General features: G+C 43.3%; 1 protein-coding gene across 1 annotated transcript; it reads left to right on the forward strand.

The window, feature by feature from the left end:
• The first annotated feature begins 2367 nt into the window (after nucleotides 1–2367).
• NINJ1 (ninjurin 1) lies at nucleotides 2368–29781 on the forward strand. The gene is made up of 4 exons (XM_030568938.1): nucleotides 2368–2867; nucleotides 20602–20836; nucleotides 26648–26813; nucleotides 27579–29781. The coding sequence occupies exons 1-3, from the start codon at nucleotides 2799–2801 to the stop codon at nucleotides 26800–26802; spliced, it is 459 nt and encodes a 152-aa protein (XP_030424798.1). The 5' UTR covers nucleotides 2368–2798; the 3' UTR covers nucleotides 26803–26813; nucleotides 27579–29781.
• The last annotated feature ends 23744 nt before the right edge of the window (nucleotides 29782–53525 follow it).

Raw genomic sequence — 53525 nt, forward strand, 5'->3', positions numbered from 1 at the left:
GCTCCATCCAGCTGTGTTTTTTTAAAGTCCACAATGAATCAGTATAGACTTGTAGACGATGGGAATTTTCTTTAAGTGGTCCAAAATATTCCACTAAAACAAATGGCTGCTGCTATTTATTATGAGAAGCTGTATATATTTTTTTCTTTTCTTCTGATGTACATTACACTTTTTATAGATAAGAAGTTAATGACAAATTGGATTGGACTCATCTGTAAAGTTTTTTCTTCAGTAACCTTTAGCAGTAAATATGGAAGTCTAAGCTGTGCTTGTTTGCATTCAGACATGTTTGACAGTTCACACACTTTTATCTGCAACGTAGCAAGCCTAAAAGTTTAGTGACTTGCTGATAGTTGATTAATCAGTTTTGTATAAAATACTGTAAAGTCCAACAGAAAATGATTAGCAGCAGTGACTCAGTGTAATCCTATATTGAAATGCATACTGATTTGTACATAATAAACCATGTTACAGGAATTGTAAAGGCTCTGCCAAACCACAAAACGAAATTCAAAGAGATTATCAGAATTCCACTCTTAAACTGACACCCAAACCTTGCAGCACATTTGCTGGATAAGATCATATACTGTTTGGAGTTGGCTATAATAATTTGGTACTGAGGAATGAGTTTGATATCGTGATTAATACTACTATATAGCTAGCACTTTAGGAACATAAGAACAGCCATACTGGGTCAGATCAAAGGTCCATCTAGCCCAGTATGCTGTCTTCCGAAAGTGGCCAATGCCAGGTGCCCCAGAGGGAACGAACAGAACATGTAATCATCAAGTGATCCATCCCCTGTTGCCCATTCCCAGCTTCTGGCAAACAGAAGCCAGGAATACCATCCTGCCCATCCTGGCTAATAGCCATTGATGGAGCTATCTTCTGTTAACTTATCTAGTTCTTTTTTTAACCCTGTTATAGTCTGGGCCTTCGCAACATCCTCTGGCAAAGAGCCAAGTTCAGAGGCGGCTCTAGGTATTTTGCCGCCCCAAGCATGGCAGGCAGGCTGCCTTCAGCGGCTTGCCTGCGGGAGGTCCCCAGTCCCGTGGATTCGGGGGCATGCCTGCGGGAGGTCTGCCAAAGCCGCAGGACCAGCGGACCCTCCGCAGACATGCCACCAAAGGCAGCCTGCCTGCCGCCCTCATGGTGACCGGCAGAGCGTCCCCCGTGGCTTGCCGCCCCAGGCACGTGCTTGGCGTGCTGGTGCCTGGAGCTGCCTGGAGCTGCCCCTGGCCAAGTTCTCCATTCTGCCAGCCCGTTAGTGATTGTCTGTTGGTGCAAAGAAGCCATGAAGCTGCTGGAGATCATTACGTGTGATGGAGGAATCCCTTGGTAGTGTAGCAGTTCTAGCCCACATCTCTTCATAAGGAGCAAAGCCTAAGAGGTGAAAGTTGGAGTGTCTCTATGCTGTGGATAATCTCAGTTGCTTTAACTTAAAACTGGGGGATGAATGAGTCCCAGCCAGAGCCAACATTTTTAATAATGGAAATTTATAGGATTATATATTAAGGAATTATTCTATGTTTAGATACAATTACTCAGATCTAAACGGCATAAGACTAGAGCTACTGAACAATTTGTAACTGTGTAAAGCCTTTTCTACTGTTGGAAAGCAATTTCAGTTGTAGCTATGTTGCTATTTGAGAGGGGATTATGCCTGTGTGTTAAAGGAAGAGTTCACTTAATTTTTTAATCTATACTCTTTCAATCTGAGGTAATCATAGATGTTACTTGTAACAGTAGTAAAATTTAAAAAAAACAGGAAAAAAGTGATTGAAATTATTTTCCTCTATTTCTTTTCACATTGTTTACTTTTTGCAGTTGACAGCACTTTGCGTAGTCAGTTTCACTGTTTCTACCTATTTTAGGGATCTGTGCTGGTGTCCTTTACCATAAAATCTGTACACTATACAGTCAGTCAGTCCTTTTTATGTGGGTCATTCACACAGTAATAGAGAAGAGAAATATTTCTAGAAAAATAGGACAAAGAGATTACAAGCCCACAAACACTGGGAGGAGGACACAAATTAGTATTCAGGTTGTAAATGTCCTTTTTATTCACAGCCTACAAAGACCTTCAGATAAATGTCTGAAAAAACTGCATTTTAGAAAAAAAAAATCAATGAACCAATCACACTGAGAATATTAAAAAGTCACCAATTTGAAATTTATTCTAAATAAATTCTTCCGACAGGGGCCGGCATCAGATGCTAGAATAGGGCAGTTTATGGAGTGATCCATTCCCCTCATCCACTCTCTGCCAGTAAGAGCTTGAGGGACACCTGCAGCATGGGGCTGCACCCTGAGCACGGCCAGTAGCCATCGCTGGACCTATCCTCCATGAATGTTATCTGAAGCCAGTGGTACTTTTAGCCCTCACAGCATCCCGGGCGAGGAGTGCCTGTGTGCCGGGTGAAGGAATAGTTCGTGTTGTTTGTTTCAAACCTGCTGCCTCTAGAGTTAATCCGGCGCCCGCTTCTTCTTCTGGTTTGGCCCCTTGCCCGGCAGAGCCGCCAACGTTTTATAACAGCCTCCGGCCACTCAGCCAGACACTTGCAGCTCTGCCCCCGCAGCCAGCCAGGCTCCGGGCCGGCACGAAGGGGAATCCCGGGCGGAAAGGGAAGCAGCCATTGCGGAGCGCGCTCCCAGGAGGGACTCTCCAGCCCGGCCCGGCCGCCGCATGTGTGTGCGCAGCGCGCTGGGAGGGCAGAGAGCGGGCGCGGCTGGGCCGGCGGATAAGCGGCCCCTGCGGGCAAGAAGCTGCGGCGGAGCAGCCGGCCGGCCACAGCACCATGGCCTCGGCCTCCGAGAGCGTCGAGCTGAACGGGCAACTCGGCGGCGAGCGAGCGCCTCCCGACTCGGTAAGGAGCAGCGCCGGGCGCCGCAGGGCCGAGCAGGCGCATCCTGCGCTGCGGGGCACCGAGGCGCTGCGGCCCGGCGGGGCTGTGCCAGCTCCCGGCCTGGGCTGAGGCCTGGTGCGTGAGGGGCTCTGTCCGCCCGGCCAAGGCGGGGGTCCCTGCGCTGCCTGGGGCTCGGGTCGGCCCCGCAGGGCTGGGCCCCGCGCCCCGAGGCGGGAGCGGGTCAGTGGCTGACAAGCCAGAGGGCAAAGCGCTGGCTCCAGAGAGGGGAGAGCAGCAAGGGGCCTTGCCCCTCACCCGGCAACGAGGCTGAGCTAGCCCCTGCCACTCCTGCCCTGGAGGAGGAAACCCATCACCTGCGAAGGAGGAGAGCGGGAGCAATCTCTGCCCTGCAAAACCAGATCTTGGGTTTTAATCCTGAAAGCCATTAGATGGGCATATCCTGTGTTGGGTTAAGTTTATGAAGAGTATCTGAGATTTGAGGTGCAACAGCCTCCCCCTGCCCCTGTACATTTCTATGTCAGTCCCCCACTGGAATGGATACTGTGATTTGCATTTATCACACTAAAACAGACTGTATAAGCCATGCAACACTTTTTTCAATTTCTACTTTGCTATTAATTTACCTAGAAGCAGGATTACACATGTGCTTTCCTGTCATATATATGAAATAAAACTATGACTAACAAAGTGCTTTCTGTTAGAATATATACGGCATGTTCCTGTAAGGGTTCCATTCAGACTTCCAGTTTGCCTATGGAAGGGTAGTAAAGAATTGTTCTTCCTCCTTCTATACACTGGCCTGCCACTTCCCGCAACTCCCATTGGCCGAGAACGGTGAACCACGGCCACTGGGAGCTGCGGGGGGCCATGCCTGTGGACTGTTAACGGGAGCACAATGTCTTGCAGTCCACAATCAGATTACCCTCCTGGGCTGCATGCGGCCTGCGAGCCACAGATTGCCCACCACTACTGTAGCTGCTACCTTCCCTTGCCAACTGCTGTTTTAGCAGACTTCTTCATCCCTTGACATCGTCATTAAATTAGAATATAAACTTTTCTGGACTGGAACCATATCTTTCTACATATTTATACAGTACTTAGGCCAATGGGGCTCCAAACCAGAATGTAGCCTTTAGGTATTACAAATAATAAACAATGTAGTTCTATTAAGTTCAAGGGGAGTTTTTAGGAACTGTGTGTGCTATAGCTTAGTATGTACACAGGAAGGATGACATTTGCAAATGAATGTATAACTGACTCATAGCAGTATGTGACTGAGGAGGAATTCTACAGTATTTAAGGGAGATAGGAGCTCCGGCAGCTTGTAGAATTTGAGTAAGGACAGCTGATTTAAATCAAAGCCAAGACTTGAATATTTAGTGGATAGTGCTTACTACAAATGTCACTTGTTCGTATCCCCTTTGGAAATCTGATTGTGAGACTATTTTGAATGTCTTGAATCTCAAATATACTATAGTTGAAGGAAAAAAAACAACTTTTAATCTATTCCTTCCAAGATTGGGAGAGCATTTCTCTAGTAGACTTTTTCTGTCTTTCCTGCTGGAGAGCACAGCTTTTAAAACTACCACCCCTATTTTCTAATTTTCTTACAGTCACACTCGTATAAGCTATTATTGAATCAACTGCTCACTCAGCTTGATGGGAGAATCTCTCTTTTGGCTTGAAATCTCCCACTTTGTCTGTTCAGAATCTATGTTTTAAAGTACTGAGACATTCAGTATCCACTGAGAGCAGCACAGAGGAGCATAGGAAAGTTGATTTACTGTCGCTTTTGTTTGTCCTTTGCCTTGAGGCTGTTCAGCTCCTAGCTCCAGGCATCCAGCCAGTCCTGTTGGCCAAAAGGTGTATTACTGCTCATCATACAGCCCTCCACTCAACCCTGTGTACACTTTTCCACCTCCTCTTAGGTAGAGCTGCTGTGAGCAGCAACAGGACTGCAGGGCTGCCCAGAGGATTCAGGGGGCCTGGGGCAAAGAAATTTCAGGGGCCCCTTCCATAAGAAAAAGTTGCAATACTATAGAATACTATATTCTCGCGGGGGCCCCTCCAGGGCCTGGGGACAATTGCCCCACTTCCCCCCACCCCTGCCCCTGCAGGATTGAGTGCCTTCTTCCTTTCCTACAGAGCAGCTCTAGCAACTCAAGGAGAAGCAGAGAGGTCCTCTTTCTGCACTGATCAGTGAGGAGGATGGAGAAGAGACCAAAAGAGGTTCAGGAAAAGACTGGATGAATAGTTGACAAATTCCTAAATAACCACCTGTCTGTAAAATATTGAGTCGTCAACTTGAAAATGGCTTGTCTCCATGCAAAAGTTTTTTCTTGGTGTAACCAAAGGTGAAAATTTAAACTGATCTAATTAAGCCAGCATAAATCCAGGGTGGACACTTATCCTGGTATAAGAGGACCTTTCTTATGGTTTAGCTTTAGTTGCTTGTGAAGGGGGTTAAGCTAATCTGGAAAAAGCTACTCCTATGTTAAGAGTGTCCATATAGAACAACATATCAGTATAACTGTAGCTGTATAATTGGTAAAACTTTCTCATACAGCCAAGACACAGGCGCATCTGTGTAAGATTCCTGTTCCAACCCTGACGAGCCCTGCATGTGATGTCATACAGCCTTACTGGCATAAGTTCTAAAGCAGATTGTCAAATACTGGAAAGTACTGCAATAAAAAAAAAATTGTTTGACTTCAGCTTTACTCATGTCTTACTCCAAGTCAAGCTTGACGTACTTGAGTCAGAATGGTGAACTGAAAAATTCTCTTTAGAATGGCCAATTCCTCATTCATCTATTTTTAACAGAAAGGAATAGCTTTGACTAGGTCATGTTAACTCAAATTTTTCCCCTTCAGTGTCTGTTCTTGGAATCTTTCTATATACTTTAGTGGGTTTTCTGATCTTGCTTTATATTCTGCCATCTGTAGTTACTGTTCCATTTGTGGCAAACTTTCCCAAAGAAACTGAGACACAATCAGTCAATTAAGATAGCAGCAGCAGCTGTAAATTAACCACCAAGAATATTTAAAACCAAATAATTCTATAAAGAAACGTTGTAGAGATATTTACGAACTTTAATCCTCGCATTATGCCTGAAATAGGAAGGTGTTACTTTTGCCTGGACGAGGGGAATGAGGCAGAGTCTAAGAGTCAGATTTTTCCAAAAGCTCAGATCCCTTTAAGGGTATGTCTACACAGCAAAGAAAAACTTGCAGCTTGCCTGTGCCAGTGAACTCAAGACTTGCGGGGCTTGGGCTGGGGCTGTTTCATTGTTGTGTAGACTTCTGGGCTCAGGTTGGAGCCCAGGCTCTAAGACCCTGTGGGATGGAGGGTCCCAGAGCTCAGGCTCCAGCCTGAGCCTGGAAGTCTACACAGCAATAAAACAGCCCCAGCCCAAGCACGAGTCAGCTGGCACAGGCCAACCACGTGTTTTTCTTTGCTGTGCAGACATACCCTTAGATACCCCCAAAAGGGGGAAGCACTTAGCACCCAATAGATCCCACTGTGATATCTATGATCAGTATTTTAAGAAGAGCTCAGCATGGTGGGTAACTGGGAGCTAAGTGCTTCTGAAAAATCAAGCCTCAAATTTTCGATGCTAAGCATTATTGAATATCTGGCCTTTATTGACTTGCCCAAGACCCCAAGAGATCTATATGAGAGAGAGAGAGAGAATGAGAGAGAGAGAGAGAGAGAGAGATTAAGAACCAGAAATTCCTAGCTTCTACTGTCAGAGGGGTAGCTGTGTTAGTCTGGATCTGTAAAAGCAGCAAAGAATCCTGTGGCACCTTATAGACTAACAGACGTTTTGGAGCATGATCTTTCATGGGTGAATACCCACTTTGTCAGACATCTGACGAAGTGGGTATTCACCCGCAAAAGCTCATGCTCCAAAACGTCTGTTAGTCTATAAGGTGCCACAGGATTCTTTGCTGCTAGCTTCTACTGTTAGACTAGATTGTCATGCCTTTGCTCACATTGAGTAGTTCCTTTCTCACTTTTAGTAGAGCCTATTTTTCATTATTCCAATTAAAGTCAATGATGCTGCCTGAGAGATTTTGAAGAGAGTTTGTTCATACTAGTGCTGCTGGCAATAGCTAGTGAGGACAAGAAATAGAAAAAGATGGAAGCTGTCTCAAAAGTTTTCTTATAGCTGGTGTGCTATCTCACTGTATCAATCCACACAGCATATTGTCAGATGAATAAGCTACCAAAGAGAGGAAAGATAAACCCAAATGTTGTATAGCAAAGCAAGGGATATTAATGTCACGTTGTAGCCATTCATACATTTATAGTTTTTTTATGGCTAGAAACATATGCAAAGCAGGTAGTATATTTTCACTCTTAGCATCCAGAAGTAAATGTTAATAAAGAATATTAAGGTGTCCTGGCAGTCTAAAACTATAAACGAACAAATTGCAATACGTGTGGGAACTTGAAATAATTATTCTTTTCTTCACTAGAATGAAATGTGTCCTGAAGCATTACATATTTCAAATGGAAACTTGGTCTTATTTAAGGGCTAGTAGTAATTATTTATAGCAAATTGAACTTGTCAACAGAGCTTTACAAACACACAACCCAACCATCAGCTTAAAATGTAATTCTGACAAATGCTGTAAGACCAAATAGCAGTGGAGTGGAGAGATGGAAGGTGAAAGCCAGCAGTCTAATGATGCTCTCGGGTTAAAAATAATTTAAAAAATAAGTTCTCATTGCCTTAAATTATTAAAATTGATTTTTAGAGTTCACTTTTTCATCATTTTTGTTGGTTTACTTTTTGCATAGCCGGTCAGTTTGGGTAATAAAAATATTCCAAACAGGATTTGAGAAAAGAAAGGCAACTTGGCATACGTGAAAGATGAAGCTGTTCTAAATGTAGGGAATAGAATGTAAAGTAGTACAAAGTCAAAAGCAGGATGATGAGCCAAGGGCATACTTAAAAACCTGAAACCTCTGGGGAGAGAGTCTGCCCTTATCTGCTCAATGCCCAGACTTAAGCTACTCATTTAGGGCCTGATCCTGCATACCCAAAACTCATTAGTTTTACAATATTAAAATCTTCATGGAACAAAGATGCACAAGTCAGTGATAACTATTGGTAAGGAAACAGTTACATTGAGGACTATAAAAGAAAAGGACCAGAACAATGTAGATTTGAATCTGGACAGAATCTGATAATGCTCCACACAAAGCAAAACCCATTGGAGAACATGTGATGTGCCATATGATTACATGAGTCAGACCCCTAGTACCCTGCATTTATCATTTCGATCAAGTTTAGTTCTCAGTTGCAGTAGTACTTTTAAAACTTATTTTGAAGCTATCAGAGTGTCTGCAAGCCACAGCAGGGCTCTGTGAAAACCTGCCACATTAGTCATCTTGTCTTCCATAATGGTATTCCTGGCTTTCAAGAGCTTTGTAGTTAGAACTCTCATGTGTGATTATAAAGGGTCATTAAATAATCATATTGGCTCTGAATATTCATTTTCTTCTATAGTGTGTATCTCATGCAGAGAAAATATTAGTTTGTATTAAAGGAGAAACCTTTGCTGTTTCACTGCATAGGGTGGTAATTATACTGCCTCAGGGCCTAATCTTGCTCTCAGTGAATTCATTGACAAGAATCCCACTGATTTAAAGTGGAGCAGGATCAGTCCCTCCCTTCCCTTTGAATTTAAGTCTGAAAGCTAAACGCAGCCCTGGCATGGGCTTCCGTGAAGTTGCTCCGCTTACAGTGGATTTGAATTTGGTCCAATATCTTTTGTAAGATACAATAGTATACAGTTATACACTCATGCTTTGGAACGAGTTCTACGCAAGCATGAACACAATACATTAACATGCAGGGACTGCATTCTTGTCTAATCTGGGAATGATGGCAGATTGGGATGCTTTCCTGAATCCGGGCCTATTTAAGCATGTTCTTACGTACTGCCCTTAGTGCAGTCCTGAATAGGGATGGACTTAAGTTCATGGGTACACACTTTCCTGAATCAAAGCCTTAATGCGGAAATGAAAGGAAAACATGATGCAAGGCAACAGGGAACAAGAAATCTAGCAATGAATGGTTTTGTCTTGATTAAATAAATTGGATTTGTTTTCATTTTAAAACACTTTACTACTTGATTTGCACTATCATCTTGATTGCTTTCTAAGGAATTCTGTATTGCCTTTTTTATCTGAATACATTATTAATCCTACTTTCTCCTTTTCTTTTTAAATAATGTTGCTATACTACTAATCTTGATTTTAGACATATGAAAAAACATCTCAGTTTGTAGAGGTCCCCTGTTCTGTAGTGATAATCTAATGGACTGCAGCCATGCCGTCTCAAGATGTGATCTCACCAGCTCTCACAAGCTAAGTATTGTTGAGCTGGATTAGTACTTGAATGCCAGACCTCTAGGGAAAATGGAGGTACTGCAGGAAGGGGTGTTGATGAAGGCTTGTCTACACTGGCAAGTTTCTGCACAGTAAAGCAGCTTATTGTCCCATAATGCCTCAAGCGACACCTCCGCTCATTGTTTTGAACTCGGTTGTCCTGGAGACATGCACCCATCCCCTTTCAAAGCGGGGCTGATGTTGAGGGTTTCCCCCTCCCCCTGCCTCAGGAGTGGTTGCTTCCTTCTGAATTTACAAGACAGCATGCTGTCACACTCTGTGTCCCCCAAAACACACACTCTCCTCCTCTCCATACACACACACACTGACTCCCTGTCAAATTCTCCCCCTCCCACCCCCCTTCAGTTGAAAAGCAGGTGGCAATGTAGTAGAATGCCCATGGAACAATGAGATTGGGAAACCTGCATCATGTGATGCTGTGCCTGCCCCATGAGGCATTGCAAACCCTTCCCAAAGCAACCTGTGGCCACTTGCACAGTGGGATAGCTACCACAATGCACTGCTGTCTTTTCCATTGCAAGAGCTGCTAACGTGGGTGCACTTCAGCATCACAAGGAGTACAGTGTGAACGCACAACAGCATTTTAATAAAAGTGGTATAACTTGTGGCGCAGAAACTTGCCAGTGTAGACATACTCTCTATTCTGTATGTGGTATTCTTCTGTCTGAGTCAGTAGTTAATTAGTGGTTGAGTATAGTATTGCGGGCAGAGTCCTTGGGAGGTTTTATCTTTGCAGAGATAGAAAAACAAGAAGGTCCTAGCCGTCTGTTGCATAGCTGCCACCATTCCAAAGATTTTAGTAGGCATAATACTGAAAAGCAGCAAGGGCTCTGGAGTCTTTTCAAGAGAGAATTCCTAAAACAAGCTATTTCTGGTTGCTGAGTGACAGCACAGTTACCCATCATATTTCTGATTTGTGAATGATAGAGAACTGGGGAAGCTGTGATTGACAATTATGTAATCAGCTTAACGGTGTAGTTACAGGAATAACATTTCCACTTAGACACTGGGAAACTAAGAGATTAGGTTTATGTTAAAAAAAAATCCAGAAGTTGTCCCCCTTCCTCACTTTTCCTCTGGTGGGATTTTGTACTTTGCAGACAAACAAAGTATTGTCTATAATACAGATGCAATGGGTGAAGTTTTCTGAATTGGCCACTGCTTTTGGAAACTTTAGTTTCTAGAAGCCCAGCTTGAGACATGGGGCCTGATATTCAGAAACACTGAGCACTCACAACCCCAGTTGAAACCCACAGGAGCTGTGAGTGCTCAACGATTCTGAATCAGGGTCAAAGCGCCTCAGATTGGATGCCCCAAATTTGTATCGTGTGCACACAAATCAAAGACTGCAGTACCCACAGAGAAGCTGGAAATTGAAAGTTTAGTTTAAGAACTCTGAACTGTTGGTTTTCCAGTGGAGTCAGTTAAGGATGGATTTACAGTTGTAGAGTTTGATCTTGCAAACCTTAATTCATGTATGTGAGTAACTTTATTCATGTTAACAGCCCTATAGCTCTCAATATGCTCAAGCATTTGCAAAATCTGGCTCATAACTTTTAAGTTTCAGGCCTCTGTTGGTTTAGGGCATGTTCTAAAACAAACAGTATTTAATTCTATCCTCTTAGAAAGCATGGGTCTGATGGGAGAAATGTAAAACCAGAACAATAGCTGCATGTAACCAGAACAATAGCTGCATGTAAGCCAGCAGCAAAAGGGCACGCATTAACATCTCCAGCATGTGAAGCCGAGTGCATTTTCTTTCATACATGCAAGGGCACAAGAAAGTCACAGAACATAGTTATGGAGCTAATGAAAGCAATGAGTGCTCAGCAGTGCTGGTGTTCGCAGTCTAATTTCCAGCATGGAGAGGTGTCCACATCAAAAACCAAAACACGAATTGGTACTGACACTTTTACCTCTCCTGACAGTGTAATTGGTACTTTTGGGGGGATCTCAGCAGAGGCCAAAGTTTGACTAGCGAGACTAAATTCCTCTCTTCCCCCATAAGCCATTCCTCTGTGTCACACTTCAGGCATGTTAGTGTGTGGAAGCTTAAGTAGACAGCATCGTTTAGTGAATGAGCAGGGGTCTTTGGTCTTCAGGCTTTTCAATCAGGTAAATTTCACCACTGAGTCAATAAAGAGCATAAACGCTTGAGCTTTACTAGAATTCACACAAGACCTGTATGTTTAGCAAACTGCCTGATACTTCTTTTCAGACTTTACCTGAAGTTGCAACTGAAAGCCAGAGAATTTTTGTTGTTGAGTCATCGGGTGTAAGGAATAAGGCTCTTTTTATAAAGGAAATCCCCATGAACTGGAAGTCACAGGGGCAGGATGGTCAGTAAAAACAAGTAGTTACAAAAGATTCTCTTTTTCCCATACAGTTGCCAGTAAAATATTACTGAATATAAACCATACTGTGGGGAAATAAGCACTGGGTTACCCTTTTAATCTTTCTGTAAAGGTTTAAGAGAAGGAAAACAATACAACTATTCTGATATAGTGTCTTAATTAGTTGGCTCCCCACAGATGGGATTAAACACTGCTGGTGAAGACAGCAGTCCCACAAAGCTTGAAAAGGGGCTGCAAGATGCTGGGCGGGTGGGAAAGTTCTGTCCATGAAAAACTAAGCTGTTCAGCAAACTGTTCTCACTGCTCTCAGAAGAGCCACAGAGACTGGAGATAGGGAAAGCTTTTCACAGCTCTCCTTTTCAGAGCAAGCTAAAGAACACACTGCACAGACTAACATGGTTTGTGCCCAGAGCTAGGGTGATCAGATGTCCTGATTTTATAGGGACAGTCCTGGTATTCGGGGTTTTGTCTTATATGGGTGCTGATTTACCACCCCCACCCCCCCATCCTGCTTGCTATCTGGTCACCCTACCCAGTAACTTGTCTGTACTAGATAATTCTGGTGGTAGGAGCATGGCACGGGATTGCATCAAACCGCTCTGTGCCCAAAAGATGCAAAGTGTCTTGCAATGGTGCAGAAACATGCTGACACTATTGATATTTTAGTTGCTTGGGACAAGACTCACCATCATCACATCCAGCACTGGCTCACGACGGTGGTGCTCATGTAAACCAAGACCACATCTACATTAGGCAGACACCCAAAGTTACACATCCACTCATGTAGCCCCATGAGTGGTAGCAACAGTGCTAGCACTAGTGTAGTGCTGACAGCTGCTGACATTTTTTATTGCATGTCATCTAGACCTACCCCAAGTAAGGTTAGCTGTATATTGCAGGGATGCAATTCTCTGGGGTGTGCAAGGCTATTAAGGTACGGCACTGATGGTGAGGCAGGTAAACAGCTTTATCCCAGCCACATTTACCCAGAGAGCTCCAGGAAAAAAGGATGGGGAATACATTTCTTCACAGAATTGTCTCCCCACTACTCCACAAGCTGTCTGGCAGCAGGTGCCCTCTCACTGCTCCTTATGGAGTTTTACCCAGTTTGGGTAAAACAAGCATGTTGGAAAAAACAGTAAGGGAGACAGACTCTAGACATGTGCATGGAAAGAACCTTCTGTTGCTGGATCTTATCCTTCCTGTATACATTTGTAGGGAGGGGGGAATAGAGTCACACAATCACTCCTGCCACAAATACCAGAGGGCCTTCTGAAGATCCAGCTTCCCACTGACTGGGGGAGGGTCTCTCTGTAGTGGAAACACTTAATCTATCTTGCACTCAGTGGAAAAGGTTACTATAGTTGGAATCTGTACCAATTTATTTGTAGTCTCCCCTCCGTGTGAGAAAAACTCCTTAAAAAGGGTCAGGCACTGGCTGAGGAAATGCCAACAGTATTAGCAATATGTCCAGACTGCAAGTGAAGGGGTAAGTGTAGCACAGATAGATAGGCATAGACATGCTAGCTTTAATCTGGTAACAGTAGAGATGTGGCAGCACAGCTCACATCCAGAATACAAGCCCTGCAGGAAGCTTATGTACACACACTGGTTGCTAGCCTGTAGTGAAATCTGTGCCACCACATCTCCACTGCTATTGTCATCCAGGCTAGCTAGATTAAAGCTAGCATAGGGCATGCCTGTCCACGCTATAGTCACATCTTCACTTCGCAGTGTAGACGTAGCATAAAGCACCATTAGAACTGGACAGAGTCACAGGGTGCCAGGAGCCACTGCAGAAGAGAGCAATCCCAGCCCTTCTGCAGGGGGCAGATGTTGCACTTGTGGATGGGGAAAGGTAGATACCCAGCAGTTTTTAAACAGTGCTTATAAAATGGAAAGCACTGGTTAAATACATGGCACTGTTACAGCACCATCACAGCAAGCACGGGGTAGCATTTTACAGCCACATAGTAGCAACAAGCATTTTGAACAGTTATTGCGAGCCCAGTTCAAGCTTTAGCATAGACCTTGCTTCTGTATCTCACTTTGCTTCAGTCTTAAATCTTCTAAAGCCAAGAAGCTGCAGCACAAAGACTCAATTTCTGGTACCTGCCAGCTATTTGCATGTTGTTCTCTTGACCACACTATGAAATCATTTCCTACTTTCTCCTGCCATAGTATTTAAACAGAGATTGCTATATAACATGCCTTTTCCCCTGATTCTAACTGCCATAGACAGCAAAGCCTCTGCAGTAGTACTGGGTAAATCCACATTTTGAGCAGTTGCCTTAAACTGATCTTCCAGCATGTCAGATCTTCAATTCTGACATACTAATTCATGCACTGTTCCTTTCCTCTTCTCTTGCCAGATTGGGAGTTCCACTGCCTAATGAGGGTGTGGAAGTTCCTGGAACTTTTCTGTTTACATTCCCCTCTCCCCAAATAAAAAGTGATAAACAGCACCATTTCCTCAGCTAAAGTGTGTTTGGAAATACTTGCATACATTAGAGGACTGCCATTTTTCAGTGGTGAATTTGTTAGAACAGCAGCAGATTATTTACTCAGCTAATATGTTGTGACTCCATTTATGAGCTACTCTAGTGCAATCCACTGCCCATGCACTGTTCCACTGTGTCTGCACAACGAAGGACGTCTTATGGAAGGGCAGGATGTTTAAAAACGTGGAGTGCTTTTCCTGGTATAAGGACTGGGCCAAGTTTCACTCTGATACATGAGCACCCCATTGTATCAACAGGTGGAAATTAAAGCAGAATGAGCCCCAGTCCATTTACAAGTAGTTAATTAAGAGTTGTATATTAAAGTAAATTATTTAAGGCCATGTTCCCACTCCCATTGAAGTCCAAAGGAAAAAGAGAGAGTTCTCAGAATGGGCCCTAAAGTTTTTATTGTAATATATGGATAGGGAAGCAATCTGCTTTCTTCATTTAGAATTGGAGCCTGGGTCAAACCAATCTACTATTTACCTATATGTCAGATATTGCACTCTAAGTAAGTTTCTTTGGCAGGAAGAAGCAAACAATTAGCCAGCAGATACCTGAACAGATAGTGATATGCTTCCTCAGTTATGAACTTATTGCAAAACCCCACAAATGGTATCAGTTTTATAGTCCATACATTTTTTAAAAAAAGTTATTTTCAATAGAAACACACAGGCCAAATTCTGCAGTTACACTTGTGCAACTTTTTGATGTTATTGGCATTACATGTTTGCAGCCACAGGCAGAATATGGCCTGCACTGTACAATTAATAGGTGATATTAGTCTAAGTCTTTTTGCTCAATAGCTCCAACATTTACACCTCTACCCCGATATAACGCTATCCTTGGGGGCCAAAAAATCTTATCGCGTTATAGGTGAAACTGTTATATCGAACTTGCTTTGATCCACTGGAAGGTGCAGCCCAGCCCTCTTCCCTTCCCCCCCCCCCCCCCCCGGAGTGCTGCTTTATTGCGTTATATCCGAATTCTTGTTCTATCGGGTCACATTATATTGAGGTTGAGGTGTATTTTGGGCTGCTTTTCCTTGAAAGTAATGGGAACACAGCCACACAGATTCTCACTGCTGTTCGGGAGACGGTAACATTCGAGGAACTGCACGTTTATATAAATGATTCAGTAGCTTGTGTCCATGTCCTTTTCCCCCACAGGAAACTGAAGCAAATAGGGTTGGGTGTTTTTTGTTGGTTTTTTTTTTTTAAATATCATGGGTCCCAAACAAAGCTAAATAGCAAGTTCTTCCTTACTGAAGTTTGGATCTGAAAAATTAACACTTCCTCTTTTCACCACGAGCAAAGTCTCAGTAATGAAGCCCTCCGTGTGAGGCTGTGATTACATGGCTTCATTCTCACTGCTGCTGTTTCATGACATTTTTCTCTCAGTACATTATTTAAATTGTGTCCAGAGAAATGAGGTCAAATTTTGCAGTTTGTTCTCTTGGAAGGAACTGGGAAGTTACGTGGTGTAGCAGAACACATTTAATGCACTGAAATTTTTCTAGCTTCAAAGACTATAAGCACGGGATGGACAGTGGCTGAACTGACTTTGAAACTGGAAGTTTGGCTGTTTTGAGCACAGCCACTGACCAGTTTAATTAGAGAGAGAGTGTGTCTTCTGCATTTGAAGTAACCTTTAAATAGAGATTTTTCCCACACAGTGCTTAACCTTTTCAAAGAAAACATTTATTTAGTAAAAAATATCCCTAACGAATAGGAGTTAAAAAACCCAAAACCAAAAAACCCAGCCACGACACTTTTTATAATCTTTCAAAATAAATTATATTGAAGTAGTTAGAAACCAAAGATATGGACAAGAGGGAAGCTCATATATAGTCAGTCACATAAGAGAAAAGGAAGTTGTTTGTATAATTAAACATTCAGTAATGAAGAAGAGTTATTAAATCAAACATCGAAGGTCTATGCCTGTGCAACTTCATGGAGGTGAGTAGAGGTCCCTGGGCAGGGCTGGCTTTAGGCCGATTCCCCTGAATTGGGCCCCGCGGCTAAGAGGGCCCCATGCCCTAAAGAAAAGCGCCTAACTTAGGCGCCTTTTTAATTTTTACTCACACGGTGGAGCTCCAGTTCTTCAGCGGCGGGTCCTTCACTCGCTCCAGGTCTTTGGTGGCAGGTCCTTCAGTGCCGCCGAAGACCCAGAGCACTGCCAGGTGAGTCATCCCTACCTGCAGGGGCCCCATATTTGAATCGAGCCCCACACTTCCTAAAGCCGGCCTTGTCCCTGGATGTATAGTTGTACTACATGGGCGTAACAGAAGGCATAATTTGGTTCATGGTTTCAAGTGTGTACCAAGGACCAGGTTTTTTAGAGAGGTCAAAGTGAGGTAGGCGCCTAACCTGCTTAGAGAGAAACAAGGTGGGTGAGTTAATATCTTTTATTGGACCAACTTCTGTTGGTGAGAGAAACAAGCTCTCGAGCTTCTGAAGAAGAGCTCTGTGTAAGCTCAAGTGATTGTTACTCTCACCAACAGAAGCTGGTCCAAATAAAAGATATTAACTCATCCTCCCTGTCTCTCTAATATCCTGGGACCAACACAGCTACAACATAAGCTGCTTTTTGGCAGTTTTGAAAATCTCACCTGGTGCCTAATTCCTTTAGAAATCTGGTGCCAATGACAGAGTTTTACTGATATCCTAAAGGATGAGGAAAAAAAAGCAAGAGAGAACAGACCTGCTATGTCTACCGCTTTCCCTAGTAGATTACTGCTTTTCTGGCATTTGGTATTGGAAATCCCCTGTATCTTAATCATCTCCCATCACATGAAATCAGAAATGGAATATCCATATATGTATGGATGGACGGGGGCAGCATGGGAATATCCACCAGTGTATCTGGGTGACATACAAATTTATGCAGCAGTTTAATCCAACAAATCCTCAAATAGGATTATTGAATGACTCAGGTGGTGCATAGGCCTTGTCCCACATCCCACACAGGGAGGAGTTTCATCCAGTGTAGTGGGTGTTTAAAGCAGCGGCTCTCAACCTTTCCAGACTACTGTCCCCTTTCAGGAGTCTGATGTGTCTTGCGTACCCCCAGGTTTCACCTAACTTAAAAACTACTTGCTTACAAAATCAGACCGAAAAATAGAGGGGGGGGGGAAAAGTGTCAAAGCACACTACTACTGAAAAATTGCTTACTGTATCATTTTTACCATACAATTATAAAATAAATCAATTGGAATAAAAAATATTGTACTTACATTTCAGTGTATAGCATATAGAACAGTATAAACAAGTCATTGTATGAAATTTTAGTTTGTACTGACTTTGCTAGTGTTTTTTATGTAGCCTATTGTAAGACTGGGTAAATATCTAGATATGTTGATGTACCCCCTGGAAGACCTGTGTGTAACCCCAGGAGTACATGTACCCTTGGTTGAGAATTGTTGGTTTAAAGTATAGCCCTGGTTTTAAAAATGTTTAAAAGCAATCCAATTTATACACTTCTCAGCCTTTAGATTATCCAGATTACCCAAACTTTGTCTCTGGTGACATGGACATTCTGATTCACATGCTTCTAACAGTTAATACATTCATATATATCTGTGCCTGGATCAGGGCTGTCCTTAGCCATAGGCAGAACAGGCAGCCGCCTAGGGCACCACAAGGTCTGAGGGCACTGCTCTGCCGGGAGCCGACGGGAAGCAGTGAAGAATGTAAGAGCAGGGCTGCTGGGTCCTAGAGAGAGCTGAATGCAGCACAGTCTGAGGGAGAGGATTGGCTGCTGGGGTCTCTGGGAAGGGGTGGGGGAAGGAACTCATCTGTGAGTGTGACTCTTTTCCCCGGTGTGAGGTGAGGCAGGCTCGGCGGCTCTGGTAGTATCCTTTGTTGTCCCCCATAACATCCATTCTTCTCTCCCCTGCCCCACAGAGCACCCCCCCTTTTCTTCCTCCCCCCCCACGAAGCACCCCTCTCTCCCCCATTCCCTCCATCAGGGCTGGGTTGGGTGGGAGGGGAGGCTGGCTGCCTGCCTGCTGAGGAATGACAGTGAAAGTAACTCACTTCCTCGTAGGCAGCCAGGATTGGAATGGTCACACACGGCTGGGCTAGGGATAGCCAGATAGTGTGTGTGAAAAATCAGGACAGGGGGTTGGGGTAGGGTGAGCAGAGGTCCCACTTTTATAGGGATAGTCCCAATTTTTGGGTCTTTTTCTTATATAGGCTCCTATTCCCCCCACTACCACCCATCCTGATTTTTCACACTTGCTGTCTGGTCACCCTAGGTGGGGGTAATTGGTGCCTATATAAGACAAAGACCCAAATATCGGGACTGGCCCTATAAAATCAGGACATCTGGATCTGATCACCTTAGCTGAGGAGCGCGTCTCTCCCCCGAGCTCACAGTGATCCATCTCATCTGGGGGGAGCTGAACAGGGCAGGATGAGGTGCTGTGGCTCCATGGGTGCCCTGTCCCTGAGATCAGATGCTGTGCTAACTTCACCATGGTCCGCTGGGCTGGCGGTAGTGCCCATTGGCGTGTGATCAGACCTGAGGGTTTGCTGCTGCTGTTGCCACTCTGCACCCCAAGAGGTGGATTTTGAGGTCCTGCAGTTTTCCACCCATCTCCTCCTCTACTGCAGCTGTTGGACCAGCAGGCTGAGGGATGAGCCAAGCATGAAAGCAGTACTGTGTTGCCATTTAGATTGTCATTTAACAAATTTTGTTCACCAAAAATGCTTGCTAACAATCCTGATTTCAATTTCAATATTTTTTTAAAATCAATATCTTAGCCAAAAACAGAAAATTAAGTTGTTGACAATTATTTGTGACAAGTTTGGTATGGGGAAGGGAGTGGGCCAGTTTTCATCAGAGAAACAAAAAACGTTGACTGACTTTCTTATAGCCCTGTTACTGCTAAAGAGAGCCCTCCAGTAACTGTAATATGCTCATCTTCTTACTAGTGTATAGAGCAGGGGTCGGCAACCTACAGCACACATGCCAAAGTTGGCACGCGAGCTGATTTTTGATGGTACGCAGCGGCAGGCTGAGTGGCTCAGCCTGCTGCTGCCCCGGGGTTCCGGCTGCTGCCCCATTGCCACCCAGGGTCTCGGCCGCCGGCCCCACTTAGCACCCACTGCTGGCCTGGGGACCCCCAAGGAACCCCAGGCTGGCAGCGGGCTGACCAGGCCTGCGGTTAGTACCCTGACTGAGCCACTCAACCTGCAGGCAGCCTGGAGTTCCATTTCACTCAGCTGGTAGTGGGCTGAGCAGTACTAAATTCAATGAAATAGGAAAACAAGAGCAACTAATGACAAAGTGCAAGAACCTAGAGCAGTGGTCCCCAACCTTACTGTGGCAGCGGACGAGCATCTGCTGAAATGCTGCCGAAATTTGGTGGCATTTCGGCGGTGACGCCTCTGGGTGCTGCTGCTTGTCAGCAGCAAGTGGTGTCATCCAGAGGCGTCACCGCCGAAATGCCGCCGAATTTCGGCAGCATTTTGGCAGATGCTCGTATGCTGGCCAGTACGCAGGCATACTGAGAGGCCCCTGCGGGCGCCATGGCACCTACAGGCACCGTGTTGGGGACCCCTGACCTAGAGAGCCTCCTGAAGCACGGCGATCGTTTTGATTTAAATGGACTTGAACCGTACAAAGAATTGAGAACACTGTCATCAGTGTTGCCACATGCAAAATCGATGATGGACATTGTACAGTTTATTCATACTAGCAAACTTCTTGATATATATAATCTCCTAATGTGTACATTACCATTTGTATTCTACTGACAATTCCTGTAACAGTAGCATCAGGAGAACGGAGTTTCTCAAAACTAAAGCTCATTAAAAACTATCTCCACTCTACAAGGAGTCAGGAACACTTGACTGGTCTTGCTGTTCTTGCAGTCAAACCAGACATCACTTTGTCTTTATCATACAATGACATTATTACTGCTTTTGCAGCCAAAAAAGCCATAAAGATTGCTTGTAATTGAAAACTAATCCTTGTTTCAATACCTCTTCATATAAGTTTCCAATAAAATGTTGACAAATTTAAAAAAAAAGATATTTGCATCATTCTGTCAAATCAGAATTTTTTCTGTAGTGCTACTTCTTTAGTGCTAGTCCATCAGCATTACAGTGTGCTTAACTACGTTAAACTGGTTTTAATAACATGCATGTGGCAATTTTTCCAGTAGTGTAAGCTTATGTGTGTGTTGCTAAGAGCAAGACAGGCACAGGGGCACCAGTTTAATAATCCCACCTAGGGCACCATAAATCCTAAGGACGGCCCTGGCCTGCATTTAAGGCAATCTGTTGCTCCTTGGTTAGAGGATCTTGGTAGGTGCGAGCACACAGAAACAGATGAGAGCAGTACAGAGATGAGCAGATTAGGAACTCAGTGCCTGGACCAAAGTCTCTTTCTTAGCTTGCTAACCCATTAAACTTGAAGTACCCATAATTGAAATATTTTCACTTTCAGCCTAGACCACAACGCTGGCTGCAGAGAAATGGACCCATTAATATGAACCACTACGCCAATAAGAAGAGTGCTGCAGAGAGCATGTTGGATATTGCTCTTCTGATGGCCAATGCATCCCAGTTGAAAGCAGTAATGGAGCAAGGACCTTCCTTCTCATTCTACATCCCACTTATTGTTCTCATCAGCATATCCCTCATACTTCAAGTTGGCGTGGGCGTGCTCCTGATATTCCTTGGTACGTATTAAGAACATTACCATTTATTTTTCCTATAGGATTAACCCTGTTTTTGCATTTGCCTTTTGGAAAGAAAGCTATTTGAATGGCTTTGTCTCAGAACAGGTTAAATTCAGCTACAGAATACAGGAAATGTTTTTAGTGTGTTGGCTTCCTTTTCACTGGGGAAAAGTGGATTGCCGATAAGCTTCCTTATTTTTAATTGCTGACTGCAGGAAAATGGATGATTATTTCAGTGAGGCTGAAGGAGCAAGGAACATAGTTAAATACAGTGCACATTAAAACAAACAAACAAATCTATATAGGGCAGGCTCTTTATGCCTCGTAGCCTCATGCAATTAGAGGCAATAGAGTATTAAGGAATGACCAAAATGTTATTCTGTAGCAACAGCACTGTAAGAGTAGATTACACCGCCTCCCCAACATCTTTACCACCAATGACACTACAGTCCTCCGCTCCCACATTACCAATGTCACAGACTAATGGTGGTATCCTAGATGTTTTCTTTAGTTTATCACTATATACCCCCCCTCCATACACACACAATTTCTTTTACATTGATGCTGTATATTGGCTTTAACAGCTTCAAAGCAGTGCGAGTGAAAGCAGAATTTGGTCCCGAGTACCAGACATCAGCATAAGGCTTGGTAGGAATAAAATTGACTTCTTTGAAAACTCCCAGTCTTCTGGGGTAAATAGGGAAACTGATATTACTGCATGTACCATAAATGGCATTAAGGTGCATTTTGGAATACTGACATTCTGGTTACCACATGCATCATACAAAGAACAATGGAAAGATATAGTCAAGAATGCCAAAGTCATTACAGGTTTTGACACTAGTGATTCATAGAAGTATTAACTGGACTTAAAGCTAAGAAGAAGAGATTCACCCTTTCCCGCATTTCTTATTGGTATATAATTCCTTGAAAGAAATGGATTGACAGCCATAAACTAGTAGAGAATTGTTCAAAGGGAAGATCCTGGATTCTATTTGAGGAATAGTCTAGCTAACAAACAGCTAAGGTAGAATTTCTTCACACAGAAGACATGTCTAATCCATCATCAAGCCCCCATCACTTCATCTTGATTTTTTGGCCAACAGGATATGTAACATCAGAGTAAAAGCTGATATGTCTATGCCTGGGGACCATCTTCTGGACTAGCAAGGAGATTCTAGCACAAGCATCAAGATTACTTTGATTTCTAACTTATGTGTCACTATTAATATTCATTATTACCAGTGTTACATGTGTCTGATTACTGATAGGACTGAAGAAAACATCTAGGATACTACCACTAAGCTTATCAGTAGAGAAAGCATTTATACTTTCTGAAAAATAGTTAAGATGATACATTTATTATTATGACTCCTTTAAAGATAGAGGGTGAAATCCTTACTGCATTGAGCTCCAGTGGGAATGTTGCCATTGATTTAATCCAAATTATTTAATATTTAATATTGAGAGTATGTAGAATCAGAGTTCTGCTTTTTGCATTTTCTATTATCCTTGAATTTACAGACCCCCTTGCAGTTTCATGCAGCTGGAAATTAATGCAGCATTTTATTGATGTTTTTCAAAATGTCAACATTTACTGTCCTAGCACTAGGAATTTCTGTATTTATACTACATACAAAAATCCAAGACCCAAGAATTAGTTATCCAAGTTCTGAGTTTAAAGTTAGACTCCTTGTAAATTAAACAGAGCAACTGTGTTGTGTAGGCCAGGGGCTGGATCCTGTGCTCCTTATGCAAAACACTGACCTCAGTAGAAGGATGTGGATGGAGGGTGGGTACTGGGGAATCCATTTTGTATACTCCAATCCTATGGTTGCATTAGTGGTCCAATATCCTTTTGGTGGAAAATTCCAAATAAAAAGGTGCTAACTGACTATAGCCCAGAATTTGCTAATATGCCTCTCTGGGATGAGAGTGGGGAACGCCAAGGGATTATGCAGCCTTCTTCCAAAACATTTTTGAAAGTGATAATGCAAATGATTCTACTATCAGAATCTTTTGATAGTATTTGCATATACTTTGGCATCACAGGAGTGAGATGTGTAGTGAGATTCTAGCATCACTTTGCAAAATTTTTATACAAGTCCTGTATCTGGGGCTGTAGCATTCATAAGAATCACCTTGTCAAAAGGAAAGAGACACCCAAAATATCTGCAGCACAGGTTTCAAGAAATGACCTGAGATGCTTAAGCAAGTTGCCAGAGGAGAGGCTTAGGTTTTCACCCACAGCCCCTCAATAAGGGTCTGCACCACAGCCCATTGAAATAAGTGGGAGCCCTACTGACTTCAGAAGGCTTTGGATCAACCCTTTGCTGCTGACAACCATATACATATTAACATTGCTTATGTAGATTTTAAAGGCTCTTCTTTTGAAATTAAGCCCATAAGATATTTGTGCTTTTTCATATGTTGAAAAGAGAAGTCTGGAAAGCAGTAGCCACAGTTCACACAGGGCAGATTTCTCATTAAGCAAAACAGTAGCCAATTAGCTTTCTATGAAGCACAACTGAGGAGGCAGCCTCCTGTTCCAAAGGTGAAGTTCCCAGTTAGCGAGGATGCATGGGCTGATGGCATCCAGCTTTATGTTTCTCTCTTCTCATTCAGCCAGGCGAGTTCAGTGCCTTTGCAAGTGTCTGGAGGAGATTGGGGAATAGAGATCTAACTGGCTGTGACTCAATTCAGATAAGACAGGAGTGGTGAGGGGTTAGAGAAAGCAGCTTGAATACATGGCAGAAACTAGATCTTTAATGTCTTCATTGATTGTTGCTGAGAGTCTGGTTTGAGCCCCATTGCTGCAGAATAATCCATCTTTCAGCAGTGGCAGACACTGCTTTTTAACATTTACATCTGGCTAGCAGGCTGCAATCTTCTTTCAGGTGTGGACCTTGCTTCTCTTAACGCGTACCTTTTGCCAGCCTGTAATGTGTTCTATTTGGGGGCTACACGCAAACTATGTTCAGAAGCTAGAGATAAGGAAGCTGTGCAGCAGCCCACTTGGTAAACAGAGTAGCCTACAGCCAGCACATTTAGCTGGTGCTTTAAGATCAGCACTGGCTGCTTGTGAGTTTCCGGATGTGTCAAGTGTTGGCATGACTTAAACTGTTCTGAATTGCTTAGGGTATTCCTATCTGAAAGGCTTTTCCCCAGTGACACACTGCCACATACGCGCTGGAACTAGGGATGCTGCTGCACCCCCTGGCTTGAAGTGGTTTCCATTCTGTACAGTGTTTACAGTTTGGTTCAATGGCTCTCAGCACCCCCACTATGCAAATTGTTCCAGCACCCCTGCACTAACCATTGTGGAGATCACAAGCAGTCAAGTTGGACCCCTCCTTGGTATAAATGTAATGAAGGCATGAGCTTGCCTTTCACATGCAGATATGGCTGCTGCCTCAGTGTGTAGTTGTTGGACTGATAGATTAGCTCTCTGGCTAAATGAAAACTTCCCCATTCTCCCCTTGCAGGGTAATGAACGTTGAAGCCATTATTCAGTCTCTTTCCCTTTGTTATAGTTCAAGCCCAGAGCGTGCCAGTTTTCACCCTTCTCTAGGGAAGATCAGAAACTCTTCTCCCTCTTTCTCCCAGAAACTCCGACCCTGGGCTTCAGGTTTTTTCAGGTTGCATATGGGGTTAACTCTCAAACAGTTTTAATGTCAGTATAGATGCAGAGTAGCTGAAATGGTCAAACAGTCCCCCTCACTACTGCCCCACAGTGCTCTGGCTGGCTTGGGATGTCTCTCACCACACACTGCTTCTGGGAACAGAGCTGAAACTATGGGACATCCCCAGAAGCCATTTGAATCGAGGGAGTTTATAGGGCAACACTAGCATGGACGCAGGGCAAACCTGCAGTGGGTCATAAACTAATTCAGCATGGCTAGCTGGGATTCACTGAACCATTTGTTCTTAAACTAACTCAGTTACAAATGGGGCCAGTAGTTCTTCAGTGTTCAGAATGCCCACATGTAGGGCCCTACCAAATTCATAGTCCATTTTGGTCAATTTCATGGCCATAGGATTTTTAAAAAATCATAAAATTTCATGATTTCAGCTATTTAAATCTGAAATTTCATCGTGTTGTAATTGTAGGGGTCCTGATCCCAAAACAAGATGTAGGCGAGAGTTGTGGCACTGCTACTCTTACTTCTGTGCTGCTGTGGCTGCCTTCAAAGCTGGGCACTTGGACAACAGCTGCCGCTCTCTGGCCGCCAAGGTCTGAAGACAGCAGTGCAGAAGTAAAGGTGGCATGGTATGGTATCACTACCCTTACTTCAGCATTGCTTCTGGCAGGGTGCTGCCTTCAGAGCTGGGCACCTGACCTACAGCCACCGCTGCTCTCCGCTTGCCAGCTTTGAAGGCAGCACAGAAGTAAGGGTGGCAATACCACGACCCCGCTAAAACAACCTTGCAACCCCCCTGCAACTCTCTCTTGGGTCAGGACCAGCAATTAGAGAAACGCTGGTCTCCCCTGTGAAATCTGTATAGTATAGGGTAAAAGCACACAAAAGACCAGCTATCACAGTCCATGACACATTTGTCATGGCTGTGAATTTGGTAGGGCCCTACCCATCTGCTAAATAAACCCCACCTCGATTTGTATAGCAGAGTTCGCAAACTACACATCAAGGGGCTTTGGTAACACTGTTTATGATACTGTTGCTGCCACAGCCTGCATGGTATTTAACATCTTATTCAGATTTCTCTCTCTTTTGTTTATATAATTTATGTATCTTACTACCAACCAAAGTTAGAAGAAGATGTCCTTTCATTAGTTCTCTTTAAGGGCCTGATCCAATGCCCACTGAAATCAGTGACAGTCTGCCCACCAGCTTCAATGATATTTGAATCAGGCCATAAATTACAGAGCCCCCGTTTAGAGAGAGAAAGTGGTCAGAGGAGATTTTTGGCTTGCCATAATGTTGAACAGTCCTGCCAGATTTCACACAATCCTACACAAGCATATGCATATTTAATATTGCTCATATATACATTTTACAAAATCTGGAAATGAGACCGACACCAATCTAATCTTATCTTCTCTTATTTGTCCTCCCCTCAGCAGTTCAAGCAAGGAAAAGTGCAAGCAAACAAAAGAAAATTATGTTTACACAGCTGATGCTCAAAATAAGACTGACTGAAAGCTGTGATGCTTTGAAATTTCACTCTGTTAAACAGATGTAATGCTCTTGCTTTCAAAATAAGAACTAGAAGCCGTAGGAATAGTGCCTAGGTATGGGGAAGAGGGCAGGTACAGACGTCTCATACTGGAACAGATGAAAGAGAGAGAGGTGATTGGGCTATCTAGAAAGGATGTATAGCCCATTCTGTCATAAGAGGCTAGACTTTATTGGCTTTCATTGGTAGAGCTTCTGATAAATGGAGTAAAGACATTTTCAAGAGGTAAAGTATTGCAAACTTAAAATATTTATTATGACAGTTTTCCTTTTGGAAGGAAAGAAATTAAATGTACTGTTAGGAATATTACTGCTTCAAGTGTTGGGAATCTCTTTTCTGTAGGACACATTCTGCATCTAGCTACACACAGAAAGACTGGGAGCTGCACAAATGTATCTAAGAGGATATTACATATTCATCACAAATGAAAATAGTCCCCTTAGATTTTGTAACTTTGGCTGCAATGCTAACTTCCCTTTTTGCAGGACGGACGTGTCTGGCATCTAGTGAGGGGGAAAGAAAAATATTTACATAAGATTAATAATAAAAAGCTTTTTACCATGTGTGTAAATGTGTTTTGATGGTAAAATAGCACTTTTCTCTTTTCCTTTGAAGTAAAATATGACCTTAATAACCCTGCAAAACATGCCAAGCTGGATTTCCTCAATAACCTTGCAACTGGACTGGTGTTCATTATAGTAGTTGTGAATATTTTCATCACTGCCTTTGGAGTGCAGAAACCAGTGGCTGAGACAGCTTCAAGACAGTAGGTAACAAGAAGGTGAGTTATGATCTTTTCAATTATTTTCCTATTGCCTTCCACCCGACTGATAGTGCACACTCAAACAGCCTCCCCACTCCTCATCAGAGCTTGAAAATCATGTTTTTTTAGAAAGTGAAATTGAATCTAGACAAATTCAGACTGGAAATAAGGTGCAAGTTTTTTAAGGACGAGAGTAATTGACCATTGGAACAATTTAGCAAAGGTTGTGCAATCAGTCCATCACTGACCATTTTAATATCAAGATTGGAAGATTTTCTAAAAGGTCTGTGCTAGGAATTATTCTGGGGAAATTCTATGGCCTGTTGTATCAGAGGATCAGACTGGATGATTATGGTGGTCCCTCCTGGACTCAGAATCTATGAATTATTTGCTCACTGGCACATGCAGCTTTTGCTAAAAATAAAAGAAAATCGGCCTATTCACTCATATACAGTCTACAGATCTTTGAAAAAAATCTCTTTTTCCTCTCTGGGATTTTGGCAAAAATACAGCCCCTGGTAGCCAAACGCAGAGTGGCAGCTAGAAGTGAGGCCCTCACTGGATAGCTCCCAGAGTCTGTAACAGGCACTGGTCTGCTCATGAAGGACCGTGTTGGCATGCTACCCGTGAAGGACCATGCTGGGTAGAAGTGAGGGAAAAGCTGGAAAGTCCCATGTTAGACAATATGGCAGAAGCTTTTGATTCCATTGCAGAGGGAACTTGCAAGTCACTGTAATTATTACATAATTGAGCTTAATTTTTTTGCTTTTCATTTTATTTCAGAGATCTGAATCCTTGACCCCTCCTCTAAGTTCTCTGCACTTGAGCCAGTTAAACTTGGACACAAAAAAGAGAAGCTGAAGTTATTCAAGCCAGCATTTTTCTGTTTCCTTCAAATGACTTGTTTCCTGTGCCTGAGACTTTCATCCTATTAAATATATAATATTCAGTTTCTAGTGGAAAGGTTGAGCTTTTTAACTGCTAGTTCATTGACTCGGCCTTTGAAGAGTCTGGCATCTCAATTTCTATAGAAACTGGAGTTCCTCAGAGAAATATGCAATGTGAATGAATTCAACAGGAAACAAAGTGATGGCATGAGCTCCAAAGGCATCTCGGACTTCTCACTTTTTGTGCCTTCTGTTTTCTTGATGGATGAGAAATTTCCCAACAAAAATTGCTGTCATTTCCACTATGGAAACCAAGGGTCTTAATTTCTGGCACAGTCACACTGTCCTAACCTCTCTCAATTGTAACTAGGTATTTGTATTCTATATTGCTGTAGTGGAATGCCTTTATGTTGTGTGAAGATGGCCATGCCTAATTTTCCCTCTTTCTAGGGAGCAGTTTGTCTCTTCAGCTAAACCAAAAACTCCACCTCTTCCAAGGTGACAGGAATCCAGTAGGAACAAAAGTTAACAAGGTTTCCTTTGCCCAATTTTTTTCTCACAAGTACTCATTGGCCCAGTTTCTCTGTTGCTGGATCACAAGGGCCTGCATAAACCTTCCCTCATTTTGGTGCAGGGTCCGACAAAAAGTCCCTCTGCCTACTTTCTCAGTCTCAGTCGCTGCTGAGTCAGCAGAATGATTATTATCCACAGCTCTAGCACATCCTAAAAAGGCTTGTAAAAATGCTGCCATAGCTAGGCGCCACTAACTTAAGGACGGATGGGGACATTCATCCCAGCACAGAGGGCAAGGCAAGGCCTGTAAGCTATTAAGTCACATATAACCCATCAAATTAGCATACAGAGGGGCAAATTTCCCTCTGAGAAAAGGCCTGATCACTGCACTTATTTGCTTTTGTGAGTTTGACTGATTCTTAAAAAAAAAAAAAAAAAAAAAAGTAATAAATTTAAAGAGATAGCAAGAAAAAGATCCTCAAGGGCTCATGTTCCCTGCTGGCACAGGAAGCAACAATTTTTTTAGAGGGCATACTGTTGCTGGCAATGGTGTGTATTGCGAGTTTTGTTGCTTAAAGTATTTTAATCATTTTACTTCTAATTTATCATACTTGCAAGTAGAACGATTTTAGTGTCCTTGCATTTTAACATTCTTGTTGATATAAACTGATACTAATATATTTCTTGTGTTATCACTTTATTTGTACATTTGTAGCCCAAAGTGCAAGCTTTTAGGAGAGAGTTAGCAGCAGCACTCATTTACAGTTTTAAATTGATAATCCTCTCCTAGTTATGAATACACGAATAACTGGGCTTAGAGACTTATCTTGTTTGCTGTAGGTTACATAAGAATTATCCTTTAACCAGAAAGAAAGCAACAAAGTTACTATTTTTCTGTATTGCTAGTAGCAAAATATATACATACAAGCAACATAGAAGAATATTAAGCTTTTCTTGCTTTGTTTCTGGTCAAAGTTTTTCTGCAAGATTTCTGGCAACTACTGCTTCAAATGACATGTTTTATATATTTAAATGTAGCTTGGAGCAGCTGTGAGATGAGGCACTTAGGACAAGTTTCCCCAACAGTTAATTTGTCTTCTGTTAAAATTAATGAAGGAATATCAGAATGTACCTGTATTATAGAATATTCTCAATACTGTATTGCAATGTGTTGATTGTTAAAATATCATTTCTATACTGCTTAAAATAAAGAGTTTCTTCTATTAAAAAAACCAAACAAACAAAAAACAAAAATAAAAACCAAAAAACCCACGACACAACAAAACACAGTAAAACTGCTGGTGGAATCCTTCTGAACATGTAATTACCATAAATAAATATCAGAGTGGCTTTGATATATGCACCTTGAGTGTATCGCATGTGCAAAAGGTAGCAAAATATAGTACTATGCAATATAGTGCATCCTCATTGTGTAACCCTAACGAAATAGCCATTGCAGTGGCAGACAAATTATTCTGACCCTTTAACTCAGGTTGGGATCCTAATTATTTCTGATTGCAGAATAGCATGAATTTTTCTAAGTGCAACTTTCCTTTTTTTAATTGATGAATAAATAATTTTTCATACTGCTGTTTCTGGTTCTCATTTACTCTCCACCTTCAGACATTTTATTATCTCACAGTGCACACCTGATGTAAATGACTCCATTTACCTCACAGGAGTTTCTGCTGCTTGCACCAGGTTGGAATCTGGCCCAGGCTATTCCTAATTCCTTCCTGCCTCCCCTTCCCCCATCCTTACAGACACAGAAAGCCAAACCGGGCTCATTTCACACTTAAATACCTTTCACTGGCTAACAGTTGTGGTCGAGAAGTACAAGGGACTCAATTTCTTACTACCTACAGACTCATGCTGTTGCCTCTGCTACATTAAGCAGCCTCTGGGGACCTAGGTTTTTTACTCACCAACGCAGAACACTTATCTCTAGAGCAATCCTTGGGGCTTCTATAGGACTTGACCAATTCAGTTTCCCTTCCCTTTATTTCCTCCAAATTCTCACAGCCTTTTCTAGATTTCTGTGTTAGCTTCATTTGTCTCCTCCATTCTGTCTGTTTCTCTTTGCTTTTCATGGTCTGCCAATTTTTCCATATTCGCTCTCAGTTTCTTTTTAGTTTCTTCTTGCTGTTTGACCTTTATTCTGTCATGCAAAGGAACCAGCTGTTTCCGTGGTTTTTCCTTGAAAACATCATAGGAAAAGCTGTTCTCATACATAAATATTTTCCCCCAGAAAGATATCCCACCCTCCAGCTGCTTGTGTTATATCAGGGGGAAGAGAATCTACTGGATCCAAAACACCAAGTGATGAAATTATGGCTGGATACAGTCTGTTCCCAGTGGATTCTGGGGAAAATGTACTCTAGCTAAAAAACACTCTCTTGGCTAGAGAGAGTTAGGCATACGTATTTAGAAATTAAGGGCCAGATTTTCAAGACAGCTGAGGACCTACCGCAGCAGCCAGATTTTCCTTGAGAGCTCAGCTCCCATTTACCCAGCATGCTGAGCTCTTGAAAATCTGGACACCCAGCGTCACAATGGGAGCTGCTGCTCAACTCTGAAAAACGTGGCCTCAACTGTGGATTCTGAGCACCTGAAAGTCAGACTAGGAGTAAACAGCCTGATTTTCAAAAGCTACCAAGCATCCTCACCGTTCTCCTTAGATTTGAATAACTTTTGCCAGATGAAAGGGGTGATGTTTCATTGCCATGTTTTTACTGCAATTAAACGAGAATTGCAAAATGTCTTCAGTCATGCAATCTATGTTTTTAAGACATGGAGGCCTTTAAAAAATCATGTATTTTTTATCAGGCAAAAGCTTCTCCAAGTTGGTTTCACCTATAAATAATTTAGTTACATTAAAAAGAATTCTTATCAGGCGCCTATTTAAAATCCTAAATGACCATCTCTTATCAGTATCAGATAAATGCGTCATTTCCTGCAGCTTCTTGGTCTATTAAGCTTTTTCCATTATGTCCCCACAGTCAAAAACTGCTTGTTTCTAGGCAAAAGTTTCAGTTAAAAACAAATCATCAATAATGAAGCAAGATGAGCTTTTATTGGCCATCTTGGTTCATATCAGTTCATCTCGTTCTGTATTCATCAGACTGGAAGTAGGGCAAGAATTACACATGCTGTTTAGGTTATGTTGTCAGTACCTCCAGATCTAGGGCTGTTTAATGTTGCAGCTCTCTTGGTTTCATTTTAATTCTCTTCAGCAAGTTACAATGACCAAATGTACTGGTCTGCAAAGTGATTCTAGGGTGTATGCCCTAAAACTCAATCAGCTGGAAGCTGTTCTCCAGCAGAATGTTGCTAGAAAATGGACTGAAGTGGTAAATGTATCTCTGGTTAATTTCAAACTTTACTCAAACAGTAAGTGAATAACAACAACAAAGCCCCTAAAATGCTAACCTGCATGCTGCTAAGAGCTGCACATCTTAGTGTATGCCAGACTTGCATTCACTTATTTTGATAGGTCTGTACGTAGATTTGCTTTTGAGCTCAGTTCTTTCACATACGGCCACTGTTCTGTGCCCAGGAAAAGTTCTCCACTGACATCTTTTTCTTGGCCTCTTTGCCTTGTGATGGCTGTGTCACAGGGAGGCTGCACCCTGTCAGTGAGGGAGGTCCAGAGCCCCCGTGCCAGAACAGATGTTCTGAGTTTGGCCAAATAATAGGGTCGAGCAGCACCTAGGCCTAAGAGATCAAGGACAAATCAGAGAGGAGACAGGCTGGTGAGACAGAGCTGGATGAGTGGGAGTCAGGGGCAGGTGAGAGCTACCAGAGGACTCTGGAAGGTGTTTCCTGGGGGAAGGGGGAAGGTAGGGAGAGCAGCAAGAGGAATTTACTGGCTGACTGCCCCAGGCTAGAGTCAGGGGGCCAGACAAGACTGAAGGCAAGGGAGCAGCAGAGCAGAGTACCAACTGATGTCTCCACAGTGGAGAGCTGGATCTAGGGGAACAGCGGGAGGAGCAGGGGAAGGGAGGGATGGTCCCTGGGTAAGGTTGATCTCCCAGTAGGGTGTGTTGGGCTTCTTGCTGGGAAGTGTGAGGTTGCAATCCAGCTGGGAGGCTGGGGTGGCTGTCCTGGCAGAGGGAGAGAAGAGGGTTAATAGGAGCCTCTGTGTGTGGAAGACACTGGAGTGTGGTGAGGATGAGGGGCATTCCTGCTGGGAAGAGCAGTCTTTTAAGAACTAAAACTAGATTCCTGGGGAGTGGGGGAGATATGGACTATGTTTTGGGATTATGTTTTGTAATAAACTGGGCCCAAGGATGGGTGTTATTTAATCAGGAGCCCGGTGTAGAGGTACATGTGTTGTGCTGTGGCCTGTCTTGGGAGGACACTTCAGGCAGGGTTACCTGATGACAGGTTGTCAAACCCAGAAAACGACGTGATTTAATACAGTTGGTAATATACAGTACTGTAATCTGAATAATAATTGAGATTATTTGGGAAATAATTATCAGGTGAAATTGCAGATTCCAGGCAGTTTGTCTGACTCATGTTACCAGGAAATTGTGTGGAAAGTCTGGCCCTCATTTCATCCATGACTGCTGCTGTCACAAGTTATGTCTAGCCCAGTAATAGTATATTAGTAGCTGAAAGCCCCTGCTGCCTCATAGATGTGGCAATTGGGCCCAGTAATCCACCATCTGTGCAGTCTCCATGATACTACCAATGAAATTGTTGCATGGAAGTTACCTGTAGGGTAAGGGAGGTGATTGGTTGAGTTACCTCTGATATCACAATGGTGTAGGACTCTTGGTGAAGCATAGATACAGCTGTGCAACAGGAAGGCATGTAATATGGTAGAGAACTTAAAAGTAAGATAACTGGCGGCAAATCCCAGTGATGATCAAACCTGGTGATATTCTGAACCAAAAGAGCTCACAGCCAAGCTTGCAGCTGCTTCCATCACCTCACACTGACTCCACAGACAGTCTAGGCTTCAGAGTAACATTCCTGGAATCTTATTATATAGCTACTGTACCAGTAGTTGCACCATTTTATAGGAGGTCTCTCAGTAAAATAAAGGTATATCAAGCAAGTAATTCTGCCACATTATAGTGACAAGCCTGGTTTACTGCATGCCAATGAGAGCAGTTACTAGTGAACAACTAATACCATCATTCAGTGACTCGTGTTGAATGGATTGTTTGGTAATTCAGGATTACCTGTATTACATCCGACTCCAATAAAAATATTACATGTGGGTGAATAATCCATTCATTGGTTTATGATCCTGCAGTTCATGTGATGTTCTGGAAATGCTAGTTTAGCTCTGATTTCTCATGTTGATGCAGTAGGAGACAGCTACAGGGCGTATGTCTGCACTGCATTGTAAGCCCAGGGTCTGAACTCAGGCTCAAGCCTACACCCCAACCCAAATTTCAGCGATACACAAGTCATGCTAGCCCAGGGCTTGGACCCCACAGGAATGGAAGGTCTGAGGCTGGATCAAGCCAGGACCCAGGATTCAAGCTCTAGCACTCTGCAGCGTCGATGCAGCCCCACTGGACCTGTGCTCTGGGAGTCCACCAAAAGTACCCACAATCCCACAGGCTGACTATTTTTGTCCTCTAGATGGTCAAGTTTGGTGGACAGTCAAGTTTTCTTACACTGCACTATGAACAAAGGATTAGAACTGCCACATTTTGGGAGGGTGCTAGGAAATCTGGAATAGGGTAGTTGGACTCAGGCCTGCATAATGCAGCATAGATGCTGGAGCTCCAGGTTGGAATCCAGCATTCAATTACTCCTAAACTGGAGTTACAAATGAGGGTAGATACTCAAGCTCTAGATTAACAAATACAGGATCTGCTAACTTGAGTTCTATTGACTCTGGGCTTTGACTGCAGTGTAGACATGCCCTCAGTGACTACACCAGCAAGAAGGCTGTCATGCCTTGTTTTTTTCCAAGAACCTGTACAGACCACTTTGCACATATGAAAAACTCCTGGTGCACTAGTGTCAGACTGGGGGGGAGGAGGGAGGTGTTTGTTTTTTAAAAGTACAGATGCTGCAACAGTGAGGAAGTTAAAGATGAAGGACGGCCATACAAGCAGAACTTGACTGTGGAAATCCTGGTTTCACAACAGGTCATCCGAGTATCGGGAAAAAACAAATATCTAGACCAGGGGTCAGAAACCTATCGCACTCGTGCCAAAGGCAGTACGTGGGATGATTTTGAGTGGCACTCACACTACCTGAGTCTCAGCCACCGGTCCCAGGGGCTCTGCTGCCGGCCTGGGGTCCTACTGCCAGACCCCTGCCACACGGGGTCCTGTCCGCTGGCCCTGGCCATCCCCCTGCTGGCCCTGAGTCCCAGCCACCAGTCCCGGGGGCTCTGCCGCCAGCCTGGGGTCCAACCGCCGGATCCCTGCCACCCAGGGTCCCATCTGCTGGCCCCACTCAGCCCGCTGCCGGCCCCAGGTCCAGGCCACTAGTCCTGGGGGCTCTGCTGCCATCCTTGGGCAGTGAGGGGTGCAGACAGAGGCAAGAGGGGGCCAAGCTCAGTACCCCCACCTTAAAAATTGTTCCAGCGTCACTGCATTGGGATATTTTTAAGTCCTGATTTGCTGCTTACATCACTATCACGTCATGTGGAACAGCACATTGCATTTGACGTTGTGTGTGCCATCTATCGCAATTTTTTTCTTCCAGTGTAAGTTGAGGGGTACATTTGATAAAATGTCAGCTCCTAAGAAAGCAAAGTTAGATGTCTGTTCATTTCAGCCTTCTTGGACAGACACATTTGGATTTATTCAAAGAAGGACCGTGCTGTTTGTGCTTTCTGTTGTGAAAGTGTTTGTTGCACATCAACTGTTCAACGACATTTTGAAACAAAGCACGAGAAACCTTTTTTGATGAAGCAGACAAGACTGAAATCAATCAAAAAGGCAGTAGCAGGATATGAGAAGAAAAGCAGTGTTTTTAAATGCATAAGTGTAAGTAAAAATCAAGCCACAGAAGGAAGTTACAAGATTGCACAGTACATTGCAAAAAAACGGAAAGCCGTTTATATGCAGAATATATAAAAAAATTTCTCTCAGCAGTTTGGAGGTTTTGTTCAATGATTTACCAAATAAAGATGCATATCTAGAATAAAATAACTGCCTGTCTCTACCAAAACAGTTGAGAGATGCATACATGAAATGAGAGAAAACAGTAATGAAAAGCAGATGTCTACATTAAAAGACACAGCAGTTTTTAGCATTGCAGTTGATGAGACCGTGGATATAAACAATGTTCCACGTTTGGCAGTTGTTGCAAGATATCGTGCTTCCAATGAAATCCAAGAGGAACTTTGTTGCCTAAAACCCCTGCATGACACAAAGGGGGAAGATATAGCGGAAACTTTGGTAAACCATTTTGAAGAACAAGGAGTTGACATCAGAAAAATATTGTGTGACAACAGATAATGCTCCTGCTATAGTCAGAAAACAGAAGGGATTTGTAAAAGTTACTTGAAGATCAAATTGGCGACCTGACAGTCAAATTTCACTGTATTATGCATCAAGAAAACCTATGTGCTAAAATTTCTAATTCAGAGCTTAATAATATCAGGAATACAGTGATGCGAATTGTGAATGTCCTTGTTGCTCGATCTGCTTTGACTCACTGTTTCAAGCACAGCTAGAAGAGATGGGCAGTATGTATAACAACATTCCACTTCACAGCAACATTTGGTGGCTAAGCTGTGGCAAGGTTTAGGTGCGCTTTGTAAACTGTTTTGATGCAATCAAGGCCTTTTTGTTGGAAAAAGGAGAAAACTAACCCAAACAGGATGATGACAAATGGCTGTGTAAGCTCATGTTTCTAACTAACATCACCGTTCACCTAAACGAACTCAACCTCCATCTCCAGGGTGCAGGGCAAATGGTTCTGGATCTTTATGAAACCTGGAAAGCATTTGTTGTTAAAATTAGTAGTTTTTTCTCAGGATATTCAAACTTTGACTTTCTGCTACCTCCAACACATAAAAGAGCTATCGACATGTTGCACTGTCAGTGTCAATGAGATTAGAATGTACATACAAGAACTGGACTAAGAATTTTCTAACAGATTTCAAGATTTCCAGCGATTTGGCCCAATGCTTTCTTTCCTAATTAAACCTGAAAAGTTCAACAAAAGCGACTTGGATTTGTTGTATGTCAGTGGATGAGTGTTGAAGATTTCAAAATGCAGCTCATTCAGTTAAAAAGCTCAGAATTGTGGGCATCAAAGTTTGGAGATCTGCGGAGTGCACTTGAAGCTACTGAGAGAGATCCTGGGGCCTCTGTTCTGACCTGCTGGATGTCCCTGCCAGTGAAATGTAACTGTTTGAAGAAAACTGTGTTTGCAATGCTTTCAGCATTTGGAACCACATACCTGTGTGAACAGGTATTTTCACACATGAAATCTATCCTTTTTCCCCTATCGGAACCTGGTTAACAACTGATCACTCAGAAGCCTGTGTGCAGCTTAAAGTATCCAAATATGTGCCAGACACTGGAAAACTCAGCAAGGAAAAGCAAGACAAGGATCACACTAAACTAATAAGATCTGCATTTTAATTTAATTTTAAATGAAGCTTCTTAAACATCCTTATTTACTTAACTAAACTATTGTTGTATGTAATATATTAGAGAGAGAGACCTTCTAAAAACGTTAAAATGTATCACTGGCACGCGAAACCTTAAATTAGAGTGAACAAATAAAGACTTGGCACACCACTTCTGAAAGGTTGCTGACCCCTGATCTAGACCTTATGTTAGAAAAATGTAAAAGTGAGACGGGAAATAGAGGAGAGGTCTCCCTGGCCTAGTGATCATGCTCTGTATTACCAATCAAAGGAACTAGGTTTCATTTCCATCCTAGTCTTTTGCTTCCTGTAGCTGAGAGTGGGATGCATCAATTAAGGGCCTTCATTGCTCTGCTAAGAATGGGCAAGAAGCTTGATGCACATGTTGGCATTAGCTGCTTCTGGACAGGGCCGGCTCCAGGCACCAGCATTCCAAGCGGGTCCTTGGGGCGGCAATCTGGAAGGGGCGGCAGTCCCTGTTGTTTTGCCCCCAAGCAGTGCGCGGAATTGCCGCCATGGATGGCAGGGGCAATCTGTGTGCCCTTAGGGCGGCACACGTTTCCGCAATGGTGGCAATTCGGCAGCAGCTTCTATGTTTAGCTGTCCGTGGTGGCTTTAGCTAAACAGAAGCTGCCGCCAAATTGCCGTCGCCGCGGAAATGTGCCTGCTGCCCTAAGGGAACAGGGAGTGCCCCCGCCATCCGCGGCGGCAATTCGGTGTGCTGCTTGGGGTGGCGAAAACTGTAGAGCCAGCCCTGCTTCTGGAGTGCATCCTACTTTAGGGACAGGGCCGGCTCTAACTTTTTTGCTGCCCCAAGCAAAAAAGAGCGCTGCCCTGCCGTAATCCCCCCGCCCCGAGCGCCGCCTGGCCGAAACAAAAAAACCAAACAAACAAAAAAAACCCTCCAGCACCACCCCACCGAACCAAAAAAAAAATCAAACACACAAAAAAACCCGAGCACCCCCACCCCAAGGTGCTGTCTCAAGCACATGCTTGGTCAGCTGGTGCCTGGAGCTGGCCCTGTTTAGGGAATGACTTCTAGCTGCCTCTGTGCACTCTGTCACCCCACCTCATCCTAGCCTGGAGATCAAACAGTTTATTCTTCACCTTGGCATTCCTCTTATAGAAAAGGGTCTGTAGAATTTAATTCATATATTCATTTCCTGTAGTACTTTCAAGTCCTCTAATATAATTATACTACAGTAATAAGGAATATTCCTGTTCATTCTATACGCTGCTTTAATAAACCTATACAAATAGCTGTGTTTGATAAGTCTGAAGACCATTTTCTATGTACTTTTACTTCTATTATAGAAGGCTTTTTGATAGACCTACAATCCTATTCATTCACACAACAGATATTTCATGACCTGTGACAGTACTGTCTTCCCTGTACTGCCCCAACAATATGCCTCAACCCTGACCGGCAGGGACCACCACTCGGGTGAAGAGAATAACCCAGTATTTCTATGCCCATTCAGTCCTTGTCAGATTTTAGGAGGCTGCAAGGGAAAATACAGCTGTATTCAAAGGCGTGACACAGAGATAAAGAGCTCCATGTTCCATAACCAAAGCCACAAACTCACTGTTCTTCCTACAAGGGATGATGATGAAAGAAAGCAATATGATCCATTACGGGTACTCTTACCCTACTTTGTTACAGTGTTTACCAATCAACGGGCAGAGAATTTGTTTAACACGTCATATAGTAACTCCTTGAATGTTCTTTCTACTCTATAGGAACCACAGTTATCACCATTAAACCAATATCCATGAACACTTACCACAGAGAGATATCTGAGCCACCACATATCCTTAATAGTTAGAGCAGGAAATAACTAGTATCTGAGATACTACCACATGGTAATTTTATGCAAATGATTTTATAATAGAGCAATTGTAGTTTAGATCACTTTTTGGGCCGTACATATTAGCTGGACTTTCTCCACTGCTGGTTTTCTCCTATTAAACAGCTTCAAGTCATCTACCCTCCCTCTACCTTGCAAATGCAATACTTTTCATTGCACTGGCGTAGGAGGAAAAGCCAGGTAGGGTTCTGGGCACTGAAGTGTTGTCAGGGAGTCCAGCAAAAATGTGTGTGTGGATTTGTATATGACTAGACACTCAATTATGATCAATTCAGTAACTTTCTTCATTTTGGACCCCATCCCAAGAGATGCTGAACAAATACGACTCTCATTGACGTCAAGCACTTCTCTAGTTTCAGGCCCCGACTGTGCTCATTACATCTCCAGGGATTTAAATATATATTTTAATGTTTCCCATACAAACTAAAATTTCCACAATCTCATCTCTGGAATAACAAACAGCTTTCTGAGCCGGGATACCATTTGTTATTACTTTCAGCCATGAAGCTATTATCTGATCATCTTTATTCCATGGGAAAATCATGCATCATTAGGAAACTACCAATACAATGTCAATATATTAAGGGCCAAATTGTGCCCTTGGAGGCACTGAGCATACAAATTTGAGGGCATAATTTGGCTTTCGGTTTTATCTACCACTAGGAGACTACAATATATTCTCCCCATGCAATGTAACATTTCACAAAGAAAAAAATCATAAGTAAAGGATAAAAGTCTCTGTTTCTGGTAATGTAATGCATCACTGGCTGTATAACAAACACCAAATTATCTAGAACAAAACCGAACTCCAAAATGGGAATTGTACATGTCTGATGATAAACCAAAGCTAAATAACTACTTTGGATAGTCACTGATTTGTGGACAGTTACTGAGGTCTATTCTGTTCTCACTCAGACAGGTTCCTATTGCCCATGCTGGGAGCTTGCTTCAGTAAATCAGAAGTTAGTGAGGAGCCAGGATTTGGCCCCTTAGCGAACAGAATAATTACCTTAAATATTGCATCAATTGGTGGGGTTGTTTTTGGCTTGTTCCCTCTCATCTTCTAGATGAGAGGGAACAAGCCTCCCTAATCTCACCTTCTCATCTTTTCCTTCATAAGTCTACAGTTGCTACTTGGACCAAAAGTTTCTTTCATTACAATTTTTGCTTATTAGCTACCTAAATCATCATCCCTTATAAACCTTTTAATTCCTTTGATTTCTTCATCATCATAACCTTCCTTTGAAGGTATTTATAAGAATATTTGTTTGGCAAATTATCTTCAATCTTTAAAATTTAAAGGATTCTTATCTGGAGATTATACAAACTATTATTTTACTAGCAGCAAAGAATCCTGTGGCACCTTATAGACTAACAGACGTTTTGGAGCATGAGCTTTCATGGGTGAATACCCACTTCTTCAGATGCATGTATTATTTTACTATTTATTACAGCCGGGCAAATTTATTTTGGCTAATAGTTCATTTGCTCAAAAACGCAGTTTTAGTCAATATTTGCAAATTTGTCAAAAAATTTCAACCAAACTGAAAAATCAAAGTGTTTTGATAATATCCAGGCATATTGCCAAAACATTCCAGGTTTTCCAATTGGAGTCACAAAACGGGTGGAGATGTAGCTGTTGGTTGTCATCATAACTTTTAGCCCATTGCTAATGCCTATGAATTGCCACTATGAAGAGTCATTGGGCCAGGCAAAGTGTGAGAATGACTCTATAGTCTGGTGGTTAAGGAACTCACCTAGGATTTGAGAAAACCCAAGAGCAAATCCAATGACGAATTAGTTATACCCAGTGGGACAGCTTCAAACAGGAGAGACTGAGAAAGACCCATGCCAGACTGTCCCATCTCAGTGGCGAGGGCACTCTGCTACAATGTGGGAGACAAGCTGGTTCACATCAGGCAGAGGGGGGGGGAATTAAACTTTAGTCTCCCACTTCCCAGGTGAATGCTCTAATCACTGGGGAAAAAGTTGTAAGGAGACCACTTCCCCCCCCCCAAGTTGTGTTAATTTAATTCACTTTTGCTTTTATTAAAATGCTCCAAAGCTAAATAAAATATTTGCGTCAGATCAAATAAAACATTTTGTTCAACCTGAAAAAAAATCCCCTAGCTGCCCAGCTCTGCTATTCGCTGCATGGATTTACTTATATATCAGAGAGGATTACTGGGGCCCCCAGATCTGTCTCACAACCCTTTGTTCAGTAGAGGAAGTAGCATGCCCAAGAGCCATTTGTACATGCACTTGCAGTACTTAATGTAGGACACTAGGTGACATGCAATCACCCAATACATGGGCACAAAGTAACATTTTTGCAGGTACAAAAGTGTATTTTTTATGGGTGCAACAGGTGTTTTGCTGGTCCAAAGGCTGCACCAAACCCTGAAAGCCTGAACCACAAACGTATTATTTAAAAGCCCATTTCACTATGTTGTCCAGTGACGCATTAGGTCACATTGCCATAGGTACTTCAGTTTAACAGAGATGAACAAGATTAAAGGGGGGGAGGAAGCCCAGTGGCCCTGCTCCATCTAGCTTTAACAAGTAATGAAATGAGACTATATTTCTTGGGAAAAAATGATGCCGTGACTTCTATTATAAAAGGGAAGTCTTGTTTCAATTTGGGGAGAATTTCTAGTTTCTGGGAAGGAGAGGATGGATGATTGTGTAGTTGGATGCCTAGTTTCTATTCCTAGCTCTACCACAGACTTTCTGTGTGACTGTGAGCAAGTTACTTGGAGCCAGATTTTGAAGGTACTTGGGCACCTACTGGGATTTCCAAAAGCACTAAATGACTGTCCGCATCTTTTAGTGCTTTAGTTCCCAAATACCTTTAAATCTGACTCTGAAATCTTTGTCCCTCAGTTTATCTGTATAATGAAGACCACACCTACTTTACAGGATTTTTGTAAAGCTTAGGAAGTGGAGATTTGTAAAACGCAATGAGCTCTGCAAAAGGCACATAAATCCATAGCATAGACATTTCTTATACTGAACTTGGATATGCCAACTCTGGAATATCCAAAAGTATAGCCACTCTTTAACAGCCCTGAGTTTCCTCTGTACAGCAATCAATTTCAAGAGTATAGCAGTTTCAGAAATATTTACTTGATACTGTGAACACTTTTTCATTATCATATTAAATGTGAGTAAGTTCTGGAAACACTAGTCATACGTTTCAAGGTTTTATTAATCAATTAAAAATTGACATGTGGAAGCTATATTTGCAATAAAGAATGCAACGCTTTAACAACATTTTGCTCCTTCCCTTAATTAGCGTGAGAGTGCATCAAAAAAATAGAAAGAGAAAATATGATTCCCTCCCCGAGGTTTCTTTTTTTTTTTTTTTTGGATGGGGATGAAGGCGGCAAATTTTAAGTTTTGACAAAATTTAATCAAGCTTTTAAATTTCAAAGAAATTGACCAGCTCTAGTTATCACCTTTAGGGGAATTAATTCCTTTGAAAATCCCTGTCTAGACACTTTTCAAAAAAACAACCTTAAAGGTTAGTTTCTTACATAATGCAACACTTCAGAATAAAATTTTACATCTGACAAGGCTTCATAAACTGTTCTAAATGATACCCTTCTGCTGAGTAGCCTCCATTACCTAGAGCTCTTGGTTTGCCATAGCAAGAGAAAAAGTTTTGTGGGAGTTTTATTCCTATTTAAATAAAAGTGTGGCATGGTAACTCCCTGATAGCTAGTTAATTGCTATAGTTACATAGATATAACCACAGAAAAGGAGCAGGTAATCAGGAATTACTCCAGGGGATTTGCAGTTTGTGGACAATAGATAAAGTATGTCTCCCTAGGATTATGGAGCTTTCTTATTAGCATTACTAGGAGACCTGCCTTAATGCCTAATTTTCTAGAGGTACAGTACAGTGCTATTCTATAGAGAGAGTAGGTGGTGGAGAGGAATGTCAGCACAGGAGCAGAGGGGGAGTTTCCCCACATACATCCAGATACCTCCACCCTTCCTACAAAACAGTGTTTCAGTTCTCAGTTCTGCTTGGGTGTCATTTCAAAGACAACACGGAGGGCAGAGTATGTAACTAGGCCGTGGCTTTGATATCTGCTTGGTGAAGCTCTAAACTGTTAGGCCGAGACCCCCAGGCTGCTTCACTATCCTCATAGGAAGAGCCAATGCAGAGCTGGCATGACAATTATTTTTGTTTAAAGTTAACAGAACCTAAAAGTGTGCCCCCTCCCCCTGTCCACTGCTCCCTCCCAACATTGCATTGTCTTTCTCCTTGTGAAGGGCCTGCTTACCTCTCCCTGGTCAGCACTCTGCCTCACTGCTAGGAGATGCGTCTCTCAGTTTCCCACTGGTCTTGGGCAGTTTTGCTCTTTGGGCAAACCAGAAGTTCCTGTTCCTCAGGGTAAACAAGCATCCAAACAAAAGCACAACCTCAATATTTGCCTCTCAACACTGTGGGACCCCCATTAGGCCCACTTTCCAGCTTGGGTCATGCCCCTTTTTCCAGTGTCTATGTGACCTCAGCTGTCTCCCCCGGTATCAGGGTTCTGTCCCTCTTGCTGTCCATAGATACCACCACCCCTTGGTTGCAGGGTATCAGCTCACCACCTCCAGGTGCAACAGCTGAGGAGTAAGAGGTAGGGGAGCCTCTGTGCTTTCCTTCTGTCACAAGCTCCAGCCACACAGCTTGTCCCCTCTTCCTTCACATACTGGAATCACCTTTGGTCTCTCTCCACTTAGAGCTACTTCCCTCCTGGCTTACCTGCCACTCAACATGGAAGCACCTCAGGCACAGTTTGTTAAACTCAGCAGCGAATTGCTATAGAGATTAATGCTGACCAGATAGGTGTTAATAGCTCCATCAGGGCATTAAGCTTTTGCAGGTGGGAGAACAGAGCCCGCAGCTGTAAGTGGAGAGCCAGTGGGAACTGGCTGTGCTGCAAGGGACTTGCTAGAAACTACACAGCAGGACTACATTTCAGGCATGGATTTACATGTTTTTTTGACCCTACATTTCCCAGGACCCTTACACCTGACTCTTGTGCAAGGCCATTATCCCTGCAAAGCTGAGGGAAGGGTGTAAGATGGGGCAAAATAAACCCTATGGATTTTCCAGGTCCATTTTCTTTTCTGTGGATTTTCTCCTCAATGGGAGGATGATCTGAGCCTTACATATATAAAAGAGAGAGAATGTGGCATTCACTGGCACTTGCCATTGTTAATAACATGGAATCAAATGGATCACTGCACCATTGGTGAATTAGGCTTGGGGTTGATGCAAATATCAGGGGCCATCTTCATAAGTGATCCTCCCTCCAGAGTAGGGAGACATCTCTGTACCACTACAGGATCGGTTTTCTACTGGACGTTTACTGGTGTGTCATCCAGGGGTGTGCGAATGTCCTGAGCAGTATTGCATGTGCAGCAGAAGGGAAGAGTTTTTAACAACAAATATAACAGTTTAAAACCTGCTCTCAAAGGACGAGATTTCCCAACATGCCAAAAACTGCACCAACCTCTGACTGATCCTATGCAGGCCAGGTTCCCAGTGGGGGCTCTGGGGGAGCTGTTTCTGAATTTGGTATTTGAGTCTCTTTATCAGATGGGCACATGTAGGATTGCTGCTCCTTTTCTGACTAGCTACAGGTCTTAGTTACGCAGGGAGGGCCATATCCTGGAATTTCAAAGGGCCAGGACTGTGTGTGTATAGATAAAGTGCTACCTATGTATTCATTCACAAAATATAGTGATGTAAATAATGGAAAGCAGAACCTAAAGTATTATTATAGAAAAATACACAGCCAATTTTTAACCAGTTCCTCCCTCCATGTCCAGAAATGACAGCCACCTTCTGTCACTCCTGGAGACAACATACAATAACCCAAACTTTTTTCCTCTTCTGTATCCTCTATTTGTCTAAACAGTGAGGAGAGCTGACTTTCAGCTCCGGATTATTTTCATAACAGAAATGATTTCATGATCTTAGTCTAGTAATGTTCATTTATCCATGTTATGACACTGCGGCACAAATTGACACACTCACAGGTCTCTTCCTAGGAGCACAGTGCTGGAATAGCCTGATGGTGCAGTTCAGGACTGCTGTGTATTTCCAGAGATCTAGTCAGAAACATGAACACTTTGTGGGTGTGCTTTGTCTGGCTTTTCCAAGCCCTTTCACAGGGAGCAAAATTTAGCAACAGAGCCAAGATTATAAAAGAAGATAGGTTAGAAAAGTCCACGTGACCAAATGTTTGCTGGGATGATCTGTAATAGCAGAGTCAAATGGCAGCATGTTTTATTCCACCATTAGTGGGCGAAGTGAAAAGTTATTTTGAAGGTTCCGCTCATCAGGCAAACACAGTCAGGAAATCTGAGTCATCAGACATGTCAGGGAATGTACCATCCTGAAGAGGAACTGAAACCCTCAGGTGAGCCTTCCTCCAGACTGCTGCAAGTTCCAGTCTGAACTAGCTTTACCCTGCTGCCAAGAAGGTGGAATAAAGTGATATTCAAGTAAAGTGCTCGGCGGGGGTGTGTGGAAAAGCACAGGGAACTGCCTCAAAAACCACTCTTCCATTCATGTCTTCTAAGCAAGTACAGTCCTATGCACTCAGATACAATACAAGGATGGCTCCTTTGCTACATACACTAAGTCCCTTTGAGACTCTTAATCCACCAGAGCCCAGCTGACTTGGATGTTCAGAGGTAAAGTATGCGGCAGAGAGAGGGAAGGCCATGGCACTGGGAATTTAAGGGGCTTGTTCAATAGCAGTGTGCACATTCCTTAAAGCCGGTGCACCCTTTAAAGTGGTCACACTGCATAGCTGTGCATAATGCATGCATTATTTGCCTCCCCTCTCCTCTGAAGCTGTGACTGTTCTCAGTAGGGCCTGTTTTGCATTCGGCTGGAACGGGTGAGTTTCTGGCATTCTTTGCATTTGAGCCAAAGATGGTGGTGACATGGAATGCATGTCTGATATTAACCGTCGGAGAACAGATCAATCTTTGTACTGGCATCATAACTACATAATCCTCCTGGAATAGTATCACGGAGCCACAGGTCCGGTGCTCTCAAATGGTTCTAGAACAGTCTTTGTGACGGACCCTTTAGAGTGTCGACCCCCTTCAGGTCACATTCTGTCTCTGGGGAAAGCCCCTTGGCTTCACCACTTCCTGGAGCTGAAGCTCGGAGCCTTCAGCACGTCTGCCTCACTCTGTGAGCTCTCCTCCCAATGAGTCCACTTGAATTGGACCCCTGGGGAAGACTTGCACTCCCAAAGGGAGTGATGCACCCCCAACCTGTTTAGACTGGAGCGACTGTCAGCCAGTGCTGTAAAAGCAAAAGGGTTTATTAGATGTCTGGAACACAGTGTAGAAAGTTCTTAGTTAACATCGAAAATAGAAAGTTACAGCATAGTCCATTGGGGTCTGTCCAGAGCTCAATTGGGCTCAGACCCTTCTGTTGAGTCCGCCGTTTGCCCCCAGTCCTGAATCGTATGTGTTGCTTCCAGCAGCCCACACTTTAACCTCCTCTCTTGCCCCTCCTCAGTTCTTCATTCACTTTTCCCAGGCAAGAGAGGTCCCCTGGCTACCCACCTCAGTTCTTTGTTCTCCAGCTGGTTGCAGCCGGCTGGCTTCTTGCAAAGGATAGGCCCATAGGGTCGTCAGTTGCTAGGTTACAAAATGTACTGGTCATTTGCTAGGCCCAGGCAGCTGGGTGGTAGTCACTTCTGGTCCTCTGGGTCTCTGAAAACATTAAATCACCTCTTCCAACCACCTCGTTAAATATGCAGCACATAGCGGAAACTGAGGCACGCATAATATTCATACAAAATTTAAGAAAAAAATCCTACTTTGTCACAAATAGTAAGCAAGATTCTTCTTGCAATGGGCAATAAATCCCTTTCTGGCTGGTATAGGATAATTATGCCCTTAGTGACACCCTATGCAACCCCACTAATCGCAAAGGGGTTACATACACCTTAAGATAGGGCCCATTAATCATATGTGGAATAAGAGAGGAAGGATTGTCCAGAGGTTAGGGCATAGTCTAGGACTTGGGAGACCCAGGTTTGAATCCTTGGCCAACAGATTTCCAGTGTGACTGTGGGAAAGTAGCTTGGGCTACATCTATACTAGATGTGCTACAGCTGTGCCAATACATCTGTGTTGCTGTAGCGCTTCTGGTGAAGATGCTCTAAACTGAGAGGAGAGAGCTCTCCCATTGGCTTAATTATTCCACCTCCCATGAGAGGTGGCAGCTATGTCGGCGGGAGAAGCTCTCCCGTCGACATAGCGCTGTCTACACTGGCACTTAGGTCGGTGTAATTTACATCGCTCAGGGGTGTGGATTATTCACATCCCTGAGTAACTCTGAAATAAGTTTTAGTGTAGAGAAGGTCTTAGTCTCTCTTTGTCTCCCGTGTCCATCTGTAACACGGAGATAATACAGTACTTAGATAATACTTAGTCCTGCAATAAGGGCAGGGGACTGGACTAGAAACTAGATGACCTCTCAAGGTGACTTCCAGTCCTATAATTCTATGATAACAGCACTGCCCTATCTTACTGGTGTGCTGTGGGGATAAATATGCTAAAAGACTGTGAGGCATTCAGATACCCTGATGGTGTGGGCCATGGCAATACCTTAGATATTTACAGTGTTGTAGCCATGTTAGTCCGAGGACATGACAGAGACAAGGTGGGTGTGGTAACATCTTTTATTGGACTAACTTTTGTTGGTGAAAGAGACAAGCTTTCGAGCTACACAGAGCTCTTCATCAGGTCAGGTCAGATAGATAGAGCACAACAGTTCTGTTTTATGATAATTTTTGAGGTTCCGAACTTTGTTTTCGTTCTGCATTTGAACAAAAAAGGAAAACATCTGAACATTTTTGTGAAACAGAATTGTGGGGAAACCGCTGTTTTTAGAGCAAATGGCACAGGTTTTCAGTTCTCCACTGAAATGACCGAAGAACCCACTGTGGACGTCAGCATCCTTCCCACTGAAAATGTCAAAATCACTATGTCACTGTGAGACCTTTTGCTTCAACGAAGCAGCATATTTTGTTAAAAGAACATTTAGTTGAAAACGTTCTGACCAGCTCAAAGAGCGAGCAAGGGGAGAGGCAGTAGGTCTGCCCGTTTTTGCTGGAAAAGTAGAAAGATCCTGCATTTCAACTGGAGCAGGCCTGTGTGGACCAATGCGAGCATAAGGAATTGGTAGACTGAGATGTAGCCACCTCTGTTGGGAGATGATCTGGCAGTGGTAGGAAAAGAGCAGAAAAGAAGACAGAACAAGCAGTTGTGGTGGAAGAACAGGGAGGGATAAAGGCTTGTGAGTTAGCCGCCTAGGGAGTAACTCCAGGAAGTTGGTGAATATGGGAATGTGGGCACACAGTGGGAGCCCAAAAGACTGTTAGCCAGGGGCTTGCAGATTTATACCAACTCACAAAGTAAATGATTATAGAGCCAGGCATGCCCTCTCCTGGCTTGAGAAGCATAGAAATGTAAGAGATTATATATATGGGCTTTTGCTGTAAAAGCCCTTGCTTTGCAAGGCCAGCCTTGAAAACTGCCTTAACTGATTGCTAGAGGTAGATGATATCCACTGATTTCCACCCCCCTACAGATCACAGGTTATTTGTGGTCTCCATACACCTGCCTAGGGCTGCCCTTTGGAGTCCACAATAAAAATGGTCACAGGTCCTAAAGTTTTCAGTAAGATGCCGATTCAGTTTGTGGGTGTGGGAGGCATTGCCAGATGGCCACCGCTTGCACCAGGGCTACAGACTCCCTTCCATCTTGCAGCCCTAAACCTGAGCCAGCTCCTCTTTTGAGCAGCCTGCATGACCACTGGCCACCAGCAGGAGAGGATGAGAGGCTATGTAGTATAGTGCAGTGGCTCTCAGCCTTTTCAGATCACTGTACCCCTTTCAGATGTCTGGTTTGTCTTGCGCACCCCAAGTTTCACCTCACTTAAAAACTACTTACTGGTACTTACAAAATCAGGCATAAAAATACAAGTGTTTCACAGCACACTATGACTGAAACTTTGCTGACTTTCTCATTTTTACCATATAATTATAAAAATAAATCAATTGGAATATAAATATTGTACTTACATTTCAGTGCATAGTATATAGAGTGGTATAAACAAGTCATTTTATGAAATTTTAGTTTGTACTGACTTTGCTAGTGCTTTTTCTGTAGCCTGTTGCAAAACTAGGCAAATGGCTAGATGAGTTGACATACTCCCTGGAAGAGCTCTGTGTACCCCTGGGGTACGCGTACCCTCGGCTGAGACCCACTCGGCTAGTGAAGTAGGCATGGACAAAGAATAATGCAGTCCTGCAATTCAATCCCAGCTTTGACACCAACTCCTTGCCCTTGATTAGCTCACACAGCATTTCTCCTTAGCTTTCCCATTGCACAATGGGGCTAATACTTACTAATACATCTGAAGAAGTGCTGTGACCATTAAATACTGTGTTTGCTGAGTACTCTACATGCTTAAATTCACCAAAATGAATGTTCACACAGAACCTTCCAATGGCAGGGAGCAGGTGGGGTCCAAAGATCCCCTTTCCCAGATGATTTTATTTTAAATGTTTGCAGCTACATGCAGGACCCCTCTCACCCCACCCCCACAAGCAGCTGCACTGGACTCTTGCGGCCAGAGGCAGTGGGGATGTCTAAGGATCCCACCCATTCCAATATGCATTATTTTAAATGTAAAACATTCAGTTAGATTTGGGGGCTAGCCCCCAAAATCATCTCACTAGCCCTCCCAAAAACTCTCCTCACTGGCTTTGTGCACAGTGATGTGATCATGGAGGGCAGGACTTGGTTACATTGGCACAGCCCTCCTCTCCCTTTGTCCCCCAGATAAAAAGGCAATTTCAGCAGAAAATAACTTGGGAAGGGCGGGGGGAGGAACCAAACTAACATGATCCTTTTCTAGAGGAAAAAAAAAAGCTGAGATTTTTAAAGCTGGCTTGTTGGTGGGAAGGTAGATACACACCTTCCACCAATTTCAATGGGAACAGTGTACCTAAATCCCCTAGGCTGAGATTTGAAAGCCACCTATGTGTTTTCTTTCTCCACCTCTTAAGGACAAAAGCAAAATCCAGATGTCTGGAATGATCAGTGAAGAAGAAGAATAATTAAGAGGCCCAGACACCCTTCATGCAACCCATTCTAGCTCTGCTACTATATGCTAAACTGGATTATCCCAAAGCAGCATGTGAGAAGACAGTCAAGTCAGTCTCTTTTCGTTAATAATGAAAATTGCTCCATTTAACAGTTTGGAAATTATGTATAGGCTCTATTATGGAAAGTAAGGGAATCCCAGAAACAAGGTATTATTTCAACATAAAGTCACTTGCCCAGATCAGAAGAAACCATATATTGAGGATGGATGGATACAAAACATCCACTAGGTGTCACTGATCATCTTCGAAAACACAATGAGCTAGTGTTTGTGCAGCAGCAGAGCCCCAGGTCTATTGACACAGCTGTTCTAACACAAGAGGGTGTGTTTTCCACGAAGATTATCATAATGTGAACCCCAGTTAGTCTCTCTCGATATTCCTGTCCCACAAATCTGAGTTACACAACGTACTGTAGCATAGTTAGAATAAAGAGACAATGTTTGCAGCAACCTACACATATTCTTTGGATAAATAAATACAAAATGAACACCAATTTATCTGTAGGCCTTGGGGCGTCAGCCATCATTTCATCTGCTTCGGGCCCAGCCAAGGCAAATGCCTCACATGGCAGAAGTCAAGATTTCTTTTCTGGGCAGAGCAGACATTTCCCACTCTGTCTTTCTCAGACCCTCTCTCCCTGACCCCAAATGACACCCTAGTGTGTTTTGCTACCCCCTCCCTCCCACATCTCAGTGAGAATTGGATGGGGCCCTAAATCCTAGTTCTCCATATATGGTGGGGCAGCATTGTACTCAGTGAATACCTATAGAGGCTGATTATTTCCTCTGGGTTTGGGCTGATGCTCTGAAACTCAGACTGCTAAACTAATGTAATCAGTTATAAAGCCAGAAGGGAGTGCTGTGTTCATCCAGTGATTGCCTGTATAACACGGGCCAGAGGCCTTCCTGGACTGGAGTCCTGTTCAAATACAGCAGATCTTTTAAAAACGCATCCCAAACGTGATTAAAAATTGCCAGTGATGGAGAATGCACCACAGCCCTTGGGAAGTTGTTTCAATGGTTAATTCCTCTCACAGTTAAAAATTAGCACCTTATTTCCTGTCTGAATTTGTCCAGCTTCAATATCCAGCCATTAGATCTTGTTAGACTTTTCTCTGCTAAACTGATGAGCCCATTGTACATTTTTTGCACCCAGGTAGGTTCACCTAGGCTACGTCTACACTAAGAGCTAGGGGTGTGACTCCCAGTCCATGTACACACACTCGCGCTAGCTGGATGAGAGCTAGTGTGAATATAAACAGTAGCGCAGCTGCAGCAGCCTCAGTAGTGGCTGCAGAGGCACGGATTAGCTGTGCCTCCACTGCTACTGCCCACGCTCCCGAGGCTATTTACCCTCACTCATTCTCATCAAGCTAGCGTATTTGTAAATGAACTGGGAGTCACACCTCTAGCTTCTAGTGTAGACATAGCCATGGACTGTGATCAAGTGACCCCTGAACTGTCTCTTTGTTAAATTAACTAGATTGAGCTAAATTAAACAGCTTGAGTCTCTAACTGCGACATGTTTTCCTAGCCTTTATTTCCAATCACAGTTTGTAAAGCACTGAGATCAATGCATGAAATGCACCATATAATCCTATAAGGTCCAGAGCTTCAAATGTATTTAGGCCCCTCACTCTCGTTGCTTTCCATGGCAGCTGGGGGCTTAAATTCCTTTGAGGATCTGGGCCTCAGTGAACAGTCATAGCCAAAGTGCAGTCTCAGTGAAGACTACCAGTCAATGTCTACCGCATGCAGCTCGGCGATCATTTATTTCTACTTACTAAGCAGCTAGTCCAAGCTCTAGACTACTGTGCATTACATTTTCCTACTCCAATTGCACCTGACTTCCACTGGTAACAGCTATCAAAGAGACGTGCCTCAAAGGCATATTCTAGAATGAGTTTTGCTAGACATAATGTTAATTAAAGATATTGCAAAATCAAAATCTAAGGAAGCCTTTTCTGACATACACAGCTTGCAGTGTTCTTCTTCCAAAACAGATTGATTGGGTGATTCAGGATATATGTCTCTTTTTCAGACGCAAGGCAGATCTGCAGCTGGAGAAAATTGGCAAATTGAATTCAAAGAGTGATACTGATTTGCACTACCTGAGGATCTGTCCTGATAACAGTAGCGTGCCTGGCTATTGTTTTCTTACTAGCTTACATTTTGCTATCTACTCTGGAAAGTTGAAAAAAATGCAGACACATACCATTTTGTAGCCACCTGGAGGAATGATCATGGAAGAGAAAACAACTGGGAAATGAGGCAGTACCGATCTTGTAATCCAGATTGAAGAAAAACTTGAGGTGGCCTTAAAGACCAAACTATGTATGTTATATGCAGTTATTCTCTTCACTGCATCTTCTCTACCCCCATTTCTATAAGGCATCTTCATCCACAACCCCTCTCTACTCACTCCAGCTGTCTTTCCCCCATCTATGTTACAGCTTGACACAAACGCCCTCATGTTGTTCAGTCTTTCTTCTTTGGCCAAACACTTACCAATCAGAGATTGCAGATGGCTTGTTGGATGTTTTTAGAGACATTGTAGTAACTGCCACAGCTGCTACAGAATTCCTCCTTGCCATGACTGGTGGCACTACTGATTTCTTCTGGGGAAGAGTGAAACTGAGTGACTTTTTGCCTTTCAGTGCTGGTGCTGCTTTAATAGGCTTTGAGATGCAGCTCTATTGTCCTCCCACATCCAGATCCTTGAAAATCTTGGTGCTCTTCATCAAGAAGTAGCTCAGCACTGCTCCTTCACTCTCCTTACTAGACTGTATGCCAGATTCCTGTGCTATATTTGCCAAGTATCTTAGACATTTACAGTATGCTTATCAGTATTAATATAGGCGCTTTCTCACTCTGCGATGTGGCACATCCCCGCCATCGTCTCCCTCTCAAAAAGGAACTACTTCTAGGGACATGAAAGGGAGACTCTTTGGTTCTAACATGGCAGCCAAAGAAGCCCCTGGGGGTAGGGTAGGACAGAGAATGTATGAGATTATAGAATGACAATGAAAACAGTACGCCTGTTTAGTAAGAAACACAGCGGTTGAAAGTTTCTTTCTGAGGGCTTGTCTACATCACAAAGTTGCAGCGCTGGTGAGGGGGTTACAGCGCTGCAACTTAGGAGGCGTACACATCTGCAGGGCACCACCAGCGCTGCAACTCCCTGTTTGCAGCGCTGGCCGTACTCCCGTTTTGTCTCGGGTGTAGAGGATCCAGCGCTGGTGATCCAGCGCTGGTAATCAAGTGTAGACACTTACCAGCGCTTTTCTTGACCTCCATGGAATAAGCAGGTATCCCAGCATACCTGAGGAAGCCTCTGGTAATCAAGCTGGTCTCCTTCCTGCAAACCGCAGGGAAGGAGACCTGCTTGCACAGGGGTTCGGGGAACGCGAGAGCAAACCTGGGAAGGAGACCAACTTCGCCGCGGTTTGCTCTCGCGTTCCCCGAACCCCCCTGCAAACCGCAGGGAAGGAGACCTGCTTGCACGGAGGTTCGGGGAACGCGAGAGCAAAGCGGGGAAGGAGACCAGCTTCGCCGCAGTTTGCTCTCGCGTTCCCCGAGCCACCCTGCAAACCGCAGGGAAGGAGACCTGTGTGCTGCCTTGAACTACTAACAATTAACACCACCTTTCATCCAGCATTTCAAAACACT

Source organism: Gopherus evgoodei, chromosome 7, assembly GCF_007399415.2.
Source record: "Gopherus evgoodei ecotype Sinaloan lineage chromosome 7, rGopEvg1_v1.p, whole genome shotgun sequence".
NCBI classification, from domain to species: Eukaryota; Metazoa; Chordata; order Testudines; family Testudinidae; genus Gopherus; species Gopherus evgoodei.

Coding starts and splice junctions, on each gene's coding strand:
- NINJ1 (XM_030568938.1), top strand. CDS start 2,799: ATGGCCTCGGCCTCCGAGAGCGTCGAGCTGAACGGGCAACTCGGCGGC. Junction 2,868..20,601: donor AGCGAGCGCCTCCCGACTCG/GTAAGGAGCAGC, acceptor TTTCACTTTCAG/CCTAGACCACAACGCTGGCT. Junction 20,837..26,647: donor CGTGCTCCTGATATTCCTTG/GTACGTATTAAG, acceptor TTTCCTTTGAAG/TAAAATATGACCTTAATAAC.